This window comes from Stenella coeruleoalba, assembly GCF_951394435.1.
Source record: "Stenella coeruleoalba genome assembly, chromosome: 18".
NCBI lineage: Eukaryota > Metazoa > Chordata > Mammalia > Artiodactyla > Delphinidae > Stenella > Stenella coeruleoalba.
Window position 1 is genome coordinate 7,638,097 of NC_137164.1, and position 72,089 is coordinate 7,710,185.

General features: G+C 45.9%; 1 pseudogene across 1 annotated transcript; it reads left to right on the plus strand.

Annotated features, from left to right (window-relative positions):
- Positions 1-4,653: 4,653 nt before the first annotated feature.
- On the plus strand, positions 4,654-51,605 carry LOC307176842 (cilia- and flagella-associated protein 337-like; annotated as a pseudogene). The gene is made up of 9 exons: positions 4,654-4,837; positions 28,850-28,916; positions 40,195-40,297; positions 44,632-44,738; positions 45,160-45,240; positions 46,278-46,320; positions 47,334-47,379; positions 48,671-48,730; positions 51,369-51,605. The product of its transcript is annotated as a cilia- and flagella-associated protein 337-like (transcript).
- The last annotated feature ends 20,484 nt before the right edge of the window (positions 51,606-72,089 follow it).

Below are 72,089 nucleotides of genomic sequence, written 5' to 3' on the forward strand. Positions count from 1 at the left end.
CAGCCCGATGGGCTAATCGGTGTGGCTTATACATGTGGAGGATGTGACGTCCTACACATGCAGGGTCGTGTGGGAAACTGCAATCCCAGCTCGGGATTCAGGGCAGAGCTGCAGTCGTGGGCGCCACTAGCTCAGGGAAGACAGCTCAGCTATGATACTACAGGAGCATGAGAGAAAGAGAGAGCGTGTGTTTTGGAAGAAAAGAGCAGAGGGCTAAGACCCCCACCTTAGAGGCACGAGGAAGGAGCTGAGAGGGGCAAGGAACCAGAAGAAGCCATGGGAGGAGACGTGTCCTGGAGGAAAGAGCTCATTAGTAGCTGAACACCCAGGGAACTCGGGGACGATGAGAGACTGAGACAACTGCATTTGATGTATTAGAAATGGAGCCTGTAGCGAGAAAAATGTCAGTGGAGGAACAGGGAGACAAGCCAGATTGCAGGGCTCTGAGGAGGGAACGTGAGGGAAGAAAATGACACATTGACTAGGAGAGATGTGGAAAGAGGGCAAGAGTATACCGCGATTTCTTGAAATAAAATGAGTTTCTAAATGGTACTGTAATCGCAGGAAAAAGTGACAGAACCCAGTGACACTAATGTAATTCTCATTAATAGACTATGCACTGGAAAAATATTACAAAAGACACATGACGCAGAATTTTGGGTGTATGTCATACTAAGGTTAAAAAAAACAACACGCTGAGATGCCTTTTGTATCCAGCAAGAAAATGACATGACCTACTGTGAACTCCACAGACTGTGAACTCAGCTAAGACCATAGCTCGATCCAGCACTGATCCACCTGAGCTCAGAGACCGCGTGAAATGTAGCAAGCCCAGAGCTTATACCACTTAAGACTTCTGTTACCTTGGGCATGCCACTCAAGCTCTTTCTGCCTCAGTCTTCTCATCTGTAAAATGGAAATAATAAAATCGCCTACCCCAGAGGATTCTTGTGAACATTTAATGAGATAAGGCATGCAAAGCAGCTCATTAGAGCAGTGCCTGGCACTTATTCAAGGAGATATTTCATCATGGGACACCATCCACAAACTAGCAGTGTTGATTTCATATGAGAGACAGCAAGCTCTGCTATTCTACACGCCTGCTGTTATGCAAGTGTCTTTCTCTGTGTCAAATGCTGTTCCAAGTGCAGGCCGCTGGGAGAAGTGTCCCGGAGTGATCAAGGTCCTCCAAGTGCATGGTCACATGCAATACGGAGCTCCCTGTGACCTCGGTCTGAGCATTTGGACAGGGCGGCCTGTCCAAGCTCATGTTCCACTCAAGGTTACGGCAGCTCCACTTGCTGGATATGAAGGCCCAGCTGTTTGGCGAGAAACAGAGACACCTGAAAACTATCTACTCCCTTTTAAATGGAAAATGATTGCTTGTTGTTTCTGCCGAGGGAACACAAGCATTTAGTGTGCAGGAAATAAATGGAATGTGTTGGCTTTTTACTTCTGAAGGGAATTTATTTTTCTTTTCTTTTTTAAACTGTGTTGCAGGGATGTGTGAACATTCTGTTTTTGGCTTCTGTCGGTGAACTATTAAGGTAAATATTGAAGTTTAAGTCTAATTTCTAAATGAAGGAGAATAGCACTTTTTTTTTTTAAAGCAAGGACATAATCTCTTTATGTAACTGTTGCCATGGGGTAAAAGAATAAACCCAGAAAATGCTCTTACATTAGCTTAGGGGTTGGCTTTGCTTTCTCTTCTTCTTTCTAATTTTCCCATTCCCACCCCCTGCTGTACTCATTTGCCTGCTCTGCTCTGATGTTCCCCTCTCCTGGATACCACTACGGACCTCCAAAGTTGGTACATTTATTCATTCATTCAAGAAACGTTTTCTGAGGATGGATCAGATCATTCTGCTGTGTTCAGAGGATAGAGCAGTGAAACCAATACTAGTCACAGAAAGTCAGGATGGACATTGCAACTAAACATAAAATCTTCAGAGTATCGGATAAAACATCATCCGCCTGTGTCAGTCAGGGTGGACACGCTGCTGTAACAAACAAGCCCCTACATTCAGTGGCTTCTCACATTAGAAATGTATTTCCGGCTCATGTAACAGCACTGCCTGTACTTGTGGGTGGCTTCCATGTGGTGATGCAGGGACCCAGGCTTCCCTTGGGCCTTGGACCCTCTGCACCCAGGCAGCATTTGAGGAAGAGGTTGGGTCCCGTGGGGGATGGTTTGGGCTATGCCCGGAAGTGCTGTGGATCGCTTCTGCCCAGATTCCCAAAATCAGGCACGTGCCACCCCGATTGCCGTGGAGGTCAGGAAGGGTGAACAAGCACAGAGGGAGATGGGTTTGGTGAGGCGTCAGCCTGTCATTGCCAAGTAGCCTGAGAAGGAGGTACCAAGAAAACAACACACCGTATGTCTCCTGGAACATTTCTGCTGCTGGCAGCGAATCCCCTGTCACCAGGGATTTCTCTCTTCCCATCACCTCTCCCTTTGCCTCTCTTTCTGCCCCTCTTTGCCACTGGCGGGCCCGCTGAGTCCATCTCCTCGCAGCCTCTGGTAGAGGTCATATTTGCCTGGCTACAAACGTCACGTTGGGAATGTGTCCTTCCCTCCATCCCAGCTTTTCAAATCCCTCTCCCACCTTCAGCGCTCAGATCAAACCCCGCCTCTTCCACGAGGCCTCCCCGATTGCCGCACAAAGCCCTCCCTCTGCAACATCATCACCTGTCCCTGACCTGGGCCTTTCTTCTTCACCTCCTCATTGGGAGCTTTTATAGATACGCCTCATCTTTCCAACAGACTTAACGCCACTAGAGAGGATAGCACCTGCCACCCAGCAGGAGCTCAAGACATGGTTGCGAGAGAGGAGAGTGAGGTGATGGGACACAGCAGTCCGAGCTCTGTCCTCCGAGGCTTGGCTGTAGTGAGACCCCACGGCTGCCCCCGTGTCCTCATCCATAACCCAGAGACAGTAATGTCTGCACCACCTTTCCTCCCAGAGGGGCTCTGAGGTTCGGATGAGGTCGTTCAGGTGTATCCAGAAGGAGGGCAAGGAAGGTTAGTCCCCAGGTGATCTGACCGAGAGGCAAATGCGAAGTGTCCTGGGGGGAGGGGCGGGCTCAGGTGGGTCCCAGCACCTGCCAGGGAGCAACAAACCCCATGTGTGAGTGAGACAAAGAGGTGAAGGGGTGGCCGTCTGTGGGACTTCTGGGAAACAGGTGTACTCTGACGTCAGTGGGAAGGGCTAAGGCTGGAAGGAACACCCCGGCTTCTGGCACTGAAGTTAGCAACGCAACAGCTTTTGCAAACAAAAGAAAGAGTCGGACACCCTAAAGACGAGCACAGGTGCGCCCAGGACCCAGACTTAAGGAAACCCGGTCACGCTCCCCTGCCAGTTTCGCCTCTGCCCCAGCCTCTGGCTCCCCTCTGGGATGTCACTCAACCTAAAGGGCGGCTCCAGGCTCGGGCAGGGAAGGGCCTGCTGAGTCCCATGCTGACCCAGCATCTGTGAGATGTGGGGCGGAGGGAGCTGCGGAGGAGAGAGGCCTTCCCCCGCTTGAAAACGTGGGAGCAAACGCAAGCGGCAGCCCAGACTTCCAGAAAAGGCTTAGAGTTAACGCTGAGCCCAACACCACGGCTTAAATGTAAATCCCACCCCGCCCCCCATGGCCTCACGATGAGGCGACATGGATTCCTCTGAATGGATGTAACACTGGTTGATTTTAAACTTCTGGGGTAACGAGAAAACCACAGTCTCTACAGAACATTTCATTTCTGCTTAAGCAGAAGCCAAGTGGATTGAAATCCAAGCATCTTTGCTCTTTTGCTCATTTTTGGAAACTGCCAGAAAGAGAGGTGCCGGACGTGCCTCCTCTTGACCCCCCCCCCCCACCACCAGTTAGTCCTAGAGACGACAAGTGTGAGCTGTGGTCAGTGGAGAATCCCAGGTGTGTGGGTGAGACCCCTGGATGGGGTGAGACCTCACGGCCATGTCCACACAGGCAGCAGTCAGCAAGACCTGGCCAGCTCCCGCTTAAGGGAGGTCACACACCCCACTCCCTCTCAGGGGATGTCACACCCCACGTCCCTCTCTGGGGGAGGTCACACACCAGGGCCCCTAAACCTGAGGTCCTTCTCAGAGGGAAGGTCACACCCCGGTTCCTTTTAGGGGGAAGGTCTCACCCCAGGTCTCCCTCAGGGGAGGTCACACCCCGGGTTCCGCTCGGGGAGGGCATATCCCGGGTTCATCTCAGGGGGAGGTCACAACTCAGGTCCCTCTCAGGAGTGAGGTCGCACCCCAGGTCCCTCTCAGGAATGTCACAGCCCAGGTCCCTCTCAGGGGAAGGTCGCACACCACACCCTCCATCGCTCAGGGAAGACGTCACTCCGGGTCACTGTGCTGTCACTCTTCGTGACTGTGGGCCCTCAGTAGATAGCTGTCTTCGGCCTGTCACAGCGACACTGGGGACACAGAAGCACGGAGGTGAGGGCCGTCCTGGTGAAGCATGCAGAGGCCACCTCACTTTCAGGTGTGGTGAATCCTGACACACGAGCCGCAGCGCAGGCACACGGAGATCTGCGGAGGCTCCCAGACACCAGCAAGCCCTCCGCCGACACTCGGCACAGACGCCCCAGAGACACCCCCCAAGATTCCCACGGGTAAACGTGCAGACACTCGTGAATGCGCCATGGTCCTCCACACCTGCAGAGACATCTTCACGTTCACCCCGCAGACGCCCTACAGATACTGTCTCACGCTCACGCACGCCACGCCTTCCCCACTGTCGCCACACAGGCGCTTTACAGACACCCACACATCCTCCACAGACACCTCAAAGTATACCCCAAGCCCCCTGCGACAGCGCTCCACAGGTCTCCCCCAGATTCCCACACTGGTCTCCCAATTGCATCCCACCGTCTCCCAACGCAGACACTCACAGACGCCCTAGAAAGTGTTCCCCGCCTCGCTGTGCACTGCGCAGGCCCAGCACTGTCACCTCCAGCACAGTCACACGCCAGGGGCACACACAGTGCCCCCCGACCCCGCGCACGTGGGCAGCCACACACTCAGGCCCTGTGCACACGCACGCACAGAGCCGTGTCCACACCCAGACACAACTCAGACACCCAAGCGTGTCCGCCCCCTCCCTGAGCTACGGCACCATCCCCTCAGACAGGCTCTCAGCCAGACCTCACAGACCTCGCAGAAACACCCCGTCAGACACGTGAACGTGGAAGCTCACAGGCCCAACAAACGCAGACGAAGACACAGACGCCTGAGCTTCATTTCTTCCATTTGTCATTTCAAGCAGTCTTCCGGCTGTCATCTTGAAAATCACTAACAGTCCTTTAAAAGCTGTTTAAAGACAACTGAGAATATGGTGCGACGCTCTCTGGTCCTGGGGAAGGGGACAGAAATCCGCTGAAATGAGATCAAATGGTGCCCGTGAGAGTGTCAGCCAGGGGACACCTCCCACCACGCCCTCCAAGAGTGGCCTGCAGAGCCCGCAGACCCAGGGGTGGCTTCTGGGACACGCTGGCCCCTTTGTCCCCCAGTGTCCTTGTCAGGAAACAGTCTGTTCTGACCCCTTTCTCGTGGGAGGCTTCATCCTGCCCTCAGAGACAGCCTTTCCTCCCATACAGCCCTGCAGCTGGTCTCCACACAATACAAAAGTAGAAGAAAAAAGAGGTGATGCTCTAAAAAAAATCCTCAAATTCTCTTAGAAAATAGGTGCTTCCAAAGAGGGGTAAATTGTGCCTGTTAGAAGCAGGAGGGGAGAGACAAGGAGATCAAAAAGAAAACCAAGAGGAGGGATAAAGGGACTAGAAGGCAAGAAATAGCCCAGACCAGCTGGTGGCCATCTGGGAGCTGCAGAGAAAAGGAAGAACAAAGTTGCTGAGTTTCTAGCAAGTGGGTACAGTTTATCATGAGAGGACATTACTGCTTTGAGGAAGTGGAAAGAAGCCAGGGCCGTTAAAAAAAAAAAAAAAATCGAGTGGTTTCCCTAAGGATTGGATTGCAGTGAGTTTGCTCCGGTCTGAAGTAAACTAGTTAAGGACATTATCATCTGGGGAAAAGTTAGGAGGTTAGGAGGCATCCGAGATGTAGTGATATAGAGACTACATCTCTGGATGTCAATGTAAAAGTGGACAGTGGAGGGCTTCCCTGGTGGGGCAGCGGTTGAGAGTCCGCCTGCCAATGCAGGGGACACGGGTTCGTGCCCCGGTCTGGGAAGATCCCACATGCCGCGGAGCGGCTGGGCCCATGAGCCATGGCTGCTGAGCCTGCGCGTCCGGAGCCTGTGCTCCGCAACGGGAGAGGCCACAGCAGTGAGAGGCCCGCGTACCGCAAAAAAAAAAAAAAAAAAAAAAAAAGGAGAGTGGAGAAAAGGGAAAGATATCTGGATATACCTCATACAGATGTTTTTTTAAACCTCAAGTAAGACCATAAGGAAGGCCAATGACTATAGGATAAGCAGTAAATTATTGTAACCAACTGTTTTGATTTCGGTAAAAATTTGAGGTACATTGAATGTGTTTGCATAGGGGCTGTCCATAGATGGGAAATAAATAAATTATAAAATCAATATGTACTGTGCAATACAGAAAGACTCGCCCCACAGAGAACTGAAGGAAAGTGTGTCTGAAACTAAGCTCTTTGTGTCTTTGGCATCCACCAAAAATTAGCCGTCCTCTCTCCTCCTCCGGAGTGGAAGGCACTCCACTAAGTGGTGATGGCATCACTTAGCTCCCACATCCAAATAATTGGTCACCATGTCCTGACAACTCTGTCCCTTTAATAACTCTAACCTGGACCCTCCTTTCTCTCCCCATGGCCACTGCCCCATTCAACCCGTCATCATCATCACAGCAAACTCCTAACCGGCCTCCCCGGCCCTAATATCGAATCCCTGCACAGCGACCTCCACATTTTCATAGGGTGGTTTTGTAAAAAAAAAAAAAAAAAAGATCTAATTTCTCTTCATTCAGTATTTGCTCTAGGTGCTGGGATACATTGGTGAACAAAGCAATGATATCTGCCCGTACAGAGTTAGAGTTTAATGGGAGGAGAAGGACAATAAACATCATGTTTTGTATGATATCTTGGAAGGTGATAAGTGCTGTGGAAAAGAGGAAAAAGACAAGCAGGGTACAGGGTATCAAGAGTGCCGAGTGTGTGTGTGTGTGTGTGTGTCTTTAAGTGGTGTGGCCAGGATAGGCCACAGTGAGAGGCTGGCATTTGCTCAGAGCAGGGGATGGAATGAACTCCATGAATATCTGGGGGAAGCACATTCCCTGTAGACACACTAGCCAGAGACATGCCCTAAGGTGGAATGTACCTGGAGGGCTCTAGGAAGGGCAAGGGCCATGTGGCTGGAGCAGAACAGACACAGGGTGAGAATGAAAGGGGGGTGAGGTCAGAGAGCTAAGGGAGGTTGGTCACATGGGCCTTGTAGCAAGTGGACCCACTGCAGCGTTTTAAGCAGTGGGTGACCTGCTCTGACTTCCATATTGAACAGTCACTCCGGTGATGATGGTGACCAGGGGTAGCAGAAGAGATTGTGAGAGACCGTGATGTGTCTGTCCGGCTCAGAATCCTGCAGTGACTCCCCTTTGCTTTCAGATAAAATCTAAACTCTTCTGTGTGACCCACGAAACACTTCAGGATGAGGACCCTGCCTCTTTTTCCAGATTTCTCTCTTCCTGGCACTTTCACACCCCCAAGCCCTGCCATGTTCTGAAGCAGATGGGCTTCTAACAGGCATCCTCATCTCTCATGGTGCCATGCATTTGTGTAGGTTTTCCTGCCTGAACACAGTGCCCTTCTGGGCCTTCACTAAGCATTTCTCCTCAGGGAAGCCTTTCTCTCTTCCTGGAACCACGCATCCCCAAAGCAGTCCGTGCGTAGTTCAAATATTGGGGCTATAGCCCTGAGTCAGAATGTCCTGTCCCCAACCTGTCTCTGTCACCAGACTGGGAAATCCTAGAGGACTGAAATAGAGCTCTTATTTCTGAGTCCCTAGTAGACATGGATGAGGGATGGATGGATGGATGGATGCTGGCTCTTTCATCAGATCTTGAATTCTAGGGATTTCGTTTTTAGTTTAAAATTAGTTAAGCGTTAGAAATGCTTAAAAACTGTCTATAAGCCATTAACTTCTCCATCGTGGAGGAGATGGCTGAAGGAGTGTGCTCAGGTAACTACTTGTGAGCACGTGTATATATCAACCGCACCTGATGGCTGTGTGGCTGGAAAGTTGAATATAAGAAAAATTTGTATAATTGGCACTAATTTGCCCATTGACCAAATATAATTTCATACAGGCTTTATTTTCTTGTCATGCTGTTCAATTAGCAGTAAGCTCACGCTGTAACTTTAAGTTCCTTAATACTCATCTTTCCCTGCCAGCCACTGTCAGATATGTCATTTGGCTACAGATGATTGAGTTCTGTTTGGCAGAATACTGAGGAGAACCCTTTCAGGACATGAGAGTCTTTCCACAATACAGAAGCATCTCTCAGTGCCTCTTGTTTTCTAGCGTTGTCACCATCCAGTTTCGGTTGGCTTTAGGGTCTCCTTTTTTTATCTTGAGAAACGCTGGAACATGCAGACCATATGTGTTTGACCAGAAATGGATTTCGTCCCCACCTCTTGTTGTTTTAGGGAGGCCTAGGAGGCAGTTCCCTGACAATGACTAAAGACTGACTTCTTATCACCTATAACCTTTTGATGACAGAACCAGAAGATGCAAGCTTTCCCCCAGGTGTCACTTCTTCACCAAGGCCATTCCTCCACAAAGTACAGAGGAAGCGGTACGGAAAATGAAACAAAAACAAAAGCACATTTTCTCAGAGATCTCTGGATATGAACGTTACTCCAAGCCTGGAATAAGCATAATGTAATCAGAGTTTTAAATGAGTGAGAAAGTCCCAGGTAGGCATCTTATCTAACTTGTGAGCACCCCAGTAGAAGCAGAAGCCTCTCTGCCACATCCCTGAGAAGCAGACATTCCAAACTGGCTCAGGCCTCCCAGGAAAAGGGAGCCCCTACCTCACAAAGGCAGCCCTTAAAGACGTGGATTATTTCCAAATATCAGAACACAGTCCCTTAGGTGATTCCAAAGAGGCGTTCCACACTTCCAGGAAACAGAGCAGACTGAATTCTTGCATCTACTTTTATTCCCTCCTAAATAACACTCGTCTAAACAACAGGAAAGGGATTTTTTTTTCCCTTGAAGGTACAGCCCCACGAGGATGGGGTGAATGAGAGGAGACAGCAGCAATAAAATTTAGAGACTTAGGAAGCCCAAAAAAACTGAATCCTTGGATCAGCTGTGGGAAAAGCTGAGTCAACATATTTCATAAAACAGAACCCACATCCTCACCCGCCCAGGCCCAAGAACTGACAGCACTGCCTCCTAGATTGCTGACAGCCGTACTTTCCCCTTCTAGGCAGAAAACGACGACACAATACCTTTATTCTCTTTGGAGAGAAGAGATGAAATCCATTAAATACGAAGATGCCACTACAGAGGAAAATCCAGAGAAGAAAAGAATTCTTGGATATTAAAATCGTGATTTTAAAAATTTAACTTAATAGAATGGTTGGAAGATAATATTCTCCCAGAAAGTAGAATAAAAGGACCAAAAAATGTGAAATAAAAAAGATAAGAAAACCACAGGACCAATCTGGGAAGTACAGTATCCAAATACTAAACGTACAAAAAGAGAAAAGAGAGGGCAGAAAATAATCCAATAAATAGTTTGAGAATAGTTTCCAAAACATTGAGAGCAAAGAGAAGATTCTAGAAATGTCCAGAGGAGGAAAAAATCAGTTCACCATGCATAGGATCAGGACTCAGTAATGGATTTGGACTCCACCACAGCAGCACTGGGAGCTAGAACGCAATGGAGCAATCCCTTCAAAAATGTAAAGGAAAATTGTCTCCAGTGTTGAATTTTATACCCAGATAAACTATTATTGAAATTTGGGGGTAGAATAAAGTCATTTTCAAAGATGCAAAGTTTCAAAAATGTACTTCCCGTATATGTATCCTTCTCAGGAAACCACTGAAGGATTTTCTCTATAAAATGAGGGGGGAAACTGAAAAAAAGAAGAACCAGGATACAAGAAAACAGGAGATGCAAATGGCAGAAGGAGAAGCAGAGGAGCGAATGGCAGCCTCAGGATGATGGTGAAGGAAGGACCTGAAGGGCAGCAGAATATATCACCCCAAAATATGCCTTTTTGCCATAAGGATTATATCAGGTTGATTATTTTTAAGAAACAGCAGACACAGGAGAAGCTCTGAAAGCCAAGTAGAAGTTACCCTTTTGTAAGAGCATTTTACATTTATAAGGGAAATCTTCATTTGTAGGGGTATCTCCTTCTCTGTACTGGCAAGGGGAAGATGACTCTAAGACCCTAGAAATACTCACCAGGAGGAAGCGATGATTTAAACCTACGTAATGACCTTGCCCTTGTTTACTGTTCTTTGCCTGATCATCTCCCATCACTGGCTCCTCCACCCACATCTTCTTTTGTCTTTAGCTGAAGACGGTATTTAAGGTGATGACTTGGGCCATCTGGGGTAAAATTTACTCAGTTTTTCTGGGTGTCTCCCATGTATACGGGAGGTATGCATGTTATTAAATTTGTCTGGTTTTCTTCTGTTAATCTGCCTTTTATTGTGGTAGGGAGGGTGGGGTCTCAGCTAAGAACCTAGATGGACCTAGGAAAAATGATTTTTCCTCTCCCGCAGACCCAAGATGGCAACTGTGTACCAGGCATAGGGCGGCCAGGGCCCTTCAGAAGGCATAACCATTGGAATGAGTATCTGGTGGAGCCGACTATCTTGAGAGGAGATTGACATGGTTGGTAAATATGAGCGCTAAGTACTCAGAAGTCTAAGCAAATGAAAGTCCAGAGTCCAAAGATCATACCCCTAACTGAAAAACCAAGAAGAAGCAGTGCAAACGTGCTATTTAGAGACATGGAATAGATACCAAATAATCATCTAAAAGAAGGAAACGTGGAGGCCTTCAGGGATAGAAAGGAAGAAAGGGGTCCAGCTTCTTGCAGAACTGTTTGACTCTTCAAGCAACTGCATGTATTCTTAGATTAAAATAAAAATAAATTTTAAAAAAAGGAAAAGAAAAACAAGCAAAACTTCCAAAAAAAATTCCAGATTTTCAACTATTTGAAGATGACTATTAAGTTTTCCCTTCTCCCAGGTAAACTGTTCTAGTTTTCTTAACTGTCCTTCATCCGACCTCATTTCAAGATATCTTGTCATCCTGGCATCTCTTCTGGACAATGTCCCAAGTGCTCAGAACTGAGTACCACAAGGTATCACACAGCCCACCAATGCTTGACCCACTGGCATATTACAATACCTCCCACTTTAAAGCCATGTATTCCTCATCCTTTCCTTATAAATTAATATTCTGAACCTAAATCCAGGGCTTTCATTCTTACTAAACTTCATTTCATTGATTTTTTTTCATCCTTATCGTATTTGGTTAAAATAATTTTAAATTCTGATAATACCATACAGGAGATTAGCTCTGTCTCTCTCTCAGCTTTGGGTCGTCAATAAATTTAACAGTATTTCTGTGTATTTATCCAAGTCTTGGAGGAGATCATTGAACTAGTCACAGTGAGAAGAGAGTCCTGAGTTACTAAACTTTCCCCTGGGTGGGATTCACCTGGCATCACGCACTTTGCTTTGAGTAGAGGTATTCATTCATTTGCTCGAAGATGTAATACAAGGACACTTTGGGGAGAGGAATGGAAAAGAAAAGGTACTGGTAATAATTCTAGGAATTATTCCTTCTAAAGGGTCACAGCAAGACAAATTCACAGTACCCTTCAGCTGCATCTGAGTGAAAGAGAATGAATTTTTCGGAGTTTTGCCCTATAATGGAAAGCCACATACACACACAGAATTGAGTGGAACAATTTCTCTGTGCATTTGCTAGAAGATAGAGTCCCATGTAGCATAAGCCTTCCATAGCCATGGAGCCAGGAGGCTGTGCCCTTGTGAGGTATGGAAAGGTACCATACTTCACCACCTCTCAGGGGTCCCTGGATGGGGGCAGCAGATTTGAGGTTCCAGTTGCAATGACAGCCTCCTCCAGTCTCTGCTTCTGTGGTGATTCATGCTGGTGCTTGGACAAGTGTTAGGTTACTTTTTGACAAGCTGAAAGATGAAGTTCAAGGTGAACAATTGGCTGATGACCCAAATGTACTCAAATTCGACAAGCCAGCACCATACAGAACTGTTACCTGGATCTAATCAAACCCATTTCAGAGTAGATGAAAAACTGACAGAGGAAAAACTATTGAAATCTCCCCTGTAGACGCCTTCAAAAAACAACAGCTTTTGTCATCAGTATCCCAGGAAATCTCTCTGTTTTATGCTTGGCGGAGATTAAAAAAACATAATATGATTCTTGCCTGAATTAAGAAAATATTGGTGGATAATACAGAAACTATTATGAGAATGAGCTATAAATTACAATCAAGTCCTTATTTTAAAGACTTTGCCTCCATCAATTAATTCATGCACAAGAGACTGAATCCATATTTCCAAGCAGTAATTCCAAGGAGTTTAAAGGTTTTTTCCTACAGTTTTATCTCTTGAGGTATGAATGCATGTTTCAAGTCAGTTACTTTGATTACTGATTACCATCACCATCTCCTTAATCTAAGTCTGTAAACTTGTCCAGTTTTTCTCTTCTGCCCCATTTTCGGTCATGAAAATTCCTTCCCAGAGATTAAGTGTATCCCGAGAAAGGTACCATAGACGACGTATGGTATTATGGAGAGGCTAATGGGAGTGGGTCAGAAAAGTTTTTCTTTGAGGGAAGTTTAAACAAGAGAAGATTAATTGACAGAAAAAGTGAGTTGAAGGATTCTCCAAGTACCGCAAAGAAATATGCAGGCTGAGGAGAAGCACTTGTTATTTGCTTTGTTGTTGGAGAACAGACACTTCATAGAGTAACAATAGCAGACCTTTTAAGCTGCTTCTCGAAAACTGCTTTTTAAAGAGAGAAGTTCCAATAACCAGTGAGATCAGATTCACTGGGGTTTTGTTATGGAAGCCCAGTGAATCTAAACCACAACATAAATCTTAAAAAGACAAGACCGCAGGCAAAATGGAGACTGTCTGGTAGTCAGGATTGGTTTCTGAAGTGCCTGTAATCTGAAAACGGACACAAAATGAGTAACAGGTCTTGGGAGTTCTGAAGTTTGGGGATTGAAATCTACTCAGTCTATAACTGTCTGACTCTTTGGCTTAGGTGGGTAGAGGATAAGGAAGCTTGGATGGAAAGTTCGAGAAAACTCAGTAGTCAAGAGCTTCTTCAGGCAAAGATGGATGAAAAGGTGTGTCCAAGACATGCGGTACCCCGACAGAAGTTCCTTTGGAGAGAAAGTGAGTCCTCACATAGACTCTCCCTCACCCCTCTACAATGCGTGACAGTCCAGTGAGGGTTATAACCAAACCGAGAGGAGTGCTCAGTGATTGCCAGTTTAGAGGGTCTCTTATTGTCCAGATAGGACCACTCTTTGCAAAAGATTCTCAAGAAATAACTTTAGAGTGTTTTGAAATTTACAAACTTAACACTTGAAAAGTAGTCAGAAGTAATGAAAAGATATACTGCCATGCTAGCAATTAAAACTAAAAGAATTTTATTATGACATAACTAATAATTTAAAAACATTACCAGGGGAAAAACAAACGGTATTGGGCCTGCTTTGGGAAAGCCAATGCACTTCTATAATTGCTGGCAGTATGTACAGAAACATCTTGCCTACAGGTTCAGTGATACGTAGATCACCATTCCAGGTTCATCTACTCTAATGTCATCTCAATGAATGCCTCCCAGCTTTAAATAGTTGCATAATTCTGTGATTTGTTAAACTGTGAGAATATCAATTGTTGACTATTGTGTACAGTTATCCATTAAGAATGCTTCAAAGGGGACTTCCCTGGTGGCGCAGTGGTTAAGAATCCATCTGTCAATGCAGAGGACACAGGTTTGATCCCTGGTCCAGGAAGATCCCACATGCCGCGGAGCAACTAAGCCTACGCGCCACAACTACTGAGCCTGCGCTCTAGAGCCCATGAGAAGCAACTACTGAAGCCCACGTGACTAGAGCCCATGTTCCACAGCAAGAGAAGCCACTGCAATAAGAAGTTCTCCCACCACAATGAAGAGCAGCCCCCGCTTGCCGCAACTAAAGAAAGCCCGTGAGCAACAACGAAAACCCAATGCAGCCAAAAATAAATAAACAATACAAAAAAGTGAGAATACTAATATGCCTATCTCATAAGGTTATGTAAAGGAGTAAATTAGTTAATATGTATAAAGTGCTTGGACAGTGCTTGACACATAAGAAGTTGATAAATGTTTGCTATTACAATAACATAAAAAATGACTAACAGGATAAAGGAGTTTATCTTTCTTTCATTAACAAAAATATCAAGCTATAGGTGATTGCTGCATTGGTTTAGCTTATCAATGGTGTCATCAAGAGCCTTCAATCTCCATCATGTCACTTAACCATCTTTAGCAGGCTGGCTTTTTGTCTTTCAGCCCATGGCCTCATGGCCTCATCATGGCTGCTGTAGCTCCAAATATCTCACATCTCAACTGTGTTTAAAATCAGAAAGAACAACGCCATCCAGAGAAGAGGAAAAAGTGAGAAAGAAAAACGAGAGAGATAGAGAAAAAGAGACTATCTCACACTATTTTCACATTTTATGAAGGAGCAAAATATTTTCCCAGAGCTCCTCTGCTGATTTCACCTGATCTCATTGGCCAGAACTGAGTAACATGAAACCCCTGAAATCAAGGGCTCTCTGCCTTGGTTTTGTTGGCAGGAAAAAGAGAGAGAGTGTCTTAGACAACTCACAGGACCTCCACAGTTAATCATTCCTCTGTTATTCCAGCTGCTTTGTTCCTGCTGGGCTGTGGGAAGGACAGTCTGTCCCCCAGAGCTTTTGTGTGAATGGATCGATAATTACAGAGCTTTTATAACATGGAGATCACTGATGCCACCTCTAAGTTCTTCCCATCTGTCTTCATGCCTGATGCCTATGAGCAATGTCTACTTCTTTATGAGACAGACCTTGAAAGCCCAATATCTTCTTCTAAAGGCTGTTCAAACCCCGACTGGAACACACAAGGGTACCCATTGGAGTCCACAGCTGGTCAGCTTTGGTTGAGCCCTGCTCTCTACCGGGCCTTGTGTGGCTCCAAAGGAAGCACCCCGGCCTTCGGGTTGTCCACATCTGGATGAGCAAATCAGAACAGCACGCACCAAGCATCAATTCCATGTTTGGCTCTCCTGGAGTCCAGAAGAGCGAGCGGTCAAATGGTCTGGCACATAGTGAGGTTCCCTTGGAGGATTACTGAGGTCACAGTGAATGGGAAGAATTTATATGAGCCAAGGAGAGGAGGGGGTAATTCCTGACCAGAAGGCTAGCCTACAAAAAGGCTGCTGATTGGGGTGAGCAGGATATGGGAGGGACATTCATTCTGATCCTTTCGAGATTTGTATGTTTTTCTCCTTAGAACTTGGAAGACACTGCCCAAAGTTGAGAACATGCCAAACATTACTAGTGCTGTCAACTTTCCAAATGTAAAGTATATCCGCTGGAAAGTGCACGGAGACTGGGTTACTCAGGTTAAAAAAAAAAAAAGTTTAAGTGAATGTAAATTGTAATGTGCCAGCCAACCTCTTTCCCCAGGGGTATCACACAAGCCGTCAAATAAATAACAGTACATATATTCTTTAATGAGTCCTCACTGGTCCTGAGACAATTTTATTAACCTAGCTGAAAACAAAGAAAAATAAATGTCACATGAGATACCCAGAATGGCACAAAGAATGCTAGATATCTGGTTTCTAAAAGTGAGTGAAAATAATCAATTTGAACTTCCTGGCATGTTTGGGGAGTTTCCATCCCCGGTATCCTTTGGGTCTGAAGATAGTAGATTGTTCTCCTTCCTCTGGTAGGAGTGAGGACCAACTCAAATGACCCAAGTGTCTTAGGACCCATAATGGGACTGTAGACATGAGGGTTGTTTCCCTGAGATTTCTACTGGCCCTGAGAAGTGAAATTAGTGCTTCCCAAGTGCATAAAAAATCAAGACATTGTCCTTTATGTTAAGACAGCCCAGTATAACCAGGAAAAATGAAGACATATGTCCACACAAAAACTAGCTCATGAATGTTCATAGCAAGCACTATTCATCATAGTCAGAAAGTAGAAACAATCCACATATCCATCAACTGGTAAATAGACAAGCTGTGATATATCGATACAAGGAAATATTATCTGACAATAGAAGGAATGAAGCAGCGATACAAGCTATAACCTGAATGACACGCAACAGCACTATGCTAAGTGAAAAAAGCCCGTCACAAAAGACTCCAAATTATATGATTCCATTTACATGAAATGTCCAGGATACGTAAGTCCATAGGGACAAGAAACAGATTAGTGGTTGCCTAAGGATGAGGAAATCGTGCGAGAATGGGGAATGGCTGTCAGTGGGTATGGGGTTTCTTTTCAACGTGATGAAAATGTTTTAAAATTGATAATGGTGATGGTGTACAACTGTGAATTTACTAAAAGCCATTAAACTGTACACTTTAAATTGAAAGAAAAAAAGACAGTCCAGAAACCAAATGCAGAATGAACATGCAGGAGGGAGAGCCGGGGACCTCCAGGACTGAGGAGAATCCTCCACTGGGGGAGGATAAACATCTCTTGTCTCTTCTTAAACGCATCAGGTTTAAACTAGGTAGAGAAGATTTTTTTTTTTTGTGGTACGCGGGCCTCTCACTGTTGTGGCCTCTCCCGTTGCGGAGCACAGGCTCCGGACACGCAGGCCCAGCGGCCATGGCTCACGGGCCCAGCTGCTCTGTGGCATGTGGGATCTTCCCAGACCGGGGCACGAACCCGTGTCCCCTGCATCGGCAGGCGGACTCTCAACCACTGTACCACTAGGGAAGCCTGAGAAGATTTTTAATAAGGAAAACTTATGCAAGACTTATGCGAGAAAGGAAAAGTAGGAAATATTATTGGGTGAATGGAAAAGAATCAAACTTATTTGCTAAGTGAAAAGGAAAATTAAAGGTGAAGAAAAATTGGACTAGGAAAATGGCATCTGCCTAAAAGATGAAGACCAACAAATTCTCAAACACAAAGAGAAGAAAAGAGAATACCAGTCCCAGGACTTCCCTGGTGGTGCAGTAGTTAAGAATCCACCTGCCAATGCAGGAAACACGGATTCGATCCCTGGTCCAGGAAGCCCACATGCCGTGGAGCAACTAAGCCCATGAGCCACAACTGCTGAAGCCCGCGTGCCTAGAGCCCATGCTCCGCAACAAGAAAAGCCACCGCAATGAGAAGCCCGCGCACTGCAATGAAGAGTAGCCCCTGCTCGCCACAACTAGAGAAAGCCCACGCGCAGGAACAAAGACCCAACGTGGCAAAATTAATTAATTAAAAATTTAGAAAAAGAATACCACTGCTACAGTAGAAAGGAAATGGGAATTAAGAAAGCTAGATACAAAAAGAAAACGGTAATCTGACTGAATAAGCACACATAAAATTGCCATGTAATACCATGTGTTTCTCGAAGGTGGTTGGAACCAGATTCTTTCCTTCAGTTTGTTTGAAGTACAATTTACCTATCATAAAATTCACCCATTTTAAGTGTACAATTAATGAGTTTTGGTAAGTTTACTGAGTTGTACAATTATCACCATGATCTAGTTTGAGAACATTTCCATCACTCCTATAAAATCCCTCTTAACCATACACAGTTATTTCCAATTCCTACTTCCAGCCCCAGGAAACCACTAATCCACTCTCTGTACCTATAGATTTGCCTTTTTTGGCCATTTTCTGTAAATAAAATCATACGATATACGACCCTTTGTGCCTGGCTTCTTCCACTTAGCCAAGTGGAGCTATGCTTCTGTAGAGTGTGGACATTGTTTCCCACTGAATTACCAGCCTCCAGACCCTGCTTTCTCGGCCAGCCCATCTTCTCTTGCTTTTTTCAGTCCTCTGTGCCTTGGAAAGTGGAAGGAACAATACTGAGATCCAGAGCCAGTGCTGACCAAGGGGTGACCACACACGGAGGGGTGGAGGGAGGAGAAAACAAAGCTGGCGCGGGCCCTACAGAAACGGCGCCCAGCAGAGAAGAACCGTCTGTTGGGTAGAATTCCCCAGGGGCTCCTGTCCTTCCTTCTTGCCCTGCACCTCAGAGGGTACGTTCAGGGCCTTCCCGAGAGGTCAGCCTTGTGAGCTGCCTCTGGGGAGCCTGTTCCCAGGGAGAAAAGGCAGAGGACCGTTCTGGGCTCAGTGGGTTGCTCTGGCCACTGACTCTTGGTCCCTGTGCCACACCCAGCTCCAGGAACCCACCCTCCCTCCTCTGGAGCCTCGGGTCTGTGGTTTCTGCACTCCGTAAGGGTTAGGGTTATCTTCGTCTCCATGCCTCGAAGGTCTAAGTGAGAAGGAATCACCCTTTGTAACTAACATGGTGCTCTTTCAACACTGCTGTGGCTTTATCCCATTTTTCCATCCTCTTTTTTGGCCTCGCCAAGGGGCATGTGGGATCTTAGGGGATCTTAATTCTCTGACCAGGGATCGAACCGGCGCCCCCTGCAGTGGAAGCACCAGAGTCTTAACCACTGGACCGCCAGGGGAGTCCTCCGTCCTCCGTCCTCCATCCTCATATTCTTACTAACGGCTTCTGCAGGGGGAGAAGGAGGCCTGAGAGAACTCCTCAAATTCCACCCAGTCTGCTTCCTTGCCCCCAAGACTGGCCCTGAACCCCACACAGGGTCCTGACAAAAGCTCTGCTTCCCCAATCCCAGCACATCTGCTTCAGAGCCCGGCGCACCATTTCCAAAGCCAGGGGAAAAGAGGCCATTACCCTTCCCGGTACCACACTCAGCATGGCTTCCAACTGCCATCTGATTTACAGTGAAGTATACACTGTCTTCTCTGTGAAACCTCTGTGGCTATGCAGGCAGCATTCTGATTTTCTCAGAAATATCCAAACGAGGTAGTAGAAACTTCCTCACGGTCTATCAGACAGGACACCCAGGAGTTGCTTGTTCTGGTATCAGCCTGGAGTTGGTGTAAAGGGAAGCGAGCCCCCCGCGCTCCGTACCCACCACGCCGCCCCACACAAATGTGGTTTCGCAAAGACGCACCTGTTCTGTGAACACGGGGCTCCTTTCTCCCTCTTGAAATGTGTGTCCAAAGAACGCCTTGAATATTGTTACAAACTCTTACTTGACCTGCTGTGTGTTAATTAGCTTTTTTTTCCTTCATTTCTGCTGAACTACTACAATTCGATCAAAGCCGTCATTTCAAGCTCCATGCATGAGCCCCTGCTGCAGTCATAGGTGCTGCTTCAGCTTCTCTTAAGTTTGCCATGTTCTCTCTTTGTGTGTCAGGTCCTTGGCTGTCTCCCACCTTTAGAATTTCTGCATTGCAACAGGCATCCCACGCTTTGGTAATAATTCCCAGTGCAGCTCAAAATGGGACATCCTCCCACTGCTGAGTTCTATAAGCTGCACTTTAGGCTGAAGGGGAGGCGGAGGGAGGCAGGACAGGCCTATCACAGGCTTCGCCCAGGCCGAGAGCTCGATCAATATTTGTTGAGTTGAAATAAGAGCAAAGTCCACTTCAAGCGATCTCAGGCTGTACCATCTGAGCAGCCCTAACGTGCCACATGATAGATATTAAATATACAGTGATATCGACATAAAACAGTGGCCTTGGGGCCTTTGTATAAAGTGGGATTTGGGAATTTTTTAAGACTTCAAAAGGCATGCTGGATGTAACAACTGTCAGCGATGGCAGCAGGAAGACCCAGAAACTGAAGACGTTTGGATTTTCTGGAAGTTGGACTTGGATCAAGTGAATTCAGAGAAAGGAGAACCCAGGTCCCAGTTCAGCCTGCCCTTTTCAGCCCCAAATGCACAGCAGTCTGGGCGCGGACTTGACCAAGCAGGTCTTGGGTCTTTGGAGCAGGGAATGTGACAAGTCTGTGCCCTTCACAAGCGAGTCATTTTGTCTGGACCAGACAGAAGCTGTACATCCTGGCACTGGATGAACTCCAAGAGGTCGGTGATTCAGATTAGAACCGGGAACCAATCTCTTTACATTGGATCATTCCCTGGTCACCAGCTCATGGTCTGAAGTAGATGCAACCTCTGACTGACCCAGGGGCATTCTAACCAGAACACCTAGTGCCAGGCACTGTACTAAGCTCCTTCCATGTATTCTTTTATTTAATCTCCATAATTGCCTTATGATTAGATTCCACGACTAGCCCCATCTCACAGGTGAGTAAGCTAAAGCACAGAGTAAGTAACTTGTCCTCAGGTATTGTTCAGGGCTTTTTTTTTTTTTTTTTCCTGTATTGAAAGAAACCTAAACTCAAATTGACATAAGCAAAAAGACAATATTTTGGATGTCTTATATAACACAAGAAGGACAGGAAAGCAGCTTGGTGTCCCCCAAGATGGCAACGAACCCAGCCTCGCACGGCCTCGCCACCAACAGAGTCTGGCTGATACTCCAGCGCCCCAGTCCAACCACCCCTGGGAAGGTTCTCATTGGCCAGTTTGGCCCATCTTTGGGACCATAATGGAGGTCCCATTATGGAGGAGGGGCGGGGGCAAAAAAAACCTGGCAGTGCCCATTCAAACCACGTGATTAGTGTATGGGAAGGGGTGCTTTCCAGAAGTGGGAACAGGAAGAGGGGGATTACTGATTACAAAAAGTGAAGAATGGCTACTGCCCTGAGCCACGCAACTTGGAAATGGAAAGCCAGGAGCTTGAACCCAGGTCTGCCTCCAAAGCCTGTGCTTGTAATCCCTAGACCCACAATGAAGGCATCACTTAGGAGTGTGTCAGAAATGCAGTCTCAGCCACCTCTGGAACTACTGAATCTGTCTGCCTTTGAAAAGAGCTGAGGGCGACTTGTGTCCATGTCAAGTCCGAGGGGCATTCTTTAATCACGATAATACTATTTTTTTGCTAATTTTTTCCCTATCTTTTCTATATTAGTCTATTTTTTTAATTAAGTTTTTTTAATTGAAGTATAGTTGATTTACAAAGTTGTGTTAATTTCTGCTGTACAGCAGTGATTCAGTTGTACACACATATACATTCTTTTTTATATTCTTTTCTGTTATGGTTTAGGACCTTGTTGTTTATCCATTCTATATATAATAGCTTACATCTGCTAAACCCAATCTCCCACTCCATCCCTGCCCCAACCCCCTCCATCTTGGCAACCACAAGTCTGTTCTCTCTGTCTGAGTCTGTTTCTGTTTTGTAGATAGGTTCATTTGTGTCATATTTTAGATTTCACATATGAGTGATATCATATGGTATTTGTCTTTCTCTTTCTGACTTACTCCACTTAGTATGATAATCTCTAGTTGCATGCATGTTGCTGCAAATGGCATTATTTCATTCTTTTTTACAGCTGAGTAGTATTCCACTGTGTATGTGTGTGTGTGTGTATATATATATATACACACCAGACCTTCTTTATCCAATCATTCGTCAGTGGACATTTAGGTTGTTTCCATGTCTTGGCTATTTTAATAGTGCTGTTATGAACATAGGGGTGCCTGTATCTTTTCAAATTATAGTTTTGTCCAGATATGTGCCCAGGAGTGGGATTGCTGGGTCATATGGTAGCTCTATTTTTAGTTTTCTGAGGAACCTCCATACTGTTCTCCACAGTGGCTGCACCAACTTACATTCCCCCCAACAGTGTAGGAGGGTTCCCACTTCTCCACACCCTCTCCAGCATTTGTTATTTGTAGACTTTTTAACAGTCTATTTTTATCATTGTTTTGTAATAACTTGCCACTTGAAGATCTTCTTAATTCTTCACACTTACTTTATGAAACTTCATCCTTATTGTGTGAAGCTCTTGAGAGCATGCTGCAAAGGCCCACCCAATAGTTCAACATCACCACTATCATACTGAATTTGCAAGCTGGTACTGGTGACGATTCCTCACCTGTGTTGGGCACGTACTAATTTGTAAAGCATTTTCACATCTATCAGTGGTTCTGAGCCGTGGCTGCCCTTAGAGACCTTCCGGGGGACTTTATAAAATCTGATCACTACCTGGGTCTTGCCCTCAGAGATTCTGACTTAACTGGTCTGGGATAAAGCCTGGGCGTTAGGGCTTTTAAAAGCTCTCCCAGGGATTGTAGTGTGTGGCCAAGATTAAAAGTACTGTTCAAGGCGTGTGGTCCAGGTATTTGTATCTTTTAGACATTTCCCAGTGACTTTAATTTGCAGCCACGGTCGAGAACCACTCACATATATTTATTATTTGATCTTCATGGTAGCAGGTGAGGTATGCACGTGTGCACTCCCATTTTACAGGTGAGGACGCGTGAGGTCTAGCGAAGTTTGCCCATCAGGTCACTTGGCTGGAGGAAGTGGAACTGGGACTCGACTCCGTTTCTCTGACCCAACGCCTGCATTCTACCCGCCATACCCTAGACTTGGCTTGGTAAAGCCCTATCCCACAGGCCCTGGGGCTTGTTTGGGGCCAGCCTCATTTCAAAAGGAGATTCTGACCCTTGAGCAGAATAAACCTCTGAACCATCATCATTCACCCTAGGGTGGTGAGAAAGTTGCAGCCGGTAGAGTCTGCCTCGATTTTCTTTGTGATCTCTGGGTGGGGTCCCTGCACATCTGGGTGGTAGCAGTAGAAGCAGCAGCAGCCTGAGAAAAGAACAAGTGAGGAGGCCAGACACAGACACGCATGTCCACTACCCAGCCCGGCCCAGCAGACGGGAGGAGTGGAAGGCTGGGAAGACAGGGCTTGTGTGTTCATTACCCAGAGGGTAGTTATGACTTGGGTCTCTTCCTACACGAAATCTTCTCCAGGTATTTCATTTGCTGGGATGACCTTTACCTTTTTCTCTTGGCCCTCCTAACTGCCCTCACCTTTTCTCACTCTTCCAGCTCCATCTCCAGCCCCACTCTTGGATTTTAAGGGCCTGATTTCACCAAACAGCGCATTTGTAATGAATAAGATACTTAACACCATCTTCAGCAACTCAGAAGTCGGCCACCCACGTCGCGACAGCCATTTCTTTTATGAAGCCTTTCAGCTGAGCCGCGCCCGAGCACTTCTGAGCTTTGGGAAAGCTGAAATCTTAGGGTTTTTTCCCTCCTTTCCTTTAGAATCTTGTTTCAGTGGCCACTGAACATCATGGAAAATCAGTAATGAGTCGTGTCCAAGGTCTCAGCCACCTATGAAACACCACTTCTTGACAGGAATCTGACAGAGGCCCCATCCACCTCCGATTCATAGCTTTGGAACTCACATTTATCTTTCAAGGAAAGCTTCCTTTATCAATTTCTGATTCACTGACATTTAAATCACCAAAATGTTAGAAAGAGATGTGCTGTGAGTATGAAGTTTCCTGGGAATTTTCATCAGACTTTCCTGGAACTAGGGAATTGTGGTTTTCTAGAACGGTAACGGATAGGAATCCTAAGAAACTGAAAGTCAGCATTCAGAGACCGAAGACGCTCAGAATTCAGCGTGTGTTGTGACAGAACAAAAATCAATGAACCCGGAAGGAGGGTCTCTGGGTTCTAGCCCTGGCTCCGCCACTCTCAGAGTGGTGACCTCAGGCCTCAGTTTCCTCTCCAGTTCAATATGGAAGCTGGACACCAGCTCACATTCACAGATCCTCATTCTGCTGTAAGGCCCCTGTCCACCCCCTCCTTCTCACATCACGGAAAGCCTGGGACACGACAGCTGCTGAGAGCTCTGAGCCACTGTGAAGTTTCTCTAGAGACCTAGATAACGCTACCGTAGAAAGAATCACTCCACCCCAACCCCCAGTCATCATCACTGCACTGACAGTTTCTCCGTGTTGGGTGCTCATGATGTGTCTGGCATCGTACCAAGATGAGAATATGGGGCCACCTTTGGAGCAAAACTCCTGGAAGAGTTGCCTCTACTTGCCCTTCCCTATGCCTGCCCTCCCAGCCTGTCTAAAACACACTCGAACCCGGTTTTGTCCCTGCCATGCCACCAACATCCCTCCTGTAAGGCCCACCAGTGCCCCTCGTGTGGCTAAATCAGTGACCGACCCTCATCCCACTTGCTCTCTTAACACTTGAAGCCGCAGGTCACTTGGCTTCCTTCCCGTACTTCTCTCTCTTGGCTTGAGGACTCCAGCCACTCTTGGTTTCCCTTTCATCCCGCTTGTTGCTCCTTTTCTGAGGGCCTCACTTGCTTCTCTGCATGACGTAATGTCCATGACGTAATGCTGGAGCCCCCAGAGCTCAGTCCTTGGTCCTCTTCTCTTCCACATCTGCGTCACTCGCTTGATGATGTTGTCAATTCCCAAATGCACATCTCCAGTCTGGCCCCCTCCCTGAACTTCAGTCTGGTATTTCCAGCTGCCTTGGACCTATCCCTAAAGGACTTCTCCAACTTGGGTATCTCACAGACATCAAAATGAAACCCAAACCTGAATCCAGATCTTCTCCCTCACACTGTCTTGCCCGTCTCAGCTGGCTCTAAGTCCATCCTTCCAGTCGCTCTCCCCAGAATCCAGTAGTCACCCTAGACTCCTCTTTCTTGCAACCTGTTCTGACCTGTTGGCCCTGCCTTCGTAATACACCCGGAATCTGGCCTCTTCTTCCCAGCCCCACTGCTACCATCGAGTGAGAACCACTATGGTCCCTTCCCTGGATCACTGCAAGAGCCTCGCTGCTCTCCCTGCTTCCATCCTGCCCCTGTAGTCTATTCTCTATGCATCAACCAGAGATATGCTGTAAAACGAAAAGTCAGATCTGTCCAAATCCTCCAGGGCCCTTTGTGTCAGCCCGACCCTCACGTCTCTGACTTGTCCCCCACTTCCTTCCTTCCTTCCTTCTCTCTGTGCCAGTCACACAATTTCCTTGAATATATTTAGGATTTTTTCACTGCTTCGTCCCTGTTCCTGGAAGGTTCTCCCTGCAAATGTCTGCATCGCTCACTCCCTCAGCCCCTTGAAGTCTTTGTTCAAATGTCATTTCTCAGTGAGGCTCCCTTGTCCACTTTATTATATATTGGAACAGTCCAGCCCCTGCCCTTGGCAGTCCCTATTTTTCTTACCGCGCTCTGCCCTTGTTTAAATCCATGCACCTAATCCCCTTCTAATATACTGTCTAATTCATCTATTCTGTTTGTTGTTGGTGATCTGCCTTCCCTCATCAGAAGGCAAGCCCCTCGAAAGCAGGGGTTTTATCTGTTTTGATCACTGTTTTGTCCCACACACTTAGAATAGCACATGGCACGTAAACAGGTGCTCGATAAACATTTATGGAGTGGGTTCCTTTATGAAGTCAGAATTCATAACAAATCAAAGTAGTGCTCTGAAGCATTTCACACCAGGAGAGCTGAGATTCTGTAATGACAAGCTCTCCAAGCGTTTCCTCCTGTGCCCTTCTCCTCCCGTCTCCCCATCCGCCCCCCCCCCCAGACACATTCCCCACAGCGTCCTACACCTGTGTCATGCTCAGTCGGGTGTGTATTGTGTTCCCTCACATGCTGCCCCACACACTCATCCACTCCACCATATGCTATAGCCCCAGCACCCCCAGCCCTGAGTGGTCACTAGAGACCATAACCCTGTCAGGAGAAAAGGTAGATGGCTCACCCCATCCCACAACCCCCGCAAATCAGTTCCAATCTCCACTTCTGGTCGGTCCCCTTCCACAGCCCCTTAGGGACCCCCCTTTACATACTCCTGGACTTCAAAACTCAGCTTCAGATCAGCCAGCTATTCCCAAACGGGATCATCTCCAGCAAGAGGGCAAAACCATAACAGAAGAGACCAAGAATGGCACAGAGGCTCTGCGGCATAGGAAGTGCTTTCAAGTGCATTTGTTTACTTGCAGTGATGGAAGGCGGGACTTTCTTGCTTTACTTTGCTTATTCATGAACATGAAAGGGGACATGTCTTGGTCAAGGTCATAGACCAGGCTGGGCCTCGAACGTCCTCTCTCCTGCAGACCTAAGCAGGGTCCCATTTTGTGACAGCAGATCTGTGGGCTCCTGCCACACTGAGGAAATGGATGGAGTGGAGGGAGCGAAATATAGGGAGAGGTAAGCAGGAGAGGCCCGAAGGGCATCTCAGAACAGGAAGAGTAAAGGTCTGAGCTTTGGGGGGACACCCTCACCTCAGTGCTAACCCCCTGGGATGCTCTGAGCCCGTGACTGTGGCCTCTGGGTCAGCCCTGAAGCTGCAGTGGCTTGTCAGAATTCACCCTCCACCAGGACCCCAGAACCTGATGACTTAGCTGCTAGTTAGCGTTCTGGGATCTGAACCCGCCTTGAATCTGCTCTAGGTTTCCATGGTGATTGCTTAAACTTTTCATCATCCAGTCTTTCAGACCTTGGGGGAGAGCAATGCGCTCTGGTTTCCATGACAACCACTTAAACATGTATCTCTGTCTGGCTCCGTTGGTAAAGAACTGCCAGAGATCATGCAAATGAACTGGCTGCTCTCCCTTCGCTTAAAAAAATAAAAATAAAGTGACACACCTGCTTAGACGTTTCAGATCTCTGCTCATAACAAGAGGGGTGAAAGTGTCAAACTGGTGTTTGTGAAGGGTTTCCTGCACTGCTTTGACATTTCGAGTGCCCACCCAGATACACAGGCTCGTGTTGCCATGTGAAGTAATTATCTACACTCAGCACTTGCCCTCCTCTCCCCTCTGCCCGGCAGATGAAAGAGCTGCAAATTCAAGGCTGTTTACCTTCCCGCTGCCCGCTAAAGGGGGAAGGAAGGACAGGGCCAGAGCCACTACCCGACCCAGCCCTTGGCCCCTGTGGGGAGGAGCCATGGAGAGCAGGGTCCCCCGCCTCAACTCACTGTCCATAAACCGGCCAGGGGTGGCTCCGGTCTCGGGGGACAGCCCCAAATAACGTGCAAGTCACAGACCCCAGTCGCTCGGCAATGACTCTGCTTCTCTGTTGGAATTCATGGAAGGGAGAACAGCCATGTGACTCTGAAGAAAAGCTCACAAGGGGAAAGGTGAGGGCTCGTTCCCCCACCCCACACACCTGCCCAATCCTCCCAACACCCCCTAAACCAGAGGCCCTGAGAGGCAGTCACGGGCCCAGCAGCCACAGACAGGTGTAAAGCGTGTTCTGAAGCTGGGTACCAACACGTACAATTCTGGCGGTTTCCAGTGAAAGCTAGAGATTTCCCACTTTTCCGGGAAAATACGCAGGCCTGCCTCAGTCCCACCTCACCTGGGTCCGCTGGGTGGCAGTAGCTCCACCCTCGGGAGGGGAAGCCTCCACCTGCTTTGACTGAACTTTTCTGAGTACCACACTCCTCTCCCTGAGTCCCGGAAAAGAGTTGCGCTTATAATTTGTGACAACAGGCACAAGACACAGACCAAACCAACGATCCTTTGGCCGGTTGCTGAAGTCACAAACGACGGAAGAGGATTCTTATTTGGGGGCAGAGGGACGGAGAGGGGGTGAAGACAAATGTTCTGCCACCTTCGTCCTCCGAGGTCCTTTAGGCACCTTCAAGGCTGAGGTCGGAGGGGGAAAGCCAGACGAGTGGACAGGAGATGCGCTGGTGAAGGGTATGCTCATCTTCGGGTGACACTGTTACCAGCCCGGGTCCTTGGACTCTTTAATCAATAGATATTTATAAGAGGCCCAATGAGGAATTCAGGCAAGGCTGTATTGGGACTGCAGGAAGGGAGCGAAAACAAGTAACAGGTGCCCTTGCTCGCTTCCCGAAGCGGGGGGGAGATGGTTCCTTAAATGGGGGGTGGGGTAGGGGCAGAGATCAGTGGGTCAGGCCCACAGTGGTGGCTTAGGTGGTCTGCCCACCCCGTTGGTGGTGCTGTGTGCAGGGAGCTTGCGCATACCCTGCTTTGCTCTCCCCACCTCAGAAATGTCAGTTGATGGCCTTTTTGTATCTTATTGTTCACGACTGCCCCAGCTGGGCACCCACGTAGTTATTTTTAGTCCCTTATAGTTACTTTGTATTTTTTTTTTCGGGAGGAGACTTTTATCTAAGTGCAAGCACTCCAGTAAAGGGTCCCAGGTCCCAACCTGTCTCAAGACCAACATCTAAAACCTACAGGAAGGCCCTTGATCGTTTCTGTATGATGCTACAATTTTGACTCTACTGTTCAATAGATTCAGAAGCCCAGAAGTCATTTGACTAAAAATATCTGTCAAAATAATTGTAGGATGAAATTGGCTGGTTGGCTGATGAAAACAGACAGGCCCTGATTTAGGAGGCAGACGGTGCTCCTTGGCCCTACTGTTTTTAACCTCTCCAGGTGTAAGTTTTCTTACCTACAAGGTAGCGGTAACGGTGCTTGCCCCACTGAGCTTCTGTGAGATTCAAACAAGATTGTGTGTGGACAGGCTCTGGCCCAGTGCCTGGCACGCAGTATAGATCTGGGAAAAACCTTGCTTTTCCTACAGCATCATTTCCATTCTTCAGACTATCTATAGTTTCACACCTGGGGTTGAAAAAGAAGAAAGCACTAGTCATCACTGAAAGTGAGCCTGAGACCTTTCTTGTCAGAAAATTGACTGATCATGTTAAGAAACTGTATTTTGTTTTCCTGTGAATATTTTTAGGATGCACTATGGGAACAATAAACTGCCAGGCGAAAGATGAAAGAGACAAAGGATGTTAGAAAAGATGTCAAAGCAAGAAAAGGCCGAGCATTCCTCGGTTTGCCCCAAAGGCGAGCAGAATGTGATCAAACAGTTTTTCTCATCTATAAAGGAGCCAAAGTATTTTCTGTAAAGGAAAGAACTTGCTGCTGATGGGAGGAATGGATCGAATAATTAGAGTCTAGGATCCTTATCTGCCTGGGTAAGTCTTTCTCCAACCAATGGTGCCCTTGACCTAGTAAGTACAGGAGAGCAGGACTGGGGATCGCTAATTCCCCTTTAGAATAACTTAAGAACCCCTGTCCAAAATTGATCTCCCAGACACACAGAGCCTGGAAAACTGCTTGCGGCTGTTACAGAGTCCTTCTTTGGGGTTAATAAGGAACTCACTTAAAACGCAAGTACTTTGCAAGGACGAAGAGATTGTGTGGAGCCATCGTTCACTCACGATCGGAAGGATTCTTTGATCAGACTGTCTTCCCTACAATGAACGATGATCAGTTGTAGAGAGCGATTGGGGATTGTGATGTATGGTCAATGTCCTTTCTGTGCACCTCACTCAGATGGCCCTAAGCTTACACTCACTTCTCCACTGGAGTTGTTTAACCCCAACTGAATTAAGGACTCTACCACCCCCTGAGGTGTAGCAGAACTGACCTAAGAAAACAGGGATTGTTCTGGAAAGCCTGGAATTGAGATAGCGGGGTAGCAAACTGTTGCCATCACCCCCTCAATGTGTAATCATCATCCTCCTTAGAATTGGGCCCCTACCTCTCACGTGTGCCCCTCCAGAGCAAGTCTCAGTAATGCTTTCTTGGAAATAACAGTAACTGTCATTTTATTGAGCACCTACTTTGTACCGGGCATTATGCACCATATCCATTCTCTCTAATCCTCACATCAACTCCATTTACCAAGGAAAAACCTGAAGCTCAGAGGAGTTAAGTAACTTTTTGGAAGTAGTGGCAGACAGGTTTCAAACGCAACCTGGCTTCTAAAAGCCTTGTTATTTCTGTTGATAAGTGTTGGAGAAGGAAGGAGAGGGGGAAATGGAGAATGGATAGTGGGATTTGGGATAAGAACCAGTCATCTAGGGAAAGCCAAGCTTCCTTGCTGAGCCTCTGTACAGCCATCACTTAGGAACTGCAAGGTGACCCTTGTCCCTCTCAGCCCTGGGGCAGTGCTGCAAGGCAGTGAAGCGCGTGGGATCTGGTCCCGCCGCTGTCCCTTTCTAGCTAAGTGATCCTGAGCAAGGGCTGCAGCCGCCATGCCCTCCCCTATAAAGGCAATAACAAGAATACCCACTCCTGGAGTAATATAAAGATAGCAAATGAGATGTTCCATGTAGAGCACTCAGCACAATGTCAGATGCCTAATAGGAAAGAAAGAAACATGATTTTTCTACTCACTTCTATTACCTTAGACTCCCATGTGTCTGGAGACTGAAAACAATTTGCTTACTTTCCAGTGACTTGGTTATAAAAAGACATTGTTCTCTCCCCCTCGACCTCAGCCTGCTTCCCTTCTCCCTACCTCCTCACCCGCCCACTACATACCCAGCCCTGAGCCCCTCGGGGCACCGTGATCCCTCAGAGCTCCTTAAAATAAACTCTTATTAAAAAGACATTCACGCCAGATCTGAATACTGCATAAAGCAACAACCTGCGTGGAATCTGTTCCAACCCCACGCGGCGCTCTTCCGTGTTTATTCCTTTTATAGTGATATTGTCAGCCACGGGAGAAACCAAGCCCAGGGCTTTATCTCACACGGAGTTGTGTTGCTATAACTGGGTACTGTCTGCTTCAGACCTTTTATCGCACAAGATAGATACTTGTGTCGTTTCAGAGGGAGACATAACCCTCCTCAGGCTGAACAGAGCTGCCAAGTCTGGGACAAGTTTAGTCTTGCATTTTTATTTAGGAATCGCAGATAGAACTGCTCGGTGTGCATCTGTTCTTCTTGCATTCTAGAAAGCCAACAGGTATGCTGAAAAGCCACACAGCTCCAGTGAGCTACATCCATGTGTCTGCTGAGGATAACAAAATAGTTTCCATGCCCACTGACAACACTATTAAGGTCTTTGCCCTCTCATGTTCTGATGCATTATCCAATGCGGTTTCAGACAGAGAAGGTGTTCCCTTCATGTTTTCCTTCCCCTCTCTGTAGCCTTTGGGGCCTCTGGATTAGCAGATACTCAAGTGTTATTTACTTTTGTGGATTCGCTTTGGAAAAGGAGAATATGTAGGCGGTGGAAGGGCAGCCTCTTAGAGAACTTTCTATGCCTGGTGTTTTGTTGGGAGGAGTTAACATTATTGCATTGAAGGCCCCTGCTTGCGTTCTGTCCAGAGACTCCCTTTGTCTTTGGAGAGTGCAGGTTGGGGGATGGAGAAGGGGATCTGGGGACAGAATGGGGACATAGGGAGGCACAGTCCCTTGCCACTAGAGGTTATCACCTTATCTTGTAACACACTAGGGCGAGTGGGCCCTTTCTGAAACGTTGTCTATAAAGCTTCGAATTTAAACCTTTCTGACCCTGGCAGAGGTAGTGACATTACCACCTTCATTCTGTTTGCCTTCACACCTCTTTTTCTAGCGAGGGTCCTGTCTACCTCTAAAACTCTGTCACTCTGTTATCTTTGGAGTACACTATTTTTCATATAAAAGAACAAAAACAAAAAAACCTCACCGATTTATTTCATCCATTATCTCATATGCTTTTCCAGTGAATACGACACGTTTTCATGACTCATCCACCTTCTTTTCTGGACTGTCACAGGGCCAGAGGGTGGGGATTTAGAGCAGCATGAGTCAGAGGAATGCTGGAACCTTGGGAAGGAGATCAGATTCACTGCTTTGTACAGATGCATAAAACAGCTCACTCACCACTCCCATAAGAAAGGACTGATGGATGTTAAGGGCTGAATCGTGTCCCTTCAAAATTCCTATGTTGAGGTCTTAACCCCCAGTACCTTAGAATGTGACTGTACCTAGAGACAGTGCCTATAAAGAAGTACTGAAGGTTAAATGAGGTCATACTGGTGGGCCCTAATCCAATGTGACCGGTGTCCTTCCAAGAAGAGGAAGTCAGGACACTTAGACTGAGAGGCAACCATGCAAAGACACAGCAAGAAGGTGGTTATCTGCAAGCCAAGGAGAGAGGCCTCTGAAGGAACCAAACTTATCCACACCTTGACTTTGGAGCTGAATATCTTGCTTCACGCTATATAAAAAGGTTAACTCCAAATGGATCACAGACCTCAAGGTAATAAGACTACATCTACAAAACTCTTAGAAGAAAACATAGGAGTAAATCTTCATGACTTTGGACTAGGCAATGATTTCTTAGACATGATATCAAAAGCACAGGAGACTAAAGGGGGGAAAAATGAGCTGGACTTTCTCAAAAATAAAAACTTGTGCTTCAAAGGACACTATTAAGAAAGTGATTAGACAACTTACAGAATGGGATAAAGTATTTTCAAATCATATTTCGGATGACGGACTTGCATTTAGCATACAAAACTCAGCAATAAAAGCACAAATAGCTTCATTTTAAAATGGGCAAAGGACCTGGACAGAAGTTTCTTCAAAGAAAATATTCAAATGGCCAATAAACACAGGCCAAGATGCACAGCATCATTAGTCCCTATGAAAATGCAAACTAAAACCACAGTGAAATACCACTTCACACCCATCAGAGTGGCTAAAATCAAGAGAGACGATAACAAGTATTGGCAAGGATGTAGAGAAATCGGAGCCCTCATGCGTCGCTGGTGGGAATTTAAAATGATGCAGCCACTTTGGAAAATATCTGGCAGTTCCTCAGACGTTAACCAGAGTTAACATATGACCTAGCAATTCCACTCCTAGGTTTACACCCAAGAGAAGGTTTACACCCAACAGATGTAACATATGACCTAGCAATTCCACTCCTAGGTTTACACCCAACAGATGAAAACATCTGTTCACACAAACACTTGCATATGAATATTCATAGGAGCATTATTCATGATAGCCAAAAAGTAGAAATAAACCAAATGTCCATGAACTGAGGAATGGATAAATGAAATCAGGTACATCCATACAATGAAATATTATTCAGCAAGAAAAAAAAACGAAGCACTATCACACGCTACAACACGGAAAAGCTTGAGAAGCTTCACGTGTTAAGTGAAAGCCAGTCACAAAAGGCCGTGTATTGTATGATTCCATTTATATAAAGTGTCCAGAACGGGCAAATCCACAGAGACGGAAGTGAGTTTAGTACTTGCCAGGGGATGGGGTGAGGTGGGAACAGGGAGCGGCTGCTAATGGGCATGGCGTTTCTTTTTGGAGGAATGAAAACTTTTTGAAATTAGATAGTGGTAAAGGTTGCACAACTCTGTGAATATGCTAAAAGCCACTGAATTGTACGCTTAAAAATACAAATTTTGTAGAATGTGGGTTAAATAGCAATAAAGCTGTTATTTTTTTTTTAAAGGAGAGAGGGGAGAGAGAGGGAGAGGGGAGTCAAGGATGGCACCAAGAGTTTAGGCCTCAGCCCAACACCGCAGTGAGGAAGATGGTGGGTGAGAGGAGCACAGGGTCAGAAGCCCAGTTGTGGATGTGCTGGAGAGAGTCATCCTGAGTTGAGGGGAGATGTCAGGGCTGGAGATATAAATGTGGGAAGAATCAGCATTTAGATGGAATTTTAAACCATGAAGTGGATGAGATCATAAAGGGAGCCAAAGTGGGCAAAGGAGAGAAAAGCCCCCAGGACTGAGCACAGGGACCCTGTGACGCTCTGGGATTTTACTGTCTGTAGGGTCCAACATGGCTCCTGTGTAGTGAACATAGAGTCTATCTCGTGGCAATGAAGAGGTTATTTTATACACAACTAGGTGTTGAGATCACAGTCAGGGGTACAACAGGACCCAAACTCAATTCAGTTCTTCAAGAACATTTGATTAAAATGGTAAGATTTATGGACTTTAGTTTCTGATTTATTTTGAAAATCAAATTTATGCAAAGACATCCACCAAGGCCACAAAGTTGGAGACTTCACTTTTTTTTTTGAAATTTGCCACCATTGGATAATCACAATTCTGTATGTGAGGACATGTTTTCTATCCTATTTTCTTTTCCTAGTGTCTCTCCATTTTCTCCCAATCTAAACTCATGATTACAAGATTAGCATCTTGCCTGTGATGATTCAGGCATATTGAATCACTTCCCAAAGTGTGTTTAAAATATATTGAAATCCTATCTTGGAAATAGGGTGTGTAATTTATTTCAGAATATATTATTTCTATCAAATAAAAACTAATCAACTAGGAACCAAACAGCTAAATTTCCAGCATGCCTGATCAAATAGTCTTCGTTCTTTGATTTATTTTTTTAGCCCAAATATTTCATGTCTCTAAATCATGGGGACACACGAAACGTTTCAGGAGTCTGCTGGTTTCTGGCATTCTCTAAAGAGTAAAGTGACAGATTGAGATTTCCATTTTCACTTGTTATTTTCTGTGAATTTAATATTGCACACCACAAAGAGAGCTGTTTTGTGTCAACAGGAATTAGGACAGAAAGAAAGTTATTTCTTGGAAGGAAGATAGCATGGTGTATTAGTTAAGGTAAGGCTTGCCACTGTAACAAATAAACTCTATATTTTCCATAGGTTGAAACAATAGAAGTTTATTTCTGTCTACTGAGGGGCACTTTTTCTCCCTTCAAGAACAGGGCTGTCTCCATATGGGGGTCCCACCTTACTTAGGTTCTCAGATTCCTCTGAATCCAGGTGCAATGGGTATGAGAATAGAGAAGGCATATCTGCCTCTTAAAAAAATCCCAGCCATAAATGATACATCACTTTCTCTCACATTCTATTGCTGAGTTCATGACTCTGGGTGAATGGGAAGCTGGGAAATGCCTTAGTCCAGTAGCTGCTTCCCAGTAACTTTACTGGGACAGACAGATTTGAGTTTAAATTCTGAAATTACCACAAACTGTACGACCTCGGGTGAAGTACTCAATCCTTCTGAACTAAGTTACTGAATTCTTTGAGACATTGGTTTACTCTTCTGCAATATGGGAGAAAGGGTCGTCTTGTAGATTAGTTGTGTTCATAAAAGATAATTTATGGGGCTTCCCTGGTGGCGCAGTGGTTGGGAGTCCGCCTGCCGATGCGGGGGATGCGGGTTCGTGCCCTGGTCCGGGAGGATCCCACATGCTGTGGAGCGGCTGGGCCCGTGAGCCATGGCCGCTGAGCCTGCACGTCTGGAGCCTGTGCTCCGCAACGGGAGAGGTCACAACGGTGAGAGGCCCGTGTATCGCAAAAAAAAAAAAAAAAAAAAAGATAATTTATGAACTGTGCTCACCACAGAGTAGTTTTACTTGGTAAGATTCTTTTTTTTTTTTTTTTAATTTACTTTTGGCTGCGTTGGGTCTTCGTTGCTGCGCATGGGCTTCTCTAGTTACGGCGAGCCAGGTCTACTCTTCGTTGTGGTGCACAGGCTTCTCATTGCGGTGGCTTCTCTTGTTGTGGAGCACGGGCTCTAAATGCACGGGCTTCAGCAATTGTGGCACGTGGGCTCAGTAGTTGTGGTGCACAGGCTTAGCTGCTCCTCGGCATATGGGATCTTCCCAGACCAGGGATCCAACCCATGTCCCCTGCATTGGCGGGTGGATTCTTAACCACTGTGCCACCAGGGAAGTCCCTTACCTGGTAAGATTCTTTTGAGTCAAAGGGGACAAAAATCTAACTGAAACAATTTAAGCTGAAAAGGGAGAATTTGAAGGACTCAGTGCACTATTGCTGGTTTAAAGACAGAGGAGGCAACAGGATGAGGGATGTAAGTGTGTAAGAAGCTGAGAGAGAGAGGCCAACAACCAGCAAACAGACAGGAACCTATCCCTCCAAACACAAGCAAGAGGGTTGAAGACGGCAGCACAGGAATATCCTGAACTTACGTCCTCCCACAGACACAAACCTACAACTGCAAATGGAACAATTCCCTCAGAAAGAGATCTGAAAACTGGATGAACAGAGCCTCGCGAGAAAAGGTGAAAGGACAGCACTGAGACACGTGGGAGAGACAGAGATACGGGCTCACCAGGGAAAACCACACCCCAGCTGCACAATTGGGAGGGACCCCAAAGAGGTGGAGCTTTTCCCTGAGGAGTGAGGGATTCGAGCTCCACATCAGGCACCCCAGCCCCCAGATCCTGCAGAGGAGAGATAAGCTCCCAAATCACCCGGCTTTGAAAACCAATGGAGAATAAACCCAGGGAAACTATAGAACTGCAGGCAACGAAAACCCCGCTCTTAAAAGGCTCATGCCTGGGGGGGCTTCCGTGGCACAGTGGTTGAGAATCTGCCTGCCAATGTGGGGGACACGGGTTCGAGCCCTGGTCCGGGAAGATCCCACATGCCGCAGAGCAACTAAGCCCGTGTGCCACAACTGCTGAGCCTGCGCTCTAGAGCCCGCGAGCCACAACTACTGAGCCCGCATGCCACAACTTCTGAAGCCTGCGTGCCTAGAGCCCGTGCTCCGCAACAAGAGAAGCCACCGCAGTGAGAAGCCTGCACAACGCAATGAAGAGTAGCCCCCGATTACCACAACTAGAGAAAGCCCACGCACAGTAACTAAGAGCCAGCAACGAAGACCCAATGCAGCCAAAAATAAGTAAATACATAAATAAATTTATAAAAAAAGGCTCATGCACGGACTCACCCAACCTGAAAACCAGCACAAAAACACCAGGTTGAAAAGTGTATGTTTCATAGGTGAAGGGCACCCATTTACTAATCTTCAAGTGTCTGCTGAAGAAGCAGGAGTCATTTGGGATGCTTCCTGGGGATAGAGTCACTGGCAGGAGGCATTTACGCGACCTCAGGCTTCCTCGCTAATGCCAGTGCTGGTGGGCACCATTTTGGAATTCTCCATGTGACCCGGTATCGCCAATGGGCACGTCCCACTGACAGCCCCGCCCACCCTGCATCCTGGCAGCCTCTCACAGCCAGGTGAATGACAGCCAGCCCACCAGCACTCCAAGGCAGCCACAGCCCCATGACAACAGGAAGGCACACACAGCCCACGTAGGGGACACCCCTTAAGCACCTGGCTGTAGTGGCCAGGCAGGATTGCACTTCTGAGCCCCACAGGACAGCTCCTAAATAAGACCATGCCTTCACGACTGGGAGAGACAGCTAATTCTTAATACGTATATATATACTTAATACACAGAGAATTAGGCAAAATGAGGAGACAAAAGAATATGTTCCAATTGAAAGAACGAGACAAAACCTCAGAAAAGATGTTCAGCATCTCTAATTATTAGAGAAAGGCAAATCAAAACCACAATGAGATATCACTTCACACCTGTTGAAATGGCTATTATCAAAAGGACAAGAAATGACTAATGCTGGAGAAGATGTGGGGAAAAGGGAACCCTTGCACACTGTTGGTGGGACTGTAAATTGGTGCAGCCACTATGCAGGATGGTATAGAGACTCCTCACAACAACTAAGAATAGAACTACTATATGACACAGCTATTTCACTTCTGGGTATTTATCCAAAAATCATGAAAAAATTAATTCAAAGAGATATATGCACCCCTACGTTCACTGCAGCATTATTTACAATAACCAAGACATGGAAACAACATAAGTGTCCATTAACTTCTTTAATGGATAAAGAAGATGCCACACACACACACACACACACACACACGGAATACTACTCTGCCATAAAAAATAACAAAATCCTGCCATTTTTAATAACATGCATGGATGCAGAGGGTGTTATGCTAAGTGAAATAAGTCAGGTGGAGAAAGACGAATACCATATGATTCCACTCATATGTGGAATCTAAAAGAAAATGAAACAAAAACAAAATAAAACAAAAGCAAACTCATAGACACAGAGAACAGATTAGTGGTTACCAGAGGGGAAGGAGGTTGGGAGGTGGGTGAAATGCAAAGGGTCAACTGCATGGTGATGGATGGCAATTAGGCTTGTGCTGGAGATCACTCTGTAGTGTACACAGATGTCAAATTGTAATACTATATACCTGAAACTTATATAATGAAAGGGGGGAGAAATTATTGGTTATTGAAACCAGATCCTAGGACAGATGGACTCATGGGCAGCTGAGCTCACAGATGGCACTGTTGTTCCCATGCTGTATGCCTGCACTTTGCATTTCTGCTCCTTGGTTCACATTGGTCTCATCAACACCTACTGCTGAATGGCTTTCTCCTTCCAAATGGCCAGGACCCATCCAAGCCCAGAGCCTGAACTCACATCCCAACTCTACTCTTCCTAGCAGCTCCAGCCAGAAAAACCTAAAGGAAGGACACAGACTGACCAGGCTCAGATCCTTTGTCCAGGTCTTACAGTCAGAGAAGCAGTTCTCTTCACAGAAGATAGGAGTGTGCTGGACAGACAGTAGCTACATCCGGGGTGCTTAATTTATTGTAGCTGTTTTTATTTGGGGGACATCACTATGAAGAGCTTCTCCCTACCTTTTCCTTTCACTGACCTTGTCAGGGTCCCTCCATAGCATCCCAACTGAGATCACTCTTCCCAGGCTCCAGAATTCCCTCTGTCCTCCCCTCATCAAAACCCTCTTTCTCTCAGCAATGTTAGCTCATGAACTGAGAAGAAATTAACATGTAAGTGGATTCCCATTGTGGTACAAGTGACTGATAAGAAGGATGTGTGTTACGTTTCTACCAGTAGGAAATTGTCCTAGAAGCCCCAGGGTCTGCTTATTCAGTCCTAAGGCACCAGCCTACTTGCAGTCCGTCAGCTGCAGTGGTGCTCACATCCAAGACCCCATCCCCCAAGCAGGGCAGCCACCCAGGGACACACAGGGGCACTGCCAGGCCATCATTACAGCCAGGCCTGGAGGCAGGCTCCTCACTCAAGATGCCAAAGCAGCCAGCTGAAAACCGGGAACGTCAGTCAATCAAACTTCTCTTTGTTCTACGTGATATCGCCGTGTAGGACAAACAGCCCGTTGGATTCATTCTCTTTCTTTCTGTTTTTTGGACCCAAGTATCTGAAATTCCATCTCATGGAAAAAAACAGCCGCATTTCTAGCGCCAGCACTTAGGTGCCAGATACCGTCTGCCGATCCCCGCTCTGTCACTCGGGAGCCCGTGATCTTGACCAAGTGAGCCGACCCTCCTCAGCCTCCTGCTGTTTCCTCATCTGTGAAGTGGGCAGACTGTGGTCCCGAAAGTTCTAATCGTCCTCATGCCAAGTCCTGTTCTTCCTTGAAGAGGATTCACCCACACCAAGAATCTTCTGGCACTCAGTCTGAGGTTTCAGAGCTCCCAGATGTCGACTAGTGGCCCAGGCTATGGCTGACCGTCGCAGGGCACTACAGAGAGCGAAGCCTGACCACCAACGTCCGGTTAGTCGGTGCCTACTGCATGCCAGCCTCCTCCAGACATGCTACGTCCTTTCTCACACTTCCTCTTCGCAAAATTTCCATAAAGGATTCCATTTTACAGATGAGGAAATGAGTTCGAAGGACTTGGGTGGCTTCACTCCAAGGGCTGTCCGTTCTGTGTGCTGACCTCCCAGACGTGGCTCAGGGGACAAAGTCCAAGGGCACAGGTGGGTCCTTTGCACCTGGGTACTCATAGGAGGCATGCTGCAGGGCCCCCCCCAGGACCTGGCCTGGCCTCGTCCCTGCTGTGAGGGAGAAGCGCTGCCATTCAGGCTTGAGCACTGCCATTCAGAATGGGATGATATGGTCTGTGTTTGTTGGGGGGAAGATAGACATTAATACGGAAGAAGGTCCACTCTGCAATCTCACGAAATCACACTCCTCCTACCCCAACAAGGAGGTATCAGTTTTCATGGTTAGTGGCTACTCTTCATTGCACGTCCATTATGTTATGTGAAGTTCTGTGCTAAGGATGTTACATCAGCCCTCCCTATCCATGGGTTCTGCATCAGCACATTCAACCAACCATGGATGGAAAAAAAATTATTTTTGATTCCAGAAGTTTCCAAAAAGCTGAAGTTGAATTTGCCACATACTGGCAACTATATACATAGCATTTAAATTGTAGTGGACATTATAAGTAATCTGGAGATGTATATGAAAGGATGTGCATAGGTTATATGCAAATGCTATGCCATTTTATATAAGGGACTGGAGCATCCGTGGATTTTGGTATTCTAGGGGTTCCTCAAACCAATCCCCCATAGATATGGAGGTACCACTGTATATATGTTTTCTCATCTAATCCTCAAAACAATGCTTTAAAGTAGATACCATTATCCCCATTTAACAGATAAGAAAATTACAGTTTTGAGCAGCTAAGTGACTTGCCCAAGGTCACAGACCCATCATTTGAACTCAAGACTACCCTCTTAACCATTCTTTAATAAAGCAATCGATGCCTCATCCTGGGTATACGTGTCACATACTCAGTTTGGGTTTTCATTCTCTCTCTCTCTCTGTTTCTCACAAGCAAGGTCTCCCCTTGAGCCTCACCCAGTGGTTTCCCACAAAGAGCCCATGGTGTGATGCCAGTACAACCCCACCTTCAGGCAGGTGGTCAGCTACTCGGAAGCATCTGTAAGTGTCAAATCTTGGTCTCTTTAGCAATGATGTATTTGCAAGTGGGGTCCCACTGTCTTCACCTCGGTGGGGAGCAGAGTGTTCTGGGGACCTTCTGTCCCTGGAAGTAGAGAATGGGTGGTTCAGTTCTACTTTGCTGATCACCTAGTAGTGTTCGGACACTCTCATGTGAACGCCACATGGAAGAGCTCACAGATTCTGCGGGGGCTTGTGGTGTGAGTAATTTGGAAGGACCGTCTGGTCCTGTGGAAAGGTATTATTTCAAGGTGATTTTCTTGTGTGGTGTAGGATGATCAATTCAACGACCCTAATCCACTGTAACTCTAATCCAGGAAGGAGGGTTCAGAGCATGCCACGTCCACTTCCCTCTCACCGGGGCTCGTGAGGACCATGCTGGCCCCAGCCTAGAGGACCGGCACAGTGTCTAGTTCACAGGAGGGACCATAATCAGTAATCACTGCTCCTTGAATAAGGAACTAGAGCAGGCAAACACGCACATCCCATAACTCATGTTCTCCTGTCCTTGTGGTAACGGGAGGGCACATCCCAAATACACCCACGATGCTGAAAAGTTCTGAAAGCTTCTAATATTCAGTTCAGTTACTTCCTGCATCAGTGGCCTAGGTTCCAGCATCGCAAGTGAGTGTCCTGGGCCATGTGGCCGCGCCCTCTTTCCTTTTTCCTGCCAGAGCCTGACACACCCTGTCTTTAGGATTTACAGCATCGGGGACATCACAGCCCAGACACGTCCTCTTCACGTGCACACTTACTTGAGCTGCACTCCCAGTGACACTCGACTGTCTTTGCATCTGTTCTTGTCTAGCTTCTGCTCCAGAAATTAGCGGTCACCCATGGTTAAATACCAAAAGAAGTAGATCAAACATTTTTTATGATGACTCAGTCTCAATTCATCTCAAAGAAGGCGGGTTCTTGCATAGTTTGGGTTCAAACTTGTAAAGAAGCATTTATCCTCCAAATTTATCAGAGTCACCTCTGAGTCCAAGGAAGCCAACCTCTTCACCTACTCAGCATCCTGCACATTCCTGCCCCTGGCTCTGTGCAACCTTTTCTCATCTCCACCCCAGAATTTCCTGCTTCCTCCTTTCTTTTTTCTATTTTTTTTTTTACATCTTTATTGGAGTATAATTGCTTTACAATGGTGTGTTAGTTTCTGCTTTATAACAAAGTGAATCAGTTATACATATACATATGTTCCCGTATCTCTTCCCTCTTGCATCTCCCTCCCTCCCACCCTCCATATCCCACTCCTCTAGGGGGTCACAAAGCACCGAGCTGATCTCCCTGTGCTATGCGGCTGCTTCCCACTAGCTATCTATATTATGTTTGGTAGTGTATATATGTCCATGCCACTCTCTCGCTTTGTCACAGCTTACCCTTCCCCCTCCCCATTCCTCCTCTTTTCTTACATACACCTGAGCAATCCTTCAAGGTCAAACTCAAGTCCTCTCTGTGCCAGGAAACACTTGCCTTCACCGCCCTGACTCATGCAGGCACCTCCCACTTCCTGATGACTCACAGTTAGTGCCTCCCATGGCTGCTGGGGTGTGTTCTCACCTGCCCTGCTCTGTTTCACCTGTGTGAGCCTCGCCTCTAAACAATTTCTGCAGGCACTTGAGAGCAGGGATCAGAGCATCTATGTTTCCCTCTTCTTGATCTCTCAAAACCGTTCTTATTCTTTAAGGCACAACTCAGATACCAGCTCCTCTAAGAAAGCATCCTAGATCCCCTCCCACACCCAGGCAGAATGAATGGCTCCGTTAGCATCTGGGCTCCTAATTCCATGGTAACACAGTCTGTCTCCCTCAATAGCATTATTTTGATATGCACGTCTCCCCCAGCGGTGGGTGGTAGGTAGGTGTTGAATTGAGATATAAACACCCTCACAGCTATTACACTGTATTAGGCACATGCTGGTAATAAACTCTCCAATACTTACTGAATTAAATTATTGATTTGAGTGTTCGCTCACCTTGCAGATCTGTTGCTGTGTGAAATCTCTGGATCATCATCATGCCGGCCGTCACAATTCATGACATCCAAACCACATTACACTTGATATTTGTGGAGGAGAGAATATAGTCCAAGATCTCGATGAAGCCTGAATTTACGAATACCACTATACCACACTGCGTTCATTCAGTTGTATAAGCAGAGTGCTAGGGACCACCGACTTTGCCTCTGAAAATCCTTGTAAACTGTAAAATGAAAATTAATAAATGCTCAATTAAATGTTTACAGCACATTACTTATGAGCTGCAACTTAACACACACATTGTTATATGTAATACCAAAGTTTATAAGAATAACAATTTTTTATCAACTGAGCTTAAAACTGTATTCTTTAAATTATTTTAAAATTTGCTAGCAAAATTCTATTATATTTAATTGGGGACATGGTTGCATTTTAATATATTTAAATAGATGGGATCTCCAAAAGGAAGAACAACATGGGGCAGTGAAATTCTTTTTTTCTTTTTTTTTAATATTTATTTATTTATTTGGCTCCGCTGGGTCTTAGTTGCGGCATGCGGGATCTAGTTCCCTAACCAGGGATAGAACCCGGGCCCCCTGCATTGGGAGCACGGAGTCTTAACCACTGGACCACCAGGGAAGTCCCTGGGACAGTGAAATTCTTAAAGGAGCCCTGCTGTGGTATGAAATTCCCTCCACAAAATGTAAGTGAGGTAGGTATACCTGGAAAGTATACACAGCACCTCTAGACTTTTCTTGATTCTGTACATAGAACCCTAAAGTCATTTTCAGAGAGGTTTCCCTTGCTGACTTCAGTCTTCAATCTTTTCACTTCCATTACCAGCAGTAGCAAGTGGCTTTCTTGGGGAAATTAAAAAAAAAATTTAAAAAAAAGCTGTGTTTAATCACACAGCAGCAAGGCAGGTCCTCCCTCAGGTGTTGATCCTTTGCTGTCCGCCCAGCTCATGCTCTGTCTGCTCATTCGTCCACGCCATCAGGTACTTAAATCAATTCTGGATCTCAACCATATCACAAATCACTGCATGTTATGGAACTTTGGGATATTTGCAAAGATTGAAACCACTAAAGTAAAGTAAAGATTAAAACCACTAAAGTAACACTAAGGGTTTATTGAAATACTCAGAAGAACAGATGAACGCCCCTGAGCTGTACACACCCCTGGGAACGCTGGCCTTATAGAAGGACAGAGGAAAGGAAGCAAAGTGCACCCTACTGATCTCAGCAACTTGCAGCCAACAACAGTGCTGTCTGGTTTTTGGCTTGGAGACCCAGAAGTTTCTCTGATGTCAATGGGGCAGTCTTTTTTACAAAGTGGCAGGCTAGAAGGACCGTTCAATAGTCCTGAGAAAGAGTGCTGTCCTCAAGCGTTTCTCCTCTGACACTGTCACTGCCTCTGGGTGCAGGATCCAGAAAGTCTGCCCCAGAGGACGTCCTTCCTGGGGGGGCAGGGGGCACCTACCCCAACCAGTCATGACAGATGCTATTCACGTCCCTTTAAAGATGATTCTCATTCAAAAGCTGCTCAAAGGTTGGAGCTAAAAGAAAGTAACTACAAGACTGGAACGAGTTGGACCGAGCGAAGTCTTAAAGCTGAGGGTTTAAATAGCCTCCCCAGAAAATGGGTCATCTATCCATTCAGCTTTGCTTTGATGGTGAATAAATTTTGCTGCTCAAAATTCAATCCACACCTATCTTCTCTGAGTCTAGGTGGCCAGGAGATTTTCATCCAATATTTCTAAATTTTCTAATCTTCTCAGAGAGTGCTATAGACTGAATTGTGTTTCCCCCAAATTCATGTGTTGAAGTCCTAACGCCCAGTACCTCAGAATGTGTCTGTATTTGGAGATGGAGTCTTTAAAGAGGTCATCAACTTAAAATGAAGCTGTTAGGGTGGGCCCTAATCCAGTCTGATTGGTTTTGTTAGAGCCAGAGGAAATGTAGACACATAAAGAGATGCTGGGTTGCACAGGCACAGAGGAAAGAGCTTGTGAGAACACGGTGAGAAGGCGGCCATCCGCAAGCCAAGGAGAGACGCCTCAGAAGAGACCAAACCCTGCTGGCAACTTGATCGTGGACGTCCAGCCTCCAGAACTATGAGAAAATCAATGTGTGTTGTTTGAGCTCCCCAGTCTATGGTATTTTCTTATTGCAGCCCTAGCTAATGAATACACTCAGGTAACCAACTTGTATTCAAAGTACGGAAACTTTTGGGGTAAACTTTCATCTTTCATACCTATGACACTAGACCTCTAAATGCAAATTCTCTTTAATTTGATGGCCAGTGTCTCCAGGCTACTTTTTCCAACTTCCTGATACAGGTGGTGAAAGTATGGGACGTTGAAACAGGAATACTGTTGTCCGATTTTATTGAGGCTCATGGCAATGCTGGAATCCGTTGTCTGACCTTTGACTCCAGTGGAAGAGGGTATGTGCCTTCTCCAGAATCTTTTTTTTTTTAATTTTATTTATTTATTTTATTTATTTATTTTTGGCTGCATTGGGTCTTCGTTGCTGTGCGCGGGCTTTCTCTAGTTGTGGCGAGTGAGGGCTTCTCCTCGTTGTGGTGTGTGGGCTTCTCATTGTGGTGGCTTCTCTTGTTGCGGAGTGTGGGCTCTAGGTGTGTGGGCTTCAGTAGTTGTGGCACGCGGGCTCAGTAGTTGTGGCACACGGGCTTAGTTGCTCTGCGGCACGTGGGATCTTCCCCGATCAGGGCTCGAACCCGTGTCCCCTGCATTGGCAGGTGGATTCTTAACCACTGTGCCACCATGGAAGTCCCGCCAGAATCTTTTACCGTTAGGCAGGGTGACCCCTGACATGCAGTCGTGACGAGGGTCTCTGTTTCCTAGTCTAGTTACTGGAGGCAGAGATGGCTGTCTGAAAATATGGGAGCTACAACAACGGACCTTGTCTTCACACCTTGAAACATGGTGAGTCACCTCCTACCAAAGGTCCCCATAAAATAATAATGCAAGATTAGGCATTTGTAGTAAGTGTAGAAGAAATCAAATGAGATAAAATCTAGGATGCATGTAACAGTCCTACATCCTTTTTCTCTGGCATTTCATTGCCAGTGACTCTAAACTTCTATGTAGGAAGGACACACATTATATACATGTTTGTTCTCCCATCTATAGCCCATGCATTTGTTCCCTCACTGCGTGGTATAGGCCTCATTTCTTAAAAGAGTTTAGCTTTTTAAAACATTTTAAAAATCACATAAGTCAAACATCACAAAGTCTGGATGAACTAAAAGCTACTCTCTTTTGTGTGTCATTGTGATTTTTTTCAAGGCTGCTTATTCCATTTGTTCATGTGCTGTGTCTGTTCTTGGTAAAATTTCCGCAGTTCTGGCCTGTGAAACTATGGAGAAGATCAGAGGCAAACTTTCTTCAACTATCAGTACAAATGAAGTCCAAGTAAATAAGATAAAAATTACTCAGAGTAGGTGGGCTTCCCTGGTGGCGCGGTGGTTGGGAGTCTGCCTGCCAATGCAGGGGACACAGGTTCGAGCCCTGGTGTGGGAGGATCCCACATGCCGTGAAGCAACTAGGCCCGTGTGCCACAACTACTGAGCCTGCGCGTCTGGAGCCTGTGCTCCGCGACAGGAGAGGCCACGATAGTGAGAGGCCCGCGCACCGCGATGAAGAGTGGCCCCCGCTTGCCACAACTAGAGAAGGCCCTCGCGCAGAAACGAAGACCCAACACAGCCAAAAATAAATAAATAAAATAATGAATACATAACTACTTAAAAAACAAATTACTCAGAGTAGGGACTTCCCTGGTGGTCCAGTGGTTAAGACTCCATGCTTCCACTGCAGGGGGCACGGGTTGGATCCCTGGTCTGGTAACTAAGATCCCACACGCCTAACGGCTCTGCCAAAAAAAAAAAAATGACGCAGAGTAATGAGTGTGTGATTCCTAGTTCTGCCTTTGACCTCATGCATTCTTCTGCTCATTCACTCAGTCAGTAAGGGCCAGGAACTGTGCAGGGTCCTGTCAGGAAGAAGGTGAGCCTCTTCCCATAGCTGAGCGAGGGTTTCATCAGCCTTTTAGGGCAGTGAGAGTGGCATCAGCTGTGTTTTGATGGCTTGAAAGACACCTAACTGTGGTCTGAAAACTAAAAAGTAAGTGCTGAAGTTTCTCCAGTCATCAGTTGGGTTAAGTCAATATACGTAAACTGACTCAAGAACTAATAAAGAAAAATGCTTACTCTAAGTTGATAATATTATCTTTCTAGATGAAGAGCAAAGTGAAGTCTATGATTATACCTACTTGAAGTTAAGCCAAAATAAGTGAGTTCTAGTCAGTTTGAATATGAGGGTCATCTTGGAGATTTAGTGGGACATATTTTTTGATACGAACTTTGTCCTGGAGGAGGACACCAAGATACTAAAGGGAATTTTCCAGAAGCAAATGTGTCAAAGAATTCCCCAAACTGTGGCTGCTCCCTGATGGTAATTTAGGCAACTAGCCTCTTCCAGAATATTGGAAACAATTCTCTGCACATTTTGGTAATGGTTTAGAGGTAGAGATAGGAAACAGGGTATCTCTCCACCGAATGCTTTATTAGGGATAAATCACAAGCTAGGGTAGTTAAATTCAGCAGCCGTAAGTCAAAGAATAAAAATCCAATAAATTCTCTCCTGAACATGAAAATGTTAAAAACAATCCTTGATCAGTTTCTGTTTGTGCCCTTGCCTCCGTGGTTCAGCCATGCTCTCGGGATCAAATAATCCTCCGGAAGGCAAGCTGCTCTGAGCAGACCATGAAAACAAACCAGGGTATCCTGTTTCTGTTCCCTAATCCTTTAAGAACCACTTAAAAAACTGAGCCTAGTTTATCAAATCACATTTTATCTTGCTCTTCCTAAAAAACAGAAGCGGTGATTTTCTTGTTCTCTTCATTTATCACACCGACACAGCAAAATGAGGCCACAGTACTGATTCTATGCAAAAATTAAACAGATGATAAGCTAAAGTAAATGTAAAAAGCTAAAATGTAATAGTCTGTATTGTTCTAGGTGTATCATAGCTGTTGGATGGGATAGAAGAATAAATGTGTACTTTGTAAGTGAAATGTACAAAATTATGATATTTCAAAACCCTGCTTCAGACTGACATGCTTCTCCCCACCCCCATGCCCTGTTGATTCTTTTCTCACTAAAAACAGATTTTGGAGAAATTCTTTATACCTCTATCTGGTATAAGCTAAGCAATGATATGGGCAAAAGAGTTTCCTCCTTCCCTCTCTCCCCCTTTCCCTCCCATCTTTCTTTCCTCCCCCCCTTTAAAAAACCTTTTTAGTATTTGTTTCAGTTTTTTAAATTCTTTTCTATGGGAAGAAGTGTAATGACTCTGTACCCAATTCCGACACGTGGAGGTTTTTCCCACACCAACAAGCAATTCTCCGACACCAGCTGGTACCCTACAATTCCACTCAATTCTGACTCTATCTACCTGGAGAGAGCATCAGATTCCACGGGGTCAGGGTTCAGTCCTACAAGACACAAGACTCCTGCCCCCCTCCCCTCTGCCCTGCCCCCAAGACACCATTTGCAAGTCCTGTCCAACTGGCTATAGATCAGAGGTTCCAACAACGCCCTCCTTGGGTTATATTAATTTTCTAGAGCATCTCACAGAACTTAGAGAAATATTTCACTTACTGGATTTTCCTCCCACCTTGTCTTTATGCCGTAGTCCCTGTCTAAATGGGAAGAGGAGATGAAATGCCATCCATAAGCATCTCTGTGGAAAAAAGAAATCTTTTTTTACGGCTTAGAGATGGGAAAAGGGATTAAGAGACAGGTGAAGATGAAAATGCTGACTACAACTACGTTTTAAATCTACCTGTGGCATTTTATGTTCCCTGCTTGCTCTGCTGGGTGGTCCTGGATTTCCAAAGCCTTTAAACATGGTAGGTTCGTTATTCATTTGAAAGTATGCTGTATGTCAGAGCCTAAGCCTAGCACCCTCAGATGATTTGAGACATGACTGCCTGAGAGGTCCTGGCGTTGAATTTGTCCTTTGGTATTACAGGTTCCTGGGCTGACGGCTTTTGTTTTAGCTCATGCATCGCTACGGGTCTTATTACAGAGGCGAAACTATGCAGACCATCCGCGAAGAGCTTGTCAGCTGGCATATGATTTGCTGAAACGCAATCACCCAAACGTCAGGAGTGGATTGCTGTTTATTCCCACTGGCACTCGGGGAATTTGCTTTGACATTTCAAAAATCTGCATCACGGATGGGGTGAGGGGTAGGGCTGTAAAGTGTGCCAGCGCCTCTCTCTGAAATTGTGAGTGTGTTGGCAGCTCATTTTACTGCTTGTACAACATCTCCTGTTTGGCTTTGGATACAGGACACACCTTGTGACTTTCACCACTTCCGGAAGCCACAGCCACACTGGCAGGACGACGTGGTGAGCCCTGGTCCACTGTCCGACTCTCCACCCAAACAGTGACACTTGATGGGGATGTCCTTCACTCCTGGGGCTCACCCCTATTCTTCTGGGCCTGCCTAGGGTGGTCACAGCATCTCAAGAGCCTCTGCTGTGGGGGGATTCATGATTGGGGTCCAGGTAGAGTAAGGAGCACTGAGCTCCAGGCAGCTGCCCCTGCTCCAGGAAGAGTGATGGCCTTTGTTCAGGCTGGGGCAGGAGGCCGAGGAGGAAGTCCCCACAGTTCTGCTTGAGCTCAGCCTGGAGCCCTGTAGTGTAGGAATGGCAGCCCAGGATGTGACGCATGTGACTTTCTTCAAAGAAGCATCCACTTCCTCTTCTGCTTGGCATGCAAAACTGTATGTATTCACTCTGCCATCCTTGGGTGGCCAGGGAACCTAGCAGGTGACATTCCTGCTGCCCTGTGGCTTGTTAGGGGCCCATAACCAGGGGACTTCTTGCGATTCTTATTAGCCCCCAAATTTCTACAGCTTCCCAGGGTTGAATGATCTCCCTCAAAACTGTCTGGATGTCAAGCCATGAAGACAAGCAGTAAGAAAGGAAGGTCATTGTGCACAACCATTTCCCACCACCTAGCCGTACCTTATGCCTCTGTAAATATTCCAAAAGCCACAAGTCACTAGAACACAAACTCAATGAAGACAGACCTTGTCTGTTTTCTCCACTGTATTCCCGGGATGTAGCTCAGGGCCTGGTTTATAGTAGCTGCCCAACTAATACGCTTCCATTCAACCAGCATGTGTCAAATGTGGGCCCAGCCTGTGCTGTTCACTGAACATCAGTGACGAGCAAAGTGGTCATCACACGATCCCTGCCTTCATGGAGTTTGCAGATGAGTGATTGTTTTTTTGTTTTTTTGCGGTACGCGGGCCTCTCACTGTTGCGGCCTCTCCTGTTGCGGAGCACAGGCTCCGGACGCGCAGGCTCAGTGGCCATGGCTCACGGGCCCAGCCGCTCCACGGCATGTGGGATCCTCCCAGACTGGGGCACGAACGCGTGTCCCCTGCATCGGCAGGCGGACTGTCAACCACTGCGCCACCAGGGAAGCCCTGGATGAGTGATTGTTGAGTGAAAGAACAGAATTTGCAGAAAATGTCCCCAGGAAAGCCATGGCCATTGCAAGGGCAGAAGTCATGCAAGAGTCAGTGAAGTGTTAGTTCATTCAAATGTTTTTTCAGTCACTTATCAATTCTTTCAACCCCCTATTTATCAAGCACTGACATAGTGCCATCCTTAGTGGGTAGGCACAGAAAATACAAACATGAATAAAATGTGATTCCCGGCCCAGAATCTCACAGACTGGCAAGGAGATAAGCTAAGGAAGTAATCATCATACGATGCAACAGATGATATAATAATGTATTAGTTAATGTAATAATGTTTTAATAATAATATAAAATGCTGGAGAAACCTAGAGGTGGGAACTACTAACTTTTGCTCTAACACTGTACAGGATATTAAAAGATTACTAGGATTTTTCTGGGAGGCCAAGGTAGGGAAAGGCAGTCTAGATGAGGGGAAAGGAGGAGAGCGTGAACCAAGTCTGAGAAGCATGTTGTTTGGAAGGACTATGAATATTTTGAGGGGCTGGAGGACCACGTACAGGAGGGAAGTGAGCTTGGAAAGCTAATCAGAACCTGAAAGCCATGCCAAGGCACGTAAACTTCATTCCGCAGGCAGTGGGGCCAGGGAAGGAGAAGCCCAGACACAAGCGCTCACAGATTTCAGAAGGAGGCAGAAGATCGTGGGGAGGAGAGGGCCACTGACCTGCTCTTTTCCAACTGTCCTACCCACCGTCCTCCCAGCTGCTTTCAAGCAGAAGGGGCTTCTTAGGTGACCACGGATAGGTCCTCAAGGGACTCTCTGTGGGAAGTACCTGAGGGCAAGGGAGAAAGATCTTTACAGCCCTGGGAAAAACCAATTCTTTTCACAAAGAAACTGTACCCCGGTGAGAAAGTTGAAAGGATAATGGCCAGGGACTCTTTGAACTCTGCAGCACTGGTCTCAAAAACAAAAACATTTTCATTTCGTTTCTTATCTTTCTTAAGGATCCATATTCCTAAATCCTCCTTTCAAGGAGAATAGGCAATTCCAATTCCTAACAGCACTTGTAAGCCACAGTGCGGGGCAGCCCTGGAGGAATTGAGTTGAGGGACTCCACACCCTGGAATTTAGACCTGGGGCTCTTGGGAGGCCAGACCCCCTTGGCCAGTGCTTGGGTTCCATTGTCACATTACCATCAAGATTTCAGCCCCGAAGAGGGTTCCTTGTGAATAACCTCCTTGCCAGCATTATGGGGAGGTAAGGAAGCTGCTAGGAGTAACACCTCCCTGGGGAAGGTGATAAAACTGACCCAAGGAGATGCAGCACCTCTCTGGCTGACCTGCAAGCAGACTCCTACCTGGAGGGATGCCCCTGACCCCCAGGACTGGGCCGGGCCACCAGGTTCCGCAAGAGTCCTTAATGGGGGGCAGCCACAGGAGGGGCCCCTCTGTCTCCTCTGTCTTAGGCATCCAATGAAGGGGAGCGAGCTGTGGGTGACTGGGGACTGGATTTCTTACTCTGTCCCTCTCTGTCCCTCTCTCTCTCTCTTTCCCAGAACCACGGGCAAAAGGAGGACATCCTCTGTGTAGCTCAATGCCCGCCTATTCTCCTTGCCACCTCCAGCTACGACGGGGAGATTATCATTTGGAATGTCATCTCAGGACACATGCACTGCAAGCTGAATACCCCCAGCCCCTGTAATGGCACAGAATATAGAGAACGTAGGGGCAGCGCGGCCTCCACAGCCACTCTGCCCAGGCCCGCAGCCTCTGACTCCTGGCATGTTGTCTAAAGGAAACTCAGTTCTGGACTGCTTCCCGGTTATAAGGGATTGGCCTAGTTTCAGGCATAACTTGTCAGATGGAGATTGCCAGAGCTGGGGGGGGGGGGGGGGGGCGGAGCTTGAGAGTTCAACTAGCTCAGTCCACATCTCCAGGCACCCATCCATCAAAGCCCATCTCACATTCACCTGAAACTAACACAACACTGTAAATCAACTATACTCCAACACACTATGGAGAACAGTATGGAGTTCCTTAAAAAAATAAAAATAGAACTACCGTATGACCCAGCAATCCCACTACTGGGCATATACCCTGAGAAAACCATAATTCAAAAAGAGTCATGTACCACAATATTCATTGCAGCACTATTTACAATAGCCAGGACAATGAAGCACCCTAAATGTCCATCAACAGATGAATGCATGAAGAAGATGTGGCACATATACACAATGGAATATTACTCAGGTATAAAAAGAAACGAAATTGAGTTATCTGCAGTGAGGTGGATGGACATAGAGTCTGTCATACAGAATGAAGTAAGTCAGAAAGAGAAAAACAGAGGCTTCCGGGAAGATGGCGGAAGAGTAAGACGCGGAGATCACCTTCCTCCCCACAGACACACCAGAAATACATCTACACGTGGAACAACTCCTACAGAACACCTACTGAACGCTGGCAGAAGACCTCAGACCTCCCAAAAGGCAAGAAACCCCCCACGTACCTGGGTAGGGCAAAAGAAAAATGAATAAACAGAGACAAGAGAACAGGGATGGGACCTGCACCAGTGGGAGGGAGCCGTGAAGGAGGAAAGGTTCCCACACACTAGAAGCCCCTTCGCGGGCGGAGACTGCGGGTGGCGGAGGGGGGAAGCTTCGGAGCCGCGGAGGAGAGCACAGCAACAGGGGTGCGGGGGGCAAAGCGGAGAGATTCCTGCACAGAGGATCGTGCCGACCGGCACTCACCAGCCCGAGAGGCTTGTCTGCTCCTCCGCCGGGGCGGGCGGGGCTGGGAGCTGAGGCTCGGGCATCGGTCGGATCGCAGGGAGAGGACTGGGGTTCGCGGCGTGAACACAGCCTGAAGGGGGCTAGTGCGCCACGGCTAGCCGGGAGGGAGTCCGGGGAAAAGTCAGGACCTGCCGAAGAGGCAAGAGACTTTTTCTTACCTCTTTGTTTCCTGGTGCGCGAGGAGAGGGGATTCAGAGCGCTGCTTAAAGGAGCTCCAGAGACGGGCGCGAGCCGCGGCTAAAAGCGTGGAACCCAGACACGGGCGGGAGACGCTAAGGCTGCTGCTGCCGCCGCCAGAAGCCTGTGTGCGAGCGCAGGTCCCTATCCACATCCCCCCTCCAGGAAGCCTGTGCAGCCCGCCACTGCCAGGGTCCCGGGATCCAGGGACAACTTCCCCGGAAGGACGCACGGCGCGCCTCAGGCTGGTGCAACGTCACGACGGCGCAGCGTCACGCCGGCGCAACGTCACGCTGGCCTCTGCCGCCAAAGGCTCGCCCCGCCCTCCATGCCCCTCCCTCTCCGCAGCCTGAGTGAGCCAGAGCCCCCAATCACCTGCTCCTTTAACCCCATCCTGTCTGAGCGAAGAACAGACGCCCTCCAGAGACCTACACGCAGAGGCGGGGCCAAATCCAAAGCTGAGCCCCTGAGAGCTGTGAGAACAAAGAAGAGAAAGGGAAATATCTCCCTGCAGCCTCAGAAGCAGCGAATTAAAGCTCCACAATCAACTTGATGTCCCTGCATCGGTGGAATACCTGAATAGACAACTAATCATCCCAAATTGAGGAGGTGGACTTTGAGAGCAAGATTTATGATTTTTTCCCCTTTTCCTCTTTTTGTGAGTGTGTATGCGGATACTTCTGTGTGAGATTTTGTCTGTATAGCTTTTCTTCCACCATTTGTCCTAGGGTTCTATCCATCCAGTTTTTTTTTGTGTTTTTTTAATTTTTTTCTCTTAATAATTACTTTTTTATTTTAATAACTTTATTATATTTTTACCTTACTTTATTTTATTTTACTTTATCTTCTTTCTCTCTTTTTTCCTTCCTTCCCTCCTTCCTTCCTTCCTCCCTCCCTCCCTCCCTCCCTCCTTTCTTTCTTTCCTTCTCTCTTTCTACTTCTACTAATTCTTTCTTTCTGCTTTTTCTCCCTTTTATTCTGAGCCGTGTGGATGAAAGGCTCTTGGTGCAGCAGCCAGGAGTCAGGGCTGTGCCTCTGAGGTGGGAGACCCAAGCTCAGGACACTGGTCCACAAGAGACCTCCCAGCTCCACATAATATCAAACGGTGAAAATATCCCAGAGATCTCCATCTCAACACCAGCACCCAGCTTCACTCAACGACCAGCAAACTACAGTGCTGGACATCCTATGCCAAACAACTAGCAAGACAGGAACACAACCCCACCCATTAGCAGAGAGTCTGCCTAAAATCATAATAAGTCCACAGGCACTCCAAAACACACCACCAGACGTGGACCTGCCCACCAGAAAGACAAGATCCAGCCTCATCCACCAGAAGACAGGCACTAGTCCCCTCCACCAGGAAGCCTACACAACCCACTGAACCAGCCTTAACCACTGGGGACAGACACCAAAAACAACGGGAACTACGAACCTGCAACCTGCAAAAAGGAGACCCCAAACACAGTAAGATAAGCAAAATGAAAAGACAGAAAAACGCACAGCAGATGAAGGAGCAAGATAAAAACCCACCAGACCTAACAAATGAAGAGGAAATAGGAAGTCTACCTGAAAAAGAATTCAGAATAATGATAGTAAAGATGATCCAAAATCTTGGAAATAGAGTAGAAAAAATGCAAGAAACATTTAACAAGGACCTAGAAGAACTAAAGAGCAAACAAACAATGATGAACAACACAATAAATGAAATTAAAAATTCTCTAGAAGGAATCAATAACAGAATAACTGAGGCAGAAGAATGGATAAGTGACCTGGAAGATAAAACAGTGGAAATAACTACTGCAGAGCAGAATAAAGAAAAAAGAATGAAAATAACTGAGGACAGTCTCAGAGACTTCTGGAACAACATCAAACGCGCCAACATTCGAATTACAGGGGTGCCAGAAGAAGAGAAAAAGAAAGGGACTGAGAAAATATTTGAAGAGATTATAGTTGAAAACTTCCCTAATATGGAAAAGGACATAGTCTATCAAGTCCAGGAAGCGCACACAGAGAGTCCTATACAAGTAAAAACCAAGGAGAAACACGCCAAGACTCATATTAATCAAACTATCAAAACTTAGATTCAAAGAAAAAATATTAAAAGCAGCAAGGGAAAAACAACAACATACAAGGGAATCCCCAAAAGGTTAACAGCTGATCTTTCAGCAGAAACTCTGCAAGCCAGAAGGGACTGGCAGGACATATTTAAAGTGATGAAGGAGAAAAACCTGCAACCAAATTACTCTACCCAGCAAGGATCTCATTCAGATTTGATGGAGAAATTAAAACCTTTACAGACAAGCAAAAGCTGAGAGAGTTCAGCACCACCAAACCAGCTTTACAACAACTGCTAAAGGAACTTCTCTAGGCAAGAAACACAAGAGGAGGAAAAGACCTACAATAACAAACCCAAAACAATTAAGAAAATGGGAATAGGAATATACATATCGATAATTACCTTAAATGTAAATGGACTAAATGCTCCCACCAAAAGACACAGATTGGCTGAATGGATATAAAAACAAGACCCATATATTTGCTGTCTACAAGAGACCCACTTCGGACCTAGAGACACATACAGACTGAAAGTGAGGGGATGGAAAAAGATATTTCATGCAAATGGAAACCAAAAGAAAGCTGGAGTAGCAATTCTCATATCAGACAAAATAGACTTTAAAATAAAGACTATTAGAAAAGACAAAGAAGGACACTACATAATGATCAAGGGATCAATCCAAGAAGAAGATAGAACAATTGTAAATATTTATGCACCCAACATAGGAGCAGCTCAATACATAAGGCAAGTACTAACAGCCATAAAAGGCAAAATTGACAGTAACACATTCATAGTAGGGGACTTTAACACCCCACTTTCACCAATGGACACATCATCCAAAATGAAAATAAATAAGGAGACACAAGCTTTAAATGATACATTAAACAAGATGGACTTAATTGATATTTATAGGACATTCCATCCAAAAACAACAGAATACACATTTTTCTCAAGTGCTCATGGAACATTCTCCAGGATAGATCATATCTTGGGTCACAAATCAAGCCTTGGTAAATTTAAGAAAATTGAAATTGTATCAAGTATCTTTTCCAAGCACAACACTATAAGACTAGATATCAATTGTAGGAAAAGATCTGCAAAAAATACAAACACATGGAGGCTAAACAATACACTACTTAATAGCGAAGTGATCACTGAAGAAATCAAAGAAGAAATAAAAAGATACCTAGAAACAAATGACAATGGAGACATGATGACCCAAAATCTATGGGATGCAGCAAAAGCAGTTCTAAGAGGGAAGTTTATAGCAATACAATCCTACCTTATGAAACAGGAAACATCTCGAATAAACAACCTAACCTTGTACCTAAAGCAATTAGAGAAAGAAGAACAAAAAAACCCCAAAGTTAGCAGAAGGAAAGAAATCATAAAAATCAGATCAGAAATAAATGAAAAAGAAATGAAGGAAACAATAGCAAAGATCAATAAAACTAAAAGCTGGTTCTTTGAGAAGGTAAACAAAATTGATAAACCATTAGCCAGACTCATCAATAAAAAAAGGGAGAAGACTCAAATCAATAGAATTAGAAGTGAAAAAGGAGAAGTAACAACTGACACTGCAGAAATACAAAAGATCATGAGAGATTACTACAAGCAGCTCTATGCCAATAAAATGGACAACCTGGAAGAAATGGACAAATTCTTAGAAATGCACAACGTGCCCAGACTGAATCAGGAAGAAATAGAAAATATGAACAGACCAATCACAAGCACTGAAATTGAAACTGTGATTAAAAATCTTCCAACAAACAAAAGCCCAGGACCAGATGGCTTCACAGGTGAATTCTGTCAAACATTTAGAGAAGAGCTAACACCTATCCTTCTCAAACTCTTCCAAACTATAGCAGAGGGAGGAACACTCCCAAACTCATTCTACGAGGTCACCATAACCCTGAAACCAAAACCAGACAGAGATGTCACAAAGAAAGAAAACTACAGGCCAATATCACTGATGAACATAGGTACAAAAATCCTCAACAAAATACTAGCAAACAGAATCCAACAGCACATTAAATGGATCATACACGACGATCAAGTGGGGTTTATTCCAGGAATGCAAGGATTCTTCAATATACACAAATCAATCAACGTGATACACCATATTAACAAATTGAAGGAGAAAAACCATAGGATCATCTCAATAGATGCAGAGAAAGCTTTCGACAAAATTCAACACCCATTTATGATAAAAACCCTGCAGAATGTAGGCATAGAGGGAACTTTCCTCAACATAATAAAGGCCATATATGACAAACCCACAGCCAACATCATCCTCAATGGTGAAAAACTGAAAGCATTTCCACTAAGATCAGGAAAAAGACAAGGTTGCCCACTCTCACCACTCTTATTCAACATAGTTTTGGAAGTTTTAGCCACAGCAGTCAGAGTAGAAAAGGAAATAAAAGGAATCCAAATCGGAAAAGAAGAAGTAAAGCTGTCACTGTTTGCAGATGACATGATACTCTACATAGAGAATCCTAAAGATGCTACCAGAAAACTACTAGAGCTAATCAATGAATTTGGTAAAGTAGCAGGATACAAAATTAATGCACAGAAATCTCTGGCATTCCTATACACTAATGATGAAAAATCTGAAAGTGAAATCAAGAAAACACTCCCATTTACCATTGCAACAAAAAGAATAAAATATCTAGGAATAAACCTACCTAAGGAGACAAAAGACCTGTATGCAGAAAACTATAAGACACTGATGAAAGAAATTAAATATGATACAAATAGATGGAGAGATATACCATATTCTTGGATTGAAAGAATCAACATTGTGAAAATGACTCTACTACCCAAAGCAATCTACAGATTCAATGCAATCCCTATCAAACTACCACTGGCATTTTTCACAGAACTAGAACAAAAACTTTCACAATTTGTATGGAAACACAAAAGACCCTGAATAGCCAAAGCAATCTTGAGAACGAAATGTTCCTAGAGAAAGAAATTTTCCTAGAGAAATGGAAATAAAAACAAAAATAAACAAATGGGACCTAATGAAACTTCAAAGCTTTTGCACAGCAAAGCAAACCATAAACAAGACCAAAAGACAACCCTCAGAATGGGAGAAAATATTTGCAAATGAAGCAGCTGACAAAGGATTAATCTCCAAAATTTATAAGCAGCTCATGCAGCTCAATAACAAAAAAACAAACAACCCAATCCAAAAGTGGGCAGAAGACCTAAATAGACATTTCTCCAAAGAAGATATACAGACTGCCAACAAACACACGAAAGAATGCTCAATGTCATTAATCATTAGAGAAATGCAAATCAAAACTTGAATGCGACACCATCTCACACCAGTCAGAATGGCCATCACCAAACACTCTAGAAACAATAAATACTGGAGAGGGTGTGGAGAGAAGGGCACACTCTTGCACTGCTGGTGGGAATGGGAATTGGTACAGCCACTATGGAGAACAGTATGGAGGTTCCTTAAAAAACTACAAATAGAACTACCATATGACCCAGCAATCCCACTACTGGGCATATACCCTGAGAAAACCATAATTCAAAAAGAATCATGTACCGAAATGTTCGTTGCAGCTCTATTTACAATAGCCGGCAGATGGAAACAACCTAAGTGTCCATCATCGGATGAATGGATAAAGAAGATGTGGCACATATATACAATGGAATATTACTCAGCCATAAAAAGAAACGAAATTGAGCTATTTGTAATGCAGTGGATAGACCTAGAGTCTGTCATACAGAGTGAAGTAAGTCAGAAAGAGAAAGACAAATACCATATGCTAACACATATATATGGAATTTAAGGGGAAAAAATGTCATGAAGAACCTAGGAGTAAGACAGGAATAAAGACACAGACCTACTAGAGAATGGACTTGAGGATATGGGGAGGGGGAAGGGTAAGCTGTGACAAAGCAAGAGAGAGGCATGGACATATATACACTACCAAAGGTAAAATAGATAGCTAGTGGGAAGCAGCCGCATAGCACAGGGAGATCAGCTTGGTGCTTTGTGACTGCCTGGAGGGGTGGAATAGGGAGGGTGGGAGGGAGGGAGATGCAAGAGGGAAGAGATATGGGAACATACGTATATGTATAACTGATTCACTTTGTTATAAAGCAGAAACTAACACACCATTGTAAAGCAATTATACTCCAATAAAGATGTAAAAAAAAAAGTTCACAATGAAATTATTTTAATATCATCTTAGCCTCCATAAACACTTCAGTAGACTAGTTAGGGGCAAAATAATTATCAGATTAACAGTGTCCACCGGGGATTAGAAAATACATGTTATTTTTGTTAAGTTATATGCTCTGCAAAGAATTATTGGCTATATAAGGGAATAATTCGGCCCTTATTTGTTAGTATTTCTGGTATTTTGTTTCTGTTCTCTAAAGCAGTCTTTTGGGAATATCTCTTGTTCTTTCAATACCATGACATGGTTGGATAAAAGAAAAAAAAAGAGAAAAACAAATATCGTATGCTAATGCATATATATGGAATCTAAGAAAAAAAAAAAGGTTCTGAAGAACCTAGGGGCAGGGCAGGAATAAAGACCCAGATGTAGAGAATGGACTTGAGGACAACGGGAGAGGGAAGGGTAAGCTGGGACGAAGTGAGAGAGTAGCATGAACATATATACACTACCAAACGTAAAATAGATAGCTAGTGGGAAGCAGCCGCATAGCACAGGGAGATCAGCTCGGTGCTTTGTGATAACTTAGCGGGGTGGGACAGGGAGGGTGGGAGGGAGGCTCCAGAGGGAGGGGACGTGGGGATATATGTACACATATAGCTGATTCACTCTGTCGTACAGCAGAAACTAACACAACATTGCAAAGCAATTACACTCCAATAAAGATATAAAAAAAAATACTCCAATAAAAATTTTTTAAATAAAATGCTGGGAAAAAAAAAGCGCCCATCTCCCAGGCCAGCCCATCACCTCCAGGACCACTTTTCTCACCCACTGTCCACCTAGAAGACTCTCTCCCCTGCTGAGCCCCTTGGGCTTTGTTGGTACAGCTCTTCCAGCACTGATTTTACTCCTCTACCTTCAAGACCACCCTCCCCGTGCTTCTTTCACCCAGCTAGCAAGCTGGCTGCCCCGCCTGGCTCAGACATCATCGCCTGGTCACTCATCTGTGTGGCCTCAGGCTTTATGTGCCCCTCCTCATCAGCCCCCTCTGGTGGCCTCAGGCTGCCAGGTCCTCCCATTGCCCATGGCCGCCCCGCCTCCGCTGAGGCCTGTCCTTATTAACTTGTATACTGTATTGCAAAACTTTACCCCACTGTACCACTGCACTCTTCCCAATTCTTCTGCCCTGGCTCCAGTTCTTCATGGCCCTCTCTCTCTGCTGGTGTGACCATGGGTCCGTTCATTCCCTTATTCATTCAAAGAATATTAATGAGCTCCTGCTGTGTGCCAGGCCCAGTGCTAGGTCTTGAGGCTGGTAATCACATCCCTCTCCCTGCAAGTCCTGAGCCATGTGGAAAATACACGTGAGAGGGTCCACTTATCTGTCAGTTTCATTGCTGGTGGTGCTGGATTGGAACACCGGCGGGGACCCACAGCCAAATGGGCTTCCTACCGCGGCTCTCCCCACATGCAGAGTCAAGCCTCATCCTTCCCAAGTGGCCATTCTGCCGACAGCCAGAGGACCCACTCCTCATATTCATGGAGCCCCAACAGGGGAGACACAGAGCGCTGGGCATTTTTGCATAAAACCGGGGGGTTCCTGCCTCTCCTGAAGCCCAACAGCCAGCCCTTAGAGAGCCATGAGCCCGGGACGACAGTCCCTGCTTTAGGCATTTGATGACTTAGTAGCCAAGGAAAAGCTCCCATGACTCACTGGATCAGAAAATATCTTTGAGCCGCTCCCAAGAGCATAACCCCATGGGAGATGCATAGAGAAGGCTAGAGAGAGATGTGAGGCTTGTTGCTGCCCCCAAGGGGCTCAGGGTCTAAATCCAGAGACAAGATGTTCCTGCCCAACAGGTAAAATAAGGATAAAGCAGCGCCGTCAGCCTCGCTGTGCTTAAAAGACGCTCTGGAGGGCAGTGGTTAGAAACTGAAACCTCTGGACACCACGAGATTAAAAAGAAATTCTTACCTGTAGATTTATTATCCAGTCTATTCCTATCCCCTTTACTGCATATAAAGAAGACGGTTCTGGGAAGCTCTTTCTGAATGTGCCTAAGAGCTTTCAGAATCTTTGGGGGAAAAGTGGTGGCATTTCCTTCTAAAGGTTTATTTTCATTGCATTAAAGTGAAAATTAAGTCACTGGCCAAGAATGCAATGTTGACCTTTCAGCCAGCAGTTCTAATTTAAAACCCTGTTTGCTGCAGCATTTATTGCTTAAAGTTATGTGACCGTTGGGTTTTGAAAAACTCCTCTTTACTCCAAAAATGCAAAGCCAGCCCTAGTTCCCAATTATGCACATTTCAACATTACAAAAGTTGTACAAATTAGGTGGAAAGATGTGAAAGTTCCCCTGGCCTTCCGGGAAGAGCAGTACTGGCTCATCTTGAAGGTCAAAACAAAATATGGTGGTCTTTTTCACAAGGGATTTGGCTGGGAGGCTGCCATCTTCTTTGGAAAACCATGTGGACAATTCTTCTGAAGTCATTCTCTGTAGAGAGGAGCTAAGAGAGAAAGGCAATTGTGTGAGCAAAGCTGAATGAGCTGAAAACATATTCCTTCTGCCAACTTTGCAACACTTTAGCTTCATTATTCCTTATACATATTGAGAATTATTATATCTTCCCTCATATCAAACAGAAAGAATTTGAGAGTGAAAGGGAGAGACCAAGAGATTTCAACCAGGCTAAAATCCAGGAAATTAGTCAGCTCACTGGGAGGCTTTTTCTTTTCTTCTTCTTCTTTTATTAAAAAATTATTTATTTTTTTTATTTTTTTGGCTGTGTTGGGTCTTCGTTGCTGTGCACGGGCTTTCTCTAGTTGCGGCGAGCAGGGGGCTACTCTTCATTGTGGTGCGTGGGCTTCTCATTGCGGTGGCTTCTCTTGTTGCAGAGCACGGGCTCTAGGCGCACGGGCTTCAGTAGTTGTGGCTCGCGGGCTCTAGAGCGCAGGCTCAGTAGTTGTGGCGCATGGGCTTAGCTGCTCTGTGGCATGTGGGATCTTCCCGGACCAGGGCTCAAACCCATGTTCCCCGCATCGGCAGGCAGATTCTTAACCACTGTGCCACCAGGGAAACCCTCTTCTTTTTTTTAAATTGTGGTAAAATACACATAATGTGATATTTACCATCTTAATTATTTTTAACTGTACCGTTCAGTGGTATTAAACACATTCACATTGTTGTGCAACCATCACCATCATCAATCTCCGTAACTTTTCTTGAAACTGAAACTCTGTACCTAGTAAACAATACCTCCCCATCCTCCCCTCCCCCCAGCCCCTGGCAACCACCATTACACTTTATGATTCTGATCACTCATGGAAATGGAATCATACAGTATTTGTCTTTTTGTGACTGGCTTATTTCACTTAGCATAACATCCTCAAAGTTCATCCATGTTGTAGCATATTGCAGAATTTCCTTCCTTTTTAAGGCCGAATAATATTCCATCACATATATATACCACAGTTTGCTTATCCATTTGTCCATTGACGGGTAGTTGGGTTGCTTCTACCTTTTAACTATTGTGAATAGTGTTGCTATGAACATGGCTGTAGAAATATCTCTTCAAGACCCTGCTTTCAATTCTTTTGGGTATATACCCAGAAGTGGAATTGCTGGATCATATGGTAATTCTATTTTTAATTTTTTGAGGAACCACCATACTGTTTTCCACAGTGGCTCTGCCATTCCACATTTTCACCAACAGTGCACAGGGTTCCAATTTCTCCATATCCTGACCAACACTTGTTATTTTCTCCTTTTTTGATAGTAGTTATCCTAATGGGTGTGAGGTGATATCTCATGGTGGTTTTGATTTGCATTTCCCTAATGATTAGTGATGTTGAGCAACTTTTCGCCTGCTTATGGCCATTTGTATATTTTCTTTGGAAAGATGTCTGTTCAAGTCTTTTGCCCATTTTTGAATCTGGTTTTCTTGTTGTTGCATCTTAGAAGTTTTCTACTTACTCTGGATATTAATTCATTATCAGATAAATGATTTGCAAATATTTTCCCCATTCTGTAGGTTGCCTTTTTACTCTATGGATGGTGTCTTTTGATGCACAAAAAAATTTAGTTTTCATGAAGTCCAATTGTCTATTTTTTCTTTTGTTACCTGTGCTTTTGGTGTCATATCCAAAAAATCATTGCCAAATCCAATGTCATGAAGCTTTTTCCTATGTTTCCTTCTAAGAGCTATATTGCTTTATGTCTTACATTTAGGTCTTTCATCCATTCTGAGTTAATTTTCGTACATGGTATTAGATAAGAGTCCAACTTTTTTCTTTTGTAGAGAGATATCCAATATTCTTAGCACCATTTGTTGAAAAGACTGTCCTTTCCCCATTGAAAAGGGTCTTGGACCCCTTGTCAAAAATCATTTGACCTTAAACGGGAAGGTTTATTTGGAGGCTCTCTATTCTATTCCATTGTTCTATCTATCTGGCTTTATACCAGGTACCACACTGTTTTGATGACTGTTACCTTTGTACAGTCAGTTTTGAAATCAGGAGGTGTGAGTCTCCCAGCTTTATTCTTCTTTTTGAAGATTGTTTTGGCCATTTGGGATCCCTTGAAATTCCATATGAATTTTAAAATGGGTTTTTCTATTTCTGCTAAAAATGTCCTTGGGATTTTGATAGAGATTGCATTAAGTCTGTAGATCACTTTGGGTAGTATTGACATTTTAACAATACCGTCTTCCAATCCATGAACATGGGATGTGTTTCCATTTATTTATGTCTTAATTTCTTTCAACAATATTTTGTAGTTTTCATTGTACAGGTATTTCACCTCCTTGGTTAAGTTAATTTCTAAGTACATTATTATTTTTAATGCTATTGTAAATGACGTTTTTTTCTTTATTTATTTACTTTTCGGATTGTTTCTTGGTCATGTATAGAAATGCAACTGATTTTTGTGTGTTGACTTTGTATCCTGCTTCTTTGCTGAATTCATTTATTGGTTCTAAGAGACTAAGCCTTTTTATCTAGGGAAACAATATAAGAATGTTTACTTCATTTGTAAATAATAATATCTAGTTATTATAACAAACTAATATTTAATATAATTTTAATAAAATAATATTTAATAGTATTTAATAATATAATTATAATGAACAAAATAACAATATGTTAATAATTGTTTCAGTAACATATTTAATCTTATATGTCATTTTCCTGAGTGCTTTTAATGTTTTATCTCACTTAGTGCTCACATCAACCCAGAGAGATAGGTGCTATTGGACCCATTTTCATAGATGAGGAAACTGAGGCTAGAGACTTAACTAAAAGTAATTATAACGGTTACCATTGATCGAGTGTCTCTGTGCTCTGAGTACCTTAGATTCAGTATCTCCATTCAGCCTTCACAGCAAAGCCATGGAGCATGAGTCCCATATAGTCTCCAATCTTCACTGAAACTGTGAAACAGGAGATATTGTCTCCCTATTACTGATGAAGAAACCTGAGGTTTAAGGAAGTGAAATGCTCCCCCAGACCACACATGGGTAAGAGGGGAAGCAGCACACACACCCATTTTCCAGGACTCCACAGCCCCTCCCCCAGGATGAAGTGGGCAAGTGAAGGGGGGTTATCTTTGCTCCCCCTCCCCCCTTATCTTCACCCTCCCTCCCACCGCCCCCTAAGTCAACACCCCAAGAGCCGGATAACCTGAGAGTAAGGTGACACTTAGCCCAGTCACTGACTGTGCATCCCAGACGTCAGGGAGGACACCATGTAGGTGACCCTCCATCTGCCCCTGAGAACCCTCAGCCCCCCAAAGACAACCACAAAGCCCAATGTCAAGGGCATGGGCTTTGGATGCAAACACATCTGGGTTTGAATCTCAGCCCCTCCATGTATTAGTTGTGTGACCTCAGGCAATGCAGTTCTTTCTAAATCGCGCTCTCACTGCTGGTAAAGTCAAGAGCATAATGTCTACCTAGGACTGCTGTGATTGAATGTGCTGGCGTCGAGAAGCACGTAGCTCAGTGTCTGGTACAGCAAGTGTCCACTAAATGGATAATCCTCACTGTGGTCATCATCCACTCGAGGGCAGGGCCTGAGTCCACCACATCCTCTGTGGCTTCCCAAGTGCATAGCACACCGCCGAGCTCAGAGTCAGGCCCAGATAAATGCTGTTAGTGACTAATGGCTTGAGTCGTGGGTGGCCCCCCGGTGCTGAGACAAGAGAGCAGCACCTCTCGTATTTAACTCGGGCACCGACCTCTTTGTTGACATGAGATCTTTCCTTTCACCTCCAGTGTGGGCGAGGCATCTCTGGTGCCCACAGACTCAGGGAGGGTAAGACGAAGGGACTCCTCGCCCCTCCTAACACCCAAGTAGCTACATTCTCTGTGGCTCTTGGAGGTTTGCATCTAAGTAAGTTTGTAGGATTTTTATTCAACAGCAAATATTTGAGTTCTATATACTAAAAGGTTAGAGATAAATGGTAAAAAAAAAAAAAAAAAAAAAAATAAGACAGAGGTGGCCCCTGTGTTGATGATGCTTCAAGTTCAGCAGGAGAAGTGGCAGGTGGGGAAGTAGGGAGATGGGTTCAGAGGTTATGCCAACACTTCGACGTGTTGTGAAGATCAGAGCTTGACGTCTTCCCCTCCCTGGACCTCCCCTGGCCCTGCGCTGCCCAGGGCCCAATTCATCTTTCGAGGTTCCAGACCCAAAGCCGCTTCCCCTGAGAGGCCTACTCTGACCCGTCCCTTCTCCACACGCAATAACCCCGCCCTCCTCCATGTGCCAATAAGACCTTGCTCATTTCTCCGGGTAGTTCTTTTTGGTTTGCTTCAGCTCTCTGCTTCCCCAGATTTCCACAGCACACAGCATGATGCCTAGTCCCTTCTAGGGATGAAACAGACTTGGGGAAAAAAAAGGGGTGGGGGGAGGAAGGAAGGAATTTTTTATGGTTTTGAGCAAAGCTTTTAACTGTACTAAGTTCCATTGCCTCATCTGACCCTGGGACAGATAATCCAGTTCCATGTGATTTCACATGGTTTTATGTAAAAAGTGACATAAAGGTTAATTAGTATTATTCCACTCCAGGAATTCCAGGGAGTGGGGACCTCTTGGGAAGTGCCCATCGAGAGTTCCAGGCAAAGCCCCTGACCGCCCTACCAGCTCTCTCAGCCCCGTCCCTCCAGCCCAAACCAAGTTCCCAATCCCTGTCACTCTGCAGAAGTCCTGGGGTCCTGGGGCAGCCCCGGGGTGCCCTGGGCCACAGGGGCCCTTAGGCTTCACATCACACCTTACCCCCTAAAAAGGCGTGGCTGGCTCTGAACCAGGAGGGCCACCTGTGCGCCTGTGTGCTCCTCACCTGTTCCAGCCCAGGGCCGGGGGCAGCTCTGCGACCCCAGGGCCAGGGCCGGCCACAGGAGAGGTTGAGAGGAGAGCTGGGAGCTGCATGCGGAGCGCAGCCGAAACTCTCTCCTCGTCTCCAGGCCCACACAGAGCGTCTTCTGCCTCACCTTCCTGAACACTCAATACCAGTTGGGCAGCCAGCTTGGAGTCAGCCGCCACTTCCCTAATGGCCAACGGGCCCCGAGGTGAGAACGGAGCCCACAGGGGCCGTGCAGCTCTTCTCTAAGACGTGGCCACTGCAGGCCCGGGGCCCAAGAGGCAGAGTCCCCAGGCATGCAGGACCCCCCCTGGGGCTCCCGGGCTGCCGAGCCCCGCCTAACCCCCTGCCAGCTGGGAGAGGATGACTCCCTCCCAGTCAAGTATCCCTGCCCTGCCGCCTCCCCAGAGGCCCTGGAAGGGCATGGGGCTCACAGGATGTCGTTAGTGGGGTTAGATAAATGTCAAGCATAGCCTGTGAGGGACAGACCGTCACAGCCCCTGCAGGCGGCTGACAGAAGAGCCGAGAATTACGTAACGGGGCTCAGCCGTGGAAGCCAGGCCGCTGAGAGCTAGAAGACGGCTTCTGGGTCCACCTCCGCCACTAGCTAGCTCAGTGACGTCACATAGATGACGGGACCTCCCAGCTTCGGTGAAATGTAAAGGGTGGGCCAGCGCCCCGCTGCAAAGCGCTAGGGTTTTATTTTAAATGGCAACGTAAAAGCAGCCCCCTGTGTGGTTCTGGTTGTAAGAGCAGGCTGGAGCCGTGAGCATGGAGCCCAGGGCGGGGGGTCGTCTGCATTCTCCTCGCTAGAGAGGGGGACGCCCTCCTCTGTCTGTTCGCACTCCCAAGGGGGACACCTCCTCCTGCAGCCCGGCCCGGCCCAGCCCTGAAGCCTCAGGCCTGTCGGCACCGGGCGCCCTCGGATGCCTCTGTCCACCCTCCACCCTGGGCGTTCCTCGCCTCTGCTTTCCCTGGTGGGAGAACAGGGCCGCCTCCCCTGGGAGTAGAAGAGGATCCCCGAGTCTGGAGGTTTCGGGAGCTCCCAAGAGGAAGAGGTACGCATGAGGCCCCTACTTCACAGGCTTGCTGTGAACACCCACATGCCAACATGTCAAGAACTGTGACTGACAGGCCAAAAGGAAGTCCCAGAGAATTCCTCTGACTAGGCAAATTCCCCAGTGGGTTTAAAGGAGGTGCTTACACACACACACACACACACACACACACACAATCACCATAGCACAAACTTCCATGCCTTCCCTCTACAGCCCAAGGAAGCCTCCTCCGTCAGGAAGGCTGCCCAGAATAGTGGAGAAGGGAGAAGCTATTGAGCCATTTAATCCAAAACCCACCATGAGGACCCCCTTCCCCAATATACACCAATTGGTGGTTCTAACTGGTCAGATTAAGCCAAAGGACACAGCAGCAGCCCTGGAGTTCTGAGGCTGCCGGGCCTCTGAGCGGAGGCTCCCAGACTCAACCCCAGGGAGCTCAGGAACCACAAAACGCAAAGGCCCAGGAACCCTTCCTCCTGCTTCCCTCCTTCCAGGTTCTGTCACCTTCTGGAGGCTATTGGGCAGGGCCTGTCCCTTTGCAAACTTTACTCCTGGAAGTTGGGCTGTGGATTGGAAATAAGTTCCATGCTTCAGGTTTGGGGTTTCGTTTTATTTTTTGACACTAGCCTATGTGACACAGCAGCTGGGCTGGGCCCTAAGCCCTCAGCTTTATTGTCTGTATTTCTACCTCGCTGGAAGTTTAATACAGGCACGGTGACTAGTTCTGTCTCCCATTTATAGTTCTACTATAAATAGAACTATAAACGGAAGACAGCATTTCACTTGCCATTGTCTGACACATAAGCTTTATCTGTGATGGGCCGTGTGTGTGTGTGTGTGTGTGTGTGTGTGTGCGCGCGCGCCTGTCTGTCTGTGATGGGCCCTATGTGTGTGTGTGATGGACCCTGTGTGTGTGTATGTAACAGGCCCTCTGTGTGTGTGTAATGATCCCTGTGCGTGTGTCTTTCAGTCCAGAGACAAAGCCTGGGTCAGCAGCATGGCGGTGACAACAGGGGATGCCTGGGCCTACGTGGCTGACCAGGACGGCTCTGTACCCGTCTACGACATCAAGGAGTATGGTCTGCAGGTACCGGAGCCACAGCCTCCCAGGAGTGGGTAATGAGCTCTCCACGTGAGACACTATGATGAGCACAGCTTCAGTTTTAGTTAAATATTCTGGTTGATAAAATTAAATTGTACCAGTGAGGAAGGGGTCTCTTAAAACCCTTTAAGAACGGATCAGAGAAGAATATTTTCATGAAAGTATTCAGTGTTGGCAAGGCAACAGGAAAATGGCACTCATACCCTCTTGGATGGAGGGTAGATTGGTGTATACTCTCTGAAGGGCAAGTTGCCCACGTGCACTAAAGCTTTGAACCAGCAATTCTACTACTAAGGATTTGGCCTAAAGAAAGAATAGGAAACGTGCACAAAGATTTAGTTGTAAGCTTGTGAATTAACATATTGTTTATGAGAGAGAGGAAAATAATAGAGAAACCTAGATGTCCCACATAAGGGGAACTGATTAAATATATGATGGTATAATACACTGGAATATCATTTAGTCATTAAATACGGAAGCTGTATATGAAAATGTATTCACAGGGAAGATATTCATGATAAAATTGTTAAATGAAAAAAAATCAGATCACAAAACAATATTGCAATACGATTCTTCCCTTGTTAAAATGAAGAAGTATATGGAAGATTGAAACCCTGGGAAGATATACATCAAGGATTTAACAAACGTTATCTCTTTATACATGAGGTTATAGATATGTTTTATTTTCTTCTTTTGAGAAATCTGTCTTTTCTAATTTTTCGCGATATATAGTGCTTTGGTAATAACAAAAATACATTTAAAATGTTAAAACCCTTTCATACAATTATAGAAGCGTTCATGTTTAGAAAAAATCTAACAGCATGAAAGAATGTAAAATGAAAAGCAGTGGTTGTTTCTCTGACCTCCTCTACCACCCTAACCTGCCTTTTCTGCATCCTAGCAACACTGTTAATGAATTTCAACTTCCTTCCAGAAAGTTTCTATGCATGTATATATGCATATGGGAACACATACACACACACCTACAAGACATCATTTTCAGGACTTGTTTTTTCCTTTGTATCTCTTGGCCAGCTTTCCATATAAGCATATTTAGGTCTATTTAGCATATTTAACATTTAACATATTTAAATGGCTATGTAATATTTCATTACATTTCTGTGAAGCCAATTTAGAAGTAAATATTCACATACATCCCCCCGCCCTTTTTTTTTCTTTTTTTGCCACACCGCACAGCTCGTGGGGTCTTAGTTCTCCAAACCAGGGATGGAACCTGGGCCCTCGGCAGTGAGAGCACGGAGTCCTAACCACTGGGCCACCAGGGAATTCCCTCACATACCTCCCTTTATTCAGTTTTTCCTGTTCCACCACAGGAGAAGTTTAAACGCTAAAGTATGAGAAATGGGAATTTAGAAGTAAGCGTGATCAGCCTTGCATTGGTCTTTACTCCAAGTACTGGGAACGTAGCTTTCACCAAGCTATTTTAAACATCATGTTTGATTACTTACATACTCCTGCGTGCTTACCAAACCCTAAGTGCTGAAGGAAACCATAGGGTAAGGACCTGGCACAGGCCCCATTTCATGTCTTTGGAGCTGGCATGGGGTCTTGCATATAGTAGGTACTTGACAAACGTGTATCAAATTAATGTAGCAAGACAAATGACTTGCTACACCAGGACCTCTCTCCCTACTGGACGCTCAACCAGATCTGACCCCATCCTGTAGGGACTGTTATACGGCATCTAGCATGAGGGTGGTACCTCTCCTACCATACTCAGGTGTGCTCTTTCCTCTGAGTTAGATGTGATGTTCTGGGGGGCCCATATCAGCATGGTGACATTGTGAGTACCATCCGTTTTAGAGCTCAAGAATGTGTAAAAGAGTTCAAATACTTCTCACAGCTTGGATCAAATGGATTCTCTCCGAAGCCCTCCGAATTAGTCAAAGGAGGAGAGCAGTGTTATAATTCTGCTCCTGATGAGGACAGGATGTGTATGCTACCTACACAGGGTAAAGAAGAGACTGAAGTCTTCATTTTCTTGTAAATGGAGGATTGCTCCCCTTGAATTGATCCGGTATTTTAGGGTAAGTTTCGAAGCTTAGTAAGTTTTAGATTTTTTTCACTGGAGTTAAAAGGAGTCAGTGCTGGAGCGGGACCTGAACCCTGGTCGGAAGTTTCTTTCCAACCTCTTGATCTTCCCCGCATCGTCCGTAAGATGTTTCCAGTATATCTCGTCTGATGTCTTGGGTCTGGAGTTGGGGGATTTGGAGGGGGAGTGGCATGGTAGGAGACAGGGAGGAGATGCTGCCAAGGATAATTCTGGAGATTAACCTGGCTTCTTTCTATATTCCAACTTTAATTACTGGAGTATTGACGTACTGAGCCGATGTCCCTTTCATGCTGGAGCAGCCTTGGGGCATCTCTCCTCTCCTTTATCTCATTAGTTTGGAGCTGATAGAAGAAGAAAAGTTTCTGCTGTCATCCTTCCTGGACCGTACCGTGCACCTGTGGAGCACAGACGGGGAGTACATCGGTAAGCACAGTCCTACCTGGCCAGCTGCTCAGTCCTGGTTCAGGGCCTCAGGTGGAGTCTCCATTGGGTCGTGGATTCTCTGAGGTCAGGTGTATCAGTCACCTCAGGCTGACATAACAAAATACCTATCATAGACTGGGCAGCTTAAGCCACAGAACTGTATTTCTCATGTGTGTTCTCACGTGCATGTTTCTCATGTGTTCTTGCAGAGGGACTCCTTTAATGGACACCAATTGTTGAGTCCTTATATGGCCCAGGGAGTAGGGGGAGGGGTGGAGAAAAAGAGAGAGAGAGAAAATGCAAATACTCTGGTGTCCCTCCTTCTAAGAACACTCATCTTATTGGATCAAGGTCCTTCTCTTATGACCTCATTTAACCTTAATTACTTCCATAAAAGCCTGATCTCCAAATACAGTCACACTAGGGTTTAGGGTTTCCACATAAGCATTTGGGGGAGGGGGACAAAATCCAGTGTATACCTTAAAGTCAGTTTACTTTCACAGAAACTATCAAAATCAGAGACATTTAAATTTAGAGAACTCAGCGAGACTGGAGGCTGTGAATTTGGTATGGAAGCATGTGATCACGTTTTGCTAGGAAAGATTCAGGACCGGGTGAGCTGTGTAATGGGAAAGGCCTGGCCTGAGTGAGCTGGGGTGATGAAATGAACCCGATTTACTGCTCAGAGAGACTCTGTACCTGTTTCAGCAGGTTCTCGTCTCCCTAGCTGATATTTCTTGAAAGTGCCAGAATGATTTTGGATTTATCCTGTAAGTTCTTAGTACATGCTGAGTTGCTTGTGCCCCGATGTGATACATGCTGTAGGAGGCGTTCTGGCTTGAGTCTCCAGGGCCAATGGCCGTGGAATCGTTTCTTATGAAACTACAGGAGCAGAACTGAATTTGATTAAGTGGACCTAGCAAGGGTTAAGGAGACCTAGCCAAGCTTCACTCTGATGAGAAGACAGGTTACCTCCCATCCTATGCTCGCTATCTATTAATTTATCTCTGTTCTTCCAGGGACCTTTGGGCAGGGTAGCCCCTGGGATATATTCACTCGTGTCTCCTGGAGATACCCTGGAGTGCCCTGTGAAGT